Source organism: Anastrepha obliqua, chromosome 5 (genome assembly GCF_027943255.1).
Source record: "Anastrepha obliqua isolate idAnaObli1 chromosome 5, idAnaObli1_1.0, whole genome shotgun sequence".
NCBI lineage: Eukaryota > Metazoa > Arthropoda > Insecta > Diptera > Tephritidae > Anastrepha > Anastrepha obliqua.
The window spans coordinates 67089559-67160378 of record NC_072896.1 but is presented as its reverse complement, the minus strand read 5'-3'; the positions used below and the strand labels follow the sequence as shown (position 1 = coordinate 67160378).

Here is a 70820-nt window from a genome sequence, read left to right as displayed (position 1 = left end):
AGTTAACATCTGCCGCTTACGAAATTGGTCAGTTTGCGCGTGAGAAAGGTTCAGAATTTACTAGCAAAATTAATAAGTGGAAGGTAGAAGAGAAGCGCCTTTTGAGCAATTTGTGAAACGCATTCATGGAAATGTTGAATACAACAACAAATTAACTCGCCGTCGTTTTTCAAGAGTTGAATATTTCACGCGCACCACTTTTGTGCTGAAAAATTAGATAAAGTCGCCTACAACAAGGTCACATCTGGAAATAATTTGAGTGAAATGGTGCTCAATAATTAACAGGGCTTTACTTAAAAAAACACACATTGAAAAACAATCATTCGTGTTTTCCTCAAAGCTAAATCAATTTTCAAACGTTGGATGGCTGACCCTGTAAAAAGTTATTCGCTGAAGATAATACGAGTTTAGCAAAAATACTGCAGCTTAATACGCTACTAAAGCACTTTCTCGTCTTTTATTCAACACATTTACCATATGCGTTTTCCATTGATCACTTGTTGCTGCTTTACCAGTATAGCCTGCATGTGCATGTCGACATTAGCTTAGTAATAATGGTCTACAACTTTTCATATTAAAATATTCAATTGACCTCACTAAATGCTTAGTCATAAATTATTAAATGTGAATGTGTAGGTGCTATTTGCCTTGCGTGCTAGTCTGCTATTATAAGCATTCTTTTTGCCGGCAAGTAGTACATGGCGTATGAGTAACACTCAATTCATTAAAGGCAATATTTGTTGGTGACGAATATATTTCAACACTTTCAGACAAGAGTTTATGAATAAACAAGCACAGATGTGCTTAAATGCAAAACCACCTACAAATTTACATATGTAGAAAAAATTCGGGGGGAAAATGAATTTTTTAAACGAAGTATTTAAAGTTGCGGCCGCCGTAGCCGAATGGGTTGGTGCGCGACTACCGTTCGGAATTCACAGAGAGAAAGTTGGTTCGAATCTCGGTGAAAACCCCAAATTAAGGAAAATATTTTTCTAATAGCGGTCGCCCCACGGCAGGCAATGGCAAACCTCCGAGTGTATTTCTGCCATGAAAAATCTCCTCATAAAAATATTTGCCGTTCGGAGTCGGCTTGATACTGTAGGTCCCTCCATTTGTGGAGCAACATCAAGGCGCACACCACAAATACGAGGAGGAGCTCGGCCAAACTCCCAAAAAGGGTGTAGCGCCAATTATATATATATATATATATTTAAAGTTGCGAGGGTTGTATAAAGTGTGGATTTAATCTGAGATGAAAGCAAAAAAAAACGCATTCGTTTATATATAAGTTTTTATAATACCTTTCTTAACTTTTCTAAATACCTTCGTCAATTTTTATCAAAAAGTTTGATATTTTTAACATAAGCTTATATATTAAGTTTTCACTTATAAACCTCATTTATTCTTTTTTCAGTGAGTTGAAAAATTCATCTCTCACAAGAGATGGAATTACTTCGTGCACATTTTTGTACGATGATTTGTTACGATTCTCGACGTGGATTATCGAGACAGCAGTGCATTGATGAACTCATTTCGACATTCGGCATTGAAGCAACACACTTAGCTGGTGGTACAACGAGTTCCAATGAGGCCATCGATCCCTGCAAGATGAATTTCGTAACGGCCGTTTAAAAAAGATTCTGAGCCCAAAACAATCGATGCTGTGCGTTAACTGATAACGATAGGTCCTCATGGGACATACTACGCCATAGAGGCATCCTTGGGCATTGGTTGAACCAGCATATGTATATTCAATATTGCATGAACATTTGTTCGTCTAGAAGATTTGTTCTTGTTGGATACCTCATGATTTGACAATTGCCCAAAAACGGGCTCGTGTCGATTGGTGTTGAAGAAATTCTGCGGTGGTTCAAAGCTCGTCCACGACATCGGAACAGGTGATGAATCTTGAATCTATGCATATGAACTTGAAAAGAAAACAACAATCGATAGTATTAATATTCCAAGACGAGCTTAATCCAACAAAAGTTGTTTGCGGAAGAAGCACCTCAAAACAAATGGTCGCCATTTTTTCGAAAATGCTGAATGGTACACAACCATTTGTTTACCAGAAAAATTCGAATAATTAACGAAAATCAACCGCCGAAGATGAATCATGCTTCACCAAGATAGTGAGAGCCCTCACTTATCGGCTTACACAAGAGAGTTTTTGAACATTCAATTGATTTAATGAATAGGTCAGTCATCTTTCAACACTTTTGGCACTCAATGATTTCTTTTGGTTCCCGAACATCCAAAATCCGTGATCAATGTTTTAAAGCGTTTGCAGAAGCTGTTGAAGCCTTTAAGCAGTTCGTTTTTGAAGTATCCACTTCTGGATGGTAAAGGTGCTTTGAAAATTGGTTCAACCGAATGCGGCAGTGTATTGGCTTCCAAGAAGAATATTTTGAAAATCAATGAAACAGTTTTCATTATTATTTTACTGTGTTTTCTTTATTGGGCCGAAAATATAAAAGGCAACTCTCGTATAGACCTTTTCACACAGAGTATAGGTATAATTTGATTCTATAAGAAAATCATGGTAATTTTGTCTCACTTGGGTTCATATTTAAGCCATTGTATTTATGTAAACATTCCAGCAAACATCTTCTAAAATTGTAGAATTTTCCCATAAGCCCAATTCGAAGTATATTAATTTATAAATATAATAAAAAAATGATATATTAAAGAAAATAATATAAAAATACTTTGCCAATATATGCCATTATATACGAACTATGGCATCGCTCAAATGACCGCGGCAGCTGCCTACATTGGCACTGCTTGTGGAGGTCGAATTTGCAAACTTTCTGCTGCATATGGAATATCCAGCTGAATTCGAAGAATGTTTTGGGTTACGTTGGCTTTGAAGGTAACAGTCGTTTGTAGTTTATCGGCATAGACTTGAAACTCTATCAACGTCAGCGTTTAATGGTTAGTAATACAACAAATATTTCTGGGTAAAAAAGGTATTCAAAATAGTTTGTCTTCTGATTCAATAACAAAGAATATTCCAAGATATCAGAACTGGAATACACCTTGCCTTGGTTTTAAGCATTCAATTAAAACTTAAAACGTTCTCTTAGCAAATCAAGGCCAAAAAATATTTAAGAGATTTTCCAAATCTAAATGTCATGATTTTAACAAAGTACTCGTCGCCCACAATTTTTTGGAATTCTCAGTAAATAAGTAACTAATTATACTCTGCTTTCGCTGCAGCTAATAAACAAATTCTACAAAAAAAGTGGTGTTAAGGAACAATATTTCTATTGATTTTTCTATACAACTCTTTCACTTATAAACAAAATTGATTTGTTCCAATCAAAAGATGTCACTAATGAGAATATCCCCGGAAAAGTCATTAATAAAAAGTAGTTTGTGTAAAAAGCTACTGCTCCACCAGGAAAGTGCCTCCAACTCATCACACCGACCATCATAAGCAAATTACTTTCATAACAATACATTTAAAGGCCAGACGTATTCCCTAAGGTCCGACTGAGACAGAAGAAGTAAATAAGAGATAGATAAACAAATTATATGCTGCGTATGTATATATTTACGAAGTTATAGATACACATGTCACTCATCATAATAATAGGCTGGCGCGTAAAGATATTTAGGCCAAGCTAATACTCAAATTTTTAGTGTGTGCCTGATATTGTTCTACGTCCATACAATTGCCTGAATGCAATCATTTTTATTAATCCGACCCCAATGGCCGCGTGCTCTGCTTCGACAAATATCAAAAAATACTCGTAACAGGTACATTCCTCCATTCTAACACATAAAATTTACTTTGCTTCATGCGCTTGAAGCGCTTTAAAATTTCAAAGAGCGCTTTGTTCTATTGAACAGCGCTCTAAATAACTATTTTTTGTTTCATATGTCGAAATTTTCAGGCTGAAAGGATAATTTGATGCCCACACATTTTTAATAAGCTCACATAACTCCATAATCGTTAAAAGTGGGAATAAGAATGATGTCACAAACTGCACAGCTATTACGAAATTGACAACAATTTCGAAATTATTTAAGACTGTTGTTAAGACAAAGCTGATTTTTGCTGTGTGCAGCCCCATAAGCCCGTATTAATATGGTTTTATGAGTAGAAGGTCTGCGGTGTCTAACCTGACCATTTTTCATGAGGGTTGTATCGATAGCTTTGAAACAAATAGATGCAATCTACACTGACTTTTTGAAGGCCTTTGATAGGGTCTCTAATAAAACATTTCTAAGCTGAAGCCTGATGTTCTTCAAGGTAGTATTTTAGGCCCACTTCTCTTTATAATTTGATATAAGTTCATGTTTTCACTTTTCGAAATTTCTGCTTTACGCTGATGATCTTAAAATTTACTCCGCCACTTAGAATGTTGAAGAATTAGTTTTATTGCAATCTGACCTAAACATTTAAGATAAATTCAATTATGCCATGAATACCCATAGCTTGAACCTAAAGTGAACTAAATAATGTCAAAGATATCGGATTGTCATTTACTGGGGCGGCATTGAAAAATCTAGTAATAAGTCATATTCGAACCCAGGATCTATAAGTGCTAGCTGATAAGAATGTAATTGTATTCCGTTATTTAAAAAAGTAATAATAATTGGAGCGTACATTTCTTATAGGTGTTTGGCCGAGGTCCTCCTCCTATTTCTTAGTTAAATAAATTAGATAAATAACTAAAAGATTACGCGCCATACATTAGTGTAGCCCAACAATTTACCCACCCTAATACGATCTCTATCCAAACTTTCACATTCACCCTCTACCTCTCTCTGCTCATACCTGTACATAACTTTGAAAGCACACGCCATTTAATAAACACTCCTGCAATTGTAAGTGCGCCAACAGTTTACCTAGAGCAAGTGTTACACTCGGCTGAACTGACAAACAACACACATACATTTACATACATCGTATACACGAATACAATCTACATGCCAACATTTAATCATGCAGCGGGCGTATTTTCAAACACATATGCATACTCGAATTCTATCCCTGCAAGTAAAATTCGAGTTAATTAGTATATTAAAACATATTCTACCAAAAATAAACTAGTTTGACAGTTTGTACTAAATATGTAGTTCAAATGAAATTTAAAAAAAAAATTGTAATTTTTCAAATGAATTATTTTAAATAATTTTTTTGTATTCTCAGTCAACTTACCTTACGTAAATGCTCTGCTTTGTTACGCTCTTACTAGAACGCGACATCGCTGTCCACACTCTTTTTTTTTGATGTCTTGCTGACTTAGAGTCCACGGCCATCCCCTCTCATTGTCTATTAGAGTACCGAAACACATTGACTTAAATCAGACTAGTGCATACCCATATAATATTTACTGTTTGCTTTTCGAAAAAGTATATATCCAAATTTAAAGTATTTTCCTACAAGGCAGCTAAAAGCCGTGTAAGGAGAATTTTTACTGATTTACATCAAATGAGACTATATATGTATGTGTGTGTATATGGTAAATATGAAACTAAATTGAAAATGCAGTTAGACAAAAGCTCAACGAACTGCTTGCCATTTTTTGAGTGAATATGGAACTTAACGTGCACATGAGTTTCATTCAGAATTTGTTGGTCAAAAGGAATAGTTAGTGAAATTACCAAAGTGAGCTGAACGCGTGGAAAAATAAAGCACTCATTAAATAATTAAAAAGTGTACAAATTTACACGTACAAACGTACATACGTATATACCTATAAGCACACAGTTCTGCATATCGTAAACAAGTGAAGAACATAATTGAAAATATTTACTTGAGTAAAAAGTTATTGAATTTTAATATTCTACAAACTCTCATACACAACTGCATACATACAATATATAATTCCTTCGTACTTATCGATCGTTGAACTTAAACCATTAACCTAGAGTTAACTGCAAATATGAATTTTTCCATAAAATTCCTACACAAATGATGGGATGTGGTTCATCGGTGGATACAAATAGTGTAATTGACGAGCCCGTACAGAGCTTGGAGCGTTGGCAGCAGGGCGATATGGTAAATGGCGAGCGAATAATATATAGAAATTTATATATATGTACGTACGAGTATATTCATTTCTTCGTTTTCCCCTTCGCAGGATCCGGCAGCCGTCGTTGAGGAATTCGTGCGCTTGGATGAGCAAATCAGCAAGCTAGAGGAGGCTTGTCCAGGTCCACGTATGGCCACCGCTGAAGCTTGGGTTGAACACTTGCAGTCGCAACGCGATTCATTGCTCGGTGTTGACAGCTTAGATCCGGCCTTGAATCCACAACGCAGTGAGCTGTTGCATCAGCAGCAACAGCAACAACAAATGAATGGTGAAATATTAACTTTAAATGACATCGATGCAGCAACGCCACCTCCCATACATCAGCCCCCATTACAACCACTGAGCGTTACTACAGCAATGGCAAAAGCAAACAGAGACATACTGCAAAATGGCACGCTGCCTCGCAGAAATGACGCCGCCACAAAGGGCATAGGCAATGGGGCACGACACGTTAATAACAACATCGTAGCGAATACACCCACTCAGGACTTGGCTAATGTGAGTTGTAAACACAAACACGTGCCGCACACACCCACACCCACATGTACACGAGAACAACAAAAGAAAAACCCTGCAGTAAATCAAAGTGTCTCGGGGCTTGCGCGCTTTCGATCATGTTCAGATATTTGAACTAGTACAGATAGCTTCTGAGGTGCGTGACTACCATTCGGAATTCACAGAGAGAGCGTTGGTTCGAATCTCGGTGAAACACCAAAATTAAGAAAAAGATTTTTCTAATAGCGGTCGCCCCTTGGCAGGCAATGGCAAACCTCCGAGTGTATTTCTGCCATGAAAAAGCTCCTCATGAAAATATCTGCCGTTCGGAGTCGGCTTGATACTGTAGGTCCCTCCATTTGTGGAACAACATCAAGACGCACACAACAAATAGGAGAAGGAGCTCGGCCAAACACCCAAAAAGGGTGTACGAGCCAATTATATATATATATAATATATATATATAATATATATATATGGGGCAAACGTTTGAGTTCTTGTGAAAATTTAGGCTTCGACGACGAGTGTCGCAAAATCCAGCATCCGATCGTGCGTATTTTTACGTGACATACAGACGGTGCGTGTGGACATTAAACATCAAATTGCCAGAATTTTTACAATCAATGGAATGTATTTTTGCCACAAAAAAGTGTTTCATAAAAGTAAAGTGATGTGCGCAGGCAGCATAAAGTTGCAGATCGCTCCATTTGTGTGGTAATATCTAGAAGCTCACCACAAATAGGAGGCGACGCTTGACCTAAGTTTAATTGAAGGATGAATGTAGTGCCAAACAATAGCAATAGGCAATCTGTGTATAATTGAATTTATTTATTTATTACTGAATAGTTTTTGCGGATAGTGTCTAAAGGTTTAATGTGCGTTCCTGCTGGCAGCTTTACCCTACGGTGCTCACACTTGGTACTAACATCATCAAGTCAAAGCATTCAGCAGCGCTCTGAAATGAAAGCATCTGCGATAACAATTAGCAGTGCAGAATGAAAACAGTAACCACCTTTATAAGTCCAAGTCCATCTGAAATTTTTGCTAACGAATTGACACAAGAACAAACTCTATGTAGTCGCATTTGGTTTGGGAGCCAACGTCCTTCTTGTGCATCGAAACGTCATGATTCATTTTATACAAAATCCATCTACATTTTCAATTATTAATAATTCCGACTGTTGAAACTACTGTCTCATCGATCTTACCACCTAACCAAGGTACTTGACTTGTGTCGCACACCTGATGCTAACAAGGTCTAAACGGATCACCGAGAAACGATTCGGTAACTTTTTCACATTGAGTAGCTTCTAGGGCCTTTTCAACCAAGTTTTTGACACCACATACACTAGCAGTTGTTGGTTATCTCAACGATTTCCTCTTAGTCTCTTATCGGTACTGACTCTCCACCAAAACGAGATCATCCGCGTAAATATTCAAATAACATAGCGTCAACACTTGCCAAAGCCGGGTATCCAACATAAAGCTCCAAGCTAGTGAACCACGAGAAAACCTCCTAAGTGCAACTCTAAGCCATTCTTTCACAAAACCCTGCTCTAGCAGACTTTCTGCCAGAAAGAGAGATCCCCTTAGAAACCATCTGCTCACATTCAAATTCTTCCAAAACCACTTTCTCTGTATTATTTCCACATTTGTTATTGCTGGGTTTATGCATATCTAAGTGCCAAAGTTCATACTCCTCATTCGCCCATTTCTGAATATGAATATAATTGTGTAGGTTCACGTGGAAAGTATTGGCGCGTTTAAGAAATTTTCTTACTTCCTTCCTGTAGTGGTTTACTTAGTTATAGCTGTTTACTGTTGTTGCTTTTTAGTTAATCATTTGTCCGTGAAACATAACTTCAGGTCATTCCTCGGAATTGCTTTGCCTTTTTGCTGTTGTTTTGATGATATAGACATTTGTTTTATAATCTCTTTGATTTATATAACTGACATAGTGGTCAGCTCCTCCCTAGAGGCTTAATTATGGGAATTGGTTTTCCCAATAGCAGATGCGTTCTTATACAAATACGAAGCTAATTTAATTCCTATACTACTTTTTGTTCAACAGGGAAGCGCTGCAATTGTAATTTCCGCTTATCCTGCACCCGTAACAGTTGAGCCACTGCATTGAGATAATACGGTTAATTCGGTGAAAAAAGGCATATTTTTGAGATTATTATTTTTTTTTTTTTGGCAATACAAATAGTGGTTTCACTATTCAGTAAACTTCCATATTATTAAAGTTTTGTATTATTACTTTAATAATATGAAAATTCAACGAGTGACAGTAAGCCTCCGAAAGCGATCGAAAAAAAAATTATTTTGCGGTGGACAGAATAATTCGCAACAGGATTAGGTGAAAAAGCGATTCTTCCACTATATTATGGGTATTTTTATTATTTATTTTACTTAACGTTCGAGAAAATTCATCAAATTAAAATATCTTTTGCACATAAAGCTGTACCTTTAATGGAACTTTTTTAATGACAACTTACGAAGATTATTAAGCTTTTTATAATAAGATATATACACAGTTTGGGCATATTGTTCAGCTTTATGGGACATGTAGCTTAAAAACCATTAAAATTGCAAAAGCACTATTTTTTAAACCGTTTGCCGAATGCGGCCGAATGGGTTGGCGCGTGACTACCATTCGGAAATATACAGGTTCGAAACCCAGGACGTGAAACACCAAATGATAGAAAAGGTGTTTACTAATTGAGGTCGCCACTCGTCAAGCAATGAGCATATTTTTGCTATGAAGAAACTCCTCATAAAAACATATCTGCCGTTCGGAGTCGGCTTAAAACTGTAGGCCACTCCGTTTGGAGACCAACGTCAAAACGCATGCCACAAATAGGAAGAGGAGCTCGGCCAAACATTCAAAGAGGGAGTAAGCCCCATTTATATACCTAATATACATACATAAGTATATAGAGCCCTAAGCTGAAAACTTGCAAAAACATGCGTTCTTTGACACCGCGCAATTATACATTCACTTAGAAACAATATAAAAAATACAAAAAAAATATTAGTAAAAATATCTGTGTAGCCTCACCATATTCCTGTAACCTTTCCGAAGTCCAGCTTGTTAACGTAGCTATATCTTTAACTTTTGTCTTTAGAAGATGCTTTCGATTCGCTACTTCTCTGCTCGCTATGTTTGGGCTCTGCTCGTTTGACGAAAAATTTTCCTGTGAAAGCAACAACGAAGTTATCGGACAAAATTCGGCGCTAGCTTAGGTTTGGTTATCCAGGTTGCTTGTCTGGGCCCTAAAGCCCATTGTGATACCTGCATTTGGTTTCCATCCCTAACTAAGTTGCTTAAACCACTTAGATCTTTTTAAGGAGGTAACTAGTCTCTCCAGTGAAACATTTTGCAAATTGCCCAGGTCTTAAAAAATATAACTGTTAAGATATTTGGCATGACTTCTTTGAAGTGCAGGATATTCAGAGCACAGGTTTTGTACCGACTCATCTCCACAACTCCAGCATAAGTCATTGTGAGGTACCCTCATTCTACTGGCTACGGTGCCAATAGTGCATTGACTCGTTATAACATCTGTGAGGACGCTAGTAGTTGATCTGTTGAGTCCTAGCAGACATTTTGTTCTTTTAAGATTCACTTTTGACCAGAACTCTTTGGAGAACCTACAGTTAATAGTCAGAAACCACCTTCTATTGCTTTCCGCGATTACGCTCAAATCAATCGCAGTGCACAGTTCGTTTAGAGGAATGCTCATGTCCTCTACCACTCAAGCTCAGAACCTTTCCTTGCACACTCCATTTTTTCATTTCCCTCCACTTCATAGTAGTCGGGAACCCAACAAATTGTGGTATTGTGTTGTTGCCTAAGCGAGAGTGACCTCCTGCATTCTTTAACACATGTTGAAATGATGCGGACTAAGGTCAGTGCCTTGATCGCTGCTTGACTATCAACAAAAATGGCAAGGTTTGCCGGAGGTAAGTCTATTAGTCTTATCATTTTCTGATTTGTCTATAACGTAAATCTCAACTTGGAAGACGCTACACCAGTCTGGGAATCTAAAGAAGCAATTTAAGAATAATTGTTCCAAGTACACTCCCGATGCAGTGCCATTATTCATCTTTGAGCCGTCAATAAAAATATGGTGGTCTCTATCATCTCATTTGACTCTGGTCTGCCAATCCTTTCTGTCGGGTATTCGTATTTTATAGTCCTTGTTCAGATCTATCTTGGGTACACGACAGTCTGTTATCGATGCGTCTTGCAAGTGCTTCACAGATAGTAGCATCTCTGCTGCTATGTTATGGTTAAATTTGATAAAACTATTGTAGAATAACTCATTATTTTCAATGCTGCCAACTCTCTTTTAATAGAGTTTCATTAGACCGCGTTCATGCAGGTAGACTTTTGTTGCTTCAACCTTGCGAATTCTCTTTTGGTGGTCCCGCTTGTTCATACAAATTGCAGTTGCTAGTCAACAACGGCATTGAGAAGAACGAGAATGCAAAGGGTGTTGGCAGAGCGCAAATGCTTACTTGTATGAACGCGATCTTACTAATACTCATCAAGTGCTTCCAAACAAATGTAATTTTTGCCAGCTCCATTCCAGTGCTACCAACATATTTTTATTTATAACAGTTCCTTCATACATTCCAAACTTCGTGCGAATTTAATAAAAATTCAATGAATTTCCATTAAAATTTCATACTTTTTAAACAGAATTTTTAGGAAAGTTTCGGACACTTTAGACAGTTTTATAGCCGATTGTATTTTAGTATAAGTGCAATTTTCAAGTGGCTCAAAACTCTTTTTGTGAGCGGTCTTATGCATTGCCTCCATCTATCCAATGCTCAACTTTTTTTATATGAAAGAATACACCAAAAAAAGGATTAAAACTAAATAAGAAACAAATAAATTGCCAAAACTTGTCATAAGTCCCTGTCCTATAGTTATTTAATGCAGCGTATGTATGTCAATAGACGCTTGGCTGGACGTGATGTAGGAAAATGAGCAATTTTCGTTGCAAGAAAATATTTTGCTTAAGGGTCTCCCTAATCTACAGGCTTGTCACAATAGAATTTGATTGAACTAATTATAATTATAGAAGGAATGCATTAGTTGTAGAAAATTGTGTTTAGTTACGCATCCGCCCCGACATACTCGTACTTGTTTATTGCGCCGAAATTATGGAAGAATTGTTATCGCAATAAGTACCTACATCTATTGAAGAAAATTACCAACTTAAGTAGGCGAATCGATTTGTGAAGATACTTTAGGTTATTTGGAGGGAAAAGGAAGTCGACCATGCACGAAAGTTTAATATATATGTATAACTATAGGTGCACCTATACCTAGGTGTAGGTGTTTGTTTAACTGGAAATAGCAGCTAAGCTAACGAATAATCAGTTACGATTAAAATGAGGATTAACAATTGAACTCAGGGCGAGTTCAACTATTGAAAATTATCAAACGAAATTTGTAAACATAGTTCACCTTTTCATGAACAACTGGTCGCAAAGATGTGGGGAATATATTTATATTTATATAATATAAAAATTATTGCAATATAATTATGGTTACATATTTAAAGTTGAAGAAAGTGGAAGAGAAATTTAGAGATATTCTCGAAGAGCTATTACAGTTTGATGCATGACAGCTTTCCTTACCACGTCCTGCTTGAAGTTCGTTTGCAGGAAACAACTGCTGCTGACCGTTAGTGAAATGATGCCCATTATCATCTGGATCGAGAAACCTGCCGACTTTATTTCCGCGGTCCACCGGCCATATTATCAACTTTAATAAAGCTGATTGGTCCAGATTCGCGGAATTTACTCAAGACACCTTCTCCGCTCTCCCCATTGCCACCGATGTGCGTGCAGGCGGACGCGCATTCCACAAGGTAACCACAGCCGCCGCGGCTTGCTTCATATCTGCTGGAAAGATCCGGGTCATACGTCCTAATTTTCCAGCTGAAGCAGCTGTTCTGGCAAACGAGCGTGGTCACCTACGCCAGGCCGATCCCGGGGATCCTCGCATAAAGGATCTCAATTTGGACCAAATGGGAAAAGCACTTGAAGTCCTGCAACTTCACCTCTGATTGGAGTAAGCACTGGTTCACCGTAAAGTTCCTGTCGAACCCGACGAAGCACAGCGAGCTATTTTAGCCGGCAATTAGCAGCTTTGGCCGACAGATCCAAACGTAGCGCCGACGGATGGCTGCACAAACTGGCCTACAACCGCCACTTGCTTTCTCCAACGATGAGGTTTAGAGGGCCATCAACCACATGAAACCATCCAAAGCCATTGGCCCTGACGGACTAAACGTGCTGATGTTGAAAAAGGTGGGTTCTTTGGGAGTAGAATAACTCACTAGGGTCGTCAATATGACTATGGCCACTCTCATTATTCCTGTCAAATGGAAATCAGGGAAACCTGAAACCTGGGAAACCGGCCAACCAAGGGGAGTGAAGATTCTTGAAGCCCTTCTACTCCCACTCTTTACGAAGCATCTGACCCCAGTCTCACACCAGCACGGCTTCCGAAGAGCACAGCACCACCACGGCACTCACCGTCATTAACACCCAGGTAAACTGCGGGCTCAACCACTGCGAAAGGACTGTCCTAGTAACGTTGGACCTAAAACAGGCTTTCGACACAATCAGCCATGCCACGCTACTAGATAAGATTTTACAGTCGATATTCCCGCCAAGGCTGAAGAGATGGACCGCGAACTACCTGAGTGGTCGTCATTCATCGGTGCTATTTCGAGACCAAATATCAAACAACCCCAAAATATTGGGAATTACCTTTGACAGCTTGCTCTCCTTCTCAGCGCATACAACCGCTATTGTCACTAAAGTCCAAAATCGCAACACGGTTCTCAAATCGCTTGCCGGCAGCACTTGGGGCAAAGATAAGGAAATGTTGCTATCGACTTTCAAAGCAATAGGCCGACCGGTTCTAAACTATGCTGCGCCTATCGCAGCGGACGAAGTTTCAAACCAGCCAAAACACTGCCATAAGGACCGCCACAGGATGTCTAATGATGTCCCTAATACAACATCTTCCTGCAGAAGAGATTGCAAAGGGAAAAAAAGCGGGTTGAAGTTAAAAATCCTACTGATTCTCCTGTAAGTACTGAATCTCCGTACAAGTCGAAACAGACTTTATCTAAAGCTGTTCAAAAGTCTTTAAAAGCACTGCCTCAATCACCAAGAAAGAAAAAAACGGTTGTTACAGAACTAGCGCGTAAAATGAACATTGCTCTAGCCGAAAGCCCAAACATTAGCACACCATGTGACGATACGCGTTATGACGATGTGAAAGCATCCGGATATTGTGTATACCTGCCCAGGTGCAAATGATTTCATCGTTGTTTGGGAAAACGGCAAGTGTCAAAAGCATTATTTGACTTTGTACCTACAAGAAGCCTTTTTCATTTTTAAGGCCCATATGCTACCTATGGAGGAGCATAACAAACTGTTCAGCAAGCAGTTCCTGCTAGGGTGTTACCGCAGGTCTCACCCATGCAGACACCTGCTTGAGCCTCTCAGGCATGTCAGGAGGAACTTCCTCAATTACGCGGACGAGATCCAGGACAAAACAGACCGACAGCTACTGGATCGTACAGTGTACAGACAATCAACGACATTCATCGGGAGACCCTTACCACCTTCTTAAGCTCCCGACCCCCGAATGCTGTCATCGGAGTCCAACTACCACCCATCGTAAACGAAGAGTCCAACTTCCCCGAGAGTCCCGCGTAACCTTGGTACAATTACATTCTGGATACTGTAGCAGGTTAAACTCCTACTTATCCAAAATCGACCTCGACATACTAAACATATGTCCGGCATGTGAAGGCACCCCGCACGACACCACCTTTTCACATGCCTCTCTCTCTGAACCCAACATGTTGAAATAGCTAGTTTCCTTGGCCTTTAGTCCTTGACCGTTAGATGAGCTAGACAAAGACGACCGGTGATTACACTACAGTGAGAGGGCAAAGATACTGCTACATCGACAACAAAAACAACAACAACAACAACATGGTTAGACCTCATGAAGCCGTCATTCCACAGTTAAACCGATGTAGAACTGACCCTTAGGAAGGATTCAGGGTCCAGTGGTGTGCTTGCAGACCCTTCGTTAGCCAGTTTACCTACCAACTCGTTCCTTGTAATACAGCAGAGTCAAGGCACCCAAATCAGACAAACTTTGTTGTGTTTTGCAACACTGTTCAGTTTTGTCTAGCATTCACCGGCTAATTTCGAAGAGCAGCGTGGGTTAACAAGGGCTCTCAGTACAGCTTGACTGTCACTACAAATTCCAATACTACTACCCCGCCACTTTTTCTCAATTAGCCAGTATGCTACATTTAAGATGACGTAGACTTCCGTTAGGAATATCGTAGAACTTTGTGTCTTCGTCTAAATACCATCCAGATTCGCTGCCATCGCTGGTTTTTGGACCCGTCGGTGTAGAAAGTGTGCTTAAGAAGTTCTCTGGACTTAACCATCGATCACTATCTGTGATCAAAACGTCATACTTCCTACCGAAGCTAGATGTAATATTACATATTTTCCTATTATACCCTTCCACCCAGTAACTTCCTTCCCTGGCACTATCTCGTTGTTTGGTTCCTTATTTTCTTGTTTCCTCGACTGTTTTTTCATGCTGTGTGGTCCCACTGCATCGAATGATTTAGACTTTAATGGTGGTGTTACCGAAACTCCTCTTGCCAAGCTATCTGCTTCTTCGTATCTCTTAACGTCTCTTTCGCCCGAAGCCAGAGACGCTTGACTCTTTTTACGACTAAAACACCTAAAAGTGTCTGTTCGTCTGTCCCGCCTTCGGTAAGATTGGGTTTTAAAAGCCTTTAACGAGTATCTTGGTTCTATAGTACTATAATCTACTATTCGTTTGAAATTTTTAAATTTCCATGAACAAGCTTGTCATGTGCATAGCTTGTCATGTGCATCAAAATAAAAAGTTTGTATGTATTGTTAGTTTTGGGCACTCAAAAGTATTTCACAATTTACATTTTTTTAATATCAAGGTTGTAATATTTTCACGCAAGTGATCGAAAAACCTTTCTTTCAAAATTATTTCAAAAAGGATGGTATTTAATTGTTTATAAAGACTTGGCCCATACTGTTGGCCGAACATGTTTGTGCAAGAGATTTAACATAAATTAACCAAATATATGAATCTTAAATTTATTTGAAAGTGAGGCATACATGGCCTTGTATTAGAAAGGTTGCCATACGTAAAGGTACATATGTATTTTCATATGTGTGCGTGATTAAAAACCAACTTTATGAAATAGGAAATATTACACGTTTGGGCTTAGTTCTTTGAAGACAATTTTTGTACAGGGCTGCCATATGATATTCTATTACAAAAATTACTAATACTCGTATTGGCGGCCGCCGTAGCCGAATGGGTTGGTGCGTGACTACCATTCGGAATTCACAAAGAGAACGTCGGTTCGAATCTCGGTGAAACACCAAAATTAAGAAAAATATTTTTCTAATAGCGGTCGCTCTTCGGCAAGCAATGGCAAACCTCCGAGTATATTTCTGCCATAAAAAAGCTCCTCATAAAAATATGTGCCGTTCGGAGTCGGCTTGAAATGGTAGGTCCTCCATTTGTGAAACAACATCAAGACGCTCGCCACAAAGAGGAGGAGGAGCTCGGTCAAACACCCAAAAAAAAGGGTGCACGCGCCAATTATATATGTATATATATATATATATTAGGCCGGGTCGATTTGTGGGGAGGCAAACAAATCGCCCATTGCTCTGTGAAAATCATATTCTAGGGATCAAAATAAGAAACTTTGCCGAAGGAACCATACCTCTAAAACGAATTCTGATGTCCCCCAATTTGGGTCGAACTTTTTAGTTTCTTTTCTCATGTAAAGGCCAAAAATGGTGATATTTTGAAATGATTGTATGGGGAACCCCCCAGGGGAGTTCCAGGGGGTGTGCCACTGGCATGGATGGATCGGCCGTCCAAAGTTAGTGGGGGTCGGTCATACATTTGGACTCGATTGGAGCACTCTAAATGGGTCAAAGTGGGATTTTTCGTTCGACCCAAATTGGGGGACATTAGAATTCGTTTTAGAGGTATGGTTCCTTCGGCAAAGTTTCTTATTTTGATCCCTAGAATACGATTTTCACAGAGCAATGAGCGATTTTTAAATCGACCCGCCCTAATGTAGGTATATATAATACTCGTATAGGCTAACTTTTTGTTCACAGAGCTTTGTTTAAAGCTACTTATTAAGCAATTTCCAAACAATGTTTTTTAAAATGTTTAGGCCGACTAATTTTATAAAAAAAATGTCATCTGCTTTTGGAACATTTCTTTGAAACGGTCGTTTTAGATTTATTATTTACAATCCGGGAGTACAGGAATCTATCAAAATTAACCTCATAGTTTTGTACTGGAGTATGCACCAGCCCCAGACACTGTAATCAAAAAAGTGTTGAAATGTTTGATTCTAATTTGTTGCAAATGAACACTCCTTTCTTTAATCATTCCAAAACTCGCAAGCATCCAAGGCTCACTCCGAAATAGTCCTTCTACTAAAACATTGTTTTCAATCTCCAGCTTGCCATCAATTTGGGTGTGGTTGGTGATGCTAGTAAGGCTTCCACTCATGAGGACTTTTTTGCCAACCTCAGCGAATCAGCTCTTTATTTGACGTCGATTCGATACTACACAGAAATACTGGAACACATTAAAGTGCGACTGAAAACCTTAACGGAGAGCTACAACGAATTAAATGAATTGTATGTACATCACGATGGAATTATAGGTGTGCATAACATTCTTTAAGTATTCAAGTTGTTTCAATATTAAAAATGTATCCATTATCATCTCTTGACAGCGTTCATCAGTGGCGGCACCTACATGACCCGTTTGGAAGAGAGTCTAGACTCACAGTTAGAGTCGGCGCGTGACGTGCGCGATAAGCTGGGCAGCGCATTGGAGCAATGGCGTATATGTGGCACGCTAATGCGTGCGAGTGCGAGTTCGGCGACGCAAGCGTTGAAGCAATGGCAGCAGCTGACAAAAGCCATGTAAGTTCATATCATGCAGTCAGCAACGGCATAATCAACTGTTTTGTTTCTTTTTTGCAGTGATCCAAAACTAAAAGTACAACTAGCGTTGGAGTGCCGCACATCATTACAAGCATCCTTGATATCGGTTGAGTGTGCGCAGTTGGCGCTACCTCATGTGGAAATCAAACATATAAGCAATCGGCAACTGCTAGCAGTGAAGCATTGCAATACCTACATGATTACAGATATTGCAAATTTGTCAAGGTAAAAAGCGCAAAAATTAGAAGCTGCATATCCCAGTGTTTGACATTTTTTTTAATTTTTCTTTGTAGGTACCAGCATACGACTAAGGTATTTGCCTCGTTTGAGAGTAATATCTCCAAGGCATCGATGTGGTTGTATGAAATGTTTAATAAAACCTTACGCCAAGACTTCAATAAAGCCGAAGAGACAGTGCGCAATTTAGCAAAAACTTTAAGGGATCACAGAGAGGAAATTTTTACCGCAGCTCGCAAATAGTAATCATTTGCTAATTACGTCTAACTTATTAAAGTTGTTTCTAAAGTAATTCGGGGGTTTTCTTTTAATAGGCTATATTTGTTAACAAATTAAGGTATTAATAAAGAGTAAGTTAATAAACTTAATACCAATAAGTTTTTTTCGGCGTACGTTCCTCCACAATGCCCATTTCTTCCATGACATCCATTTCAAATGTCGCCAGCTTGGGTTGGAAAGTAATTTCCCCCACCACGGTGCCTACAATTCAAGTTAAAAAAATAAGTATGCATACAGTTATTTACAGTAATAAAAAGTACCGGGAGTATCCTTTTCACGTTCGATATACGCATTTGGTGTTTTATAATCATGTGTTTGATTGTTCGTCTCTGGTATGGGTATAATTCGCCCGGTGCGCACAGATACTCGCACTTGTTCACCTTCTTCAGTGTACCTCCATTCGAAATCTGTGCCTTGTAAGTCAGAAGGATCTACCAAACGGATATCTTTTGTAACCTTTAAAGAAACTGATTAAAGATTTTTAATTTGATTTACTTCCGAAAGTAGTTTACATCCAATGGTGCCTCCGATTTGATCAGTACTCCTGGAAATCCCTCTTCACCCCCAACCGTACGATAATGCCAATTTAAGCCTTCCACTATCACCCAGTTGCGTTCGGGTATAACCTGTGAGACAATACCTTGCTTGCCTTTATCTTTGCCCACCAGCACTTCAATGCGATCACCACGAAAGAAACTCCACTCCTCTGTTCAAAAGGAAAAATTCTTAAAACTGTTTTTATTTGGTCATAGGCAAGGAAAATTTATACTCACCCACTGGGTTAAGAAAGACTTTTTTGCGAATAGTTCCGGGCATATTTTGTTGCCGGAACTGACCAGTCCATGGTCGATTTGTAGTGTACCGAAAACGTTTGCGTTCTACTGTGCGCGGCAGATAGTTGGGCACACCAGAAGGTGTTTTCCAATGGACCTTTAATAGAATATTCGTAGATTAAAAGAAGGTACATACATAATTCATGCAGATTTGTAAACGATTTATTGGAGAATCTATTGCTCTAAGATACTTCACAAACCTGTTTTTTACTTCTTTCAATATATTCCTTTGGAAAGTTTGAAAAGTTTTTTAATTTACTGCACAAAAATTGTGTTAGCCTCATTTTTAATGTAATATTTGTTACAAAACCAAACCAAATGGCAAATGTATAAAAAAACTCGTGAAGCAAATTTTGATAACATGAACAGCTGATTACTGACAATTCTTTGTAACGCGTTTGGAATACGAGGTAACAAAATTAATTAGTAATGCTGAAAACAGTGAACACCGCACGGAATCCCTTACCGCCGTCCCTTACCGTGCACAAAAACTCACCTCCGAGAACAACTGCGTTCTTTTAGTTACATATTTACACAATACATTTGTTTGTGTGTGTATGTGTTTGGTTGTATCTACATAATGTTACCATTGATATTTTTGCTTACACACTTTTTCACACATTCGCGTTACAATTTTTCATTGTGTAATAAATCAAAGCCAAAAACCAACAAATGCAAATAGTTCATTTATCTATAATTAACATTATTCAACAGTATTTTTAAGCTATTTTAACAAAAATTATCATTTTTCTAAGTTTATTTTGTAAATGATTTCGAAATGTACTGCTTGGCAATACTGTGTGGTGAGAGAGCAATCAGCTGAGGCGGTATTAAGGGATTTTTTTAAAACTCATGAAATAAAATCTACGGTACTACGATACGGAAGGAAGGAACTTTTCATTTACATGGGGTTCTCATTAGTTTGATCGGAACAGCTGGGTCGGGATTGCGTTTACGGTGTTCATTGATTTCAGCATGAGTCTGTTTCTATCTGGGAAATTTTCAGTAAATGAGAGTAAACGGACAAAATTATTTCAAGAGAATACGATGCCCACTCCCTTGTGAGCCGGTCCTACGTTATCGGAATGACTCATGTTTAGCCGATCAAAGGTTGCCGCCCCAGTAAACTAGCCCCGTCTAGTGAATTGTACCTTATGTGACATTCCTGCGTTTGTTCTATCTTACCAGAATGTCCCGGGTTCATGTCTGGCCAAGAATTGTCACTCCAACAGCATTACCCAAATTTTATGATAACAACAACAATCAAATGAAAGAGGAACTCGTACGAATATATTTTTGTGCCCGAAATGTACCATCAAATAACCAGAATAGGATCTATTTATTTGTGCGTCTTTGAAAGATTCCCAATGACCTTTATACTACATTTTGTTCCTTCATTTTTTCTGAACAAAGTCATGCTGCAATCAGAACACGATTGCATTGACTGGGAAAGTCCAATATATCCATGTCCTTAGCTAATTAGTCTTTTTGATCATAGTCTTATTAGTTAAATATAAATTTTCGGGCCGAACAAAGTAAACAATTTTATAACACGAGGCTCCTCCTTTATTTTTTATTGAGAATAATTGCCTCAATTATCTAAGTAAAAGAAAAACCAGATTGTACAATGTATTCTACATTTTCCTGTTATGTTTTATTTTTTATCATCTATAAAGTGTGCGGACCACTTTTATAGTAAATATACCACTTTTTTTTTTTTGCTACATTGTATTTCTGCCGTATCTTTCACCATATGTTTAAAGTCTACCACATTTTACGATTTCTTATATTTTCCATAATTAGTAATAGACATGAGTATTTTTGTAAATACGATTTTTCTACGCTTATTCTACTTTCTAAAAGTGAAAACCTCACCGGTCGCGGGGTTATAGTTTTTATGTTATTTGATTTCAAAATTTGTAAAATTTACCAAGAATTCTCCTATTTTGGTTATTTCAACAACCAGAAGTGCTGCCAGACATCTTATAAATAAACAATATATAACATTTTAGAAGGTAATAAATTAATAAAAATACAAAACTTTCTTATTTCTATATTACATGCCACTAAAAGTTTTCAATCAATATTCTGTAAGAAGCTCCTGCATTCGATTCCGGCGTTTCATGCTCATTTTCGAAGAAATATGGACCGATAACTCTAGTGGCCATAACACCGCACCAAACAGTACATTTAGACGGGTGCAACTGATATTGGTGTGTTGCCCTTGGATTTTCAGAGCCCCACAATCTACAGCTTTGTTTGTTGACATAACCATTTAAATGGAAATGCGCTTCATCCGACATATGCCGATATTTACGCTGCGTTAAACAATTGATCGTTGACAAGAATAGAATTTTGACGCGTTGTGTTGTACTGTAGGGTTCCATAATAAATTTCCAATAATTCAATTATAACCTCAAACAGAGAAAATAAATATAGTATGTCAAAAAATAAAAAAAAGTGATTTGTGCTTAACATTAGTAGGTCTTATTTGGCCCACCCTGTATATACATATATATATGCCTAGACGGGCCTACATATGGAAATTTTTCCCACAGTTTTAATAATTATAAAAATAAATGTGATAAGTGCACTTATTGTATCAAAATTTGGTGAAGGTAAAAGATAAATTTTATTAACAAGTAACTTTAAAACTATTATTAACTGAATAGTGTTGGTGCTAGTTTTAGCAAAATAAGCACTAAATCAACATCTCCTGTGAGTTTCATTGGAAAATTCGTAATATTTCTCTCAAAACAAGTGACGGTCCATCTTATGGAGTCATAGCCTAAATGTCAATGTTTTTCGACATTATTTGGAAACAATGAAATTTTAATTTTGTTTTTCTTTTACATTAGTAAGTATTTTTACTCAAATGTAAGTTGTTTTTGTTGTAACAGGATAAACATTCCCCATACTTACACACGGGGAATGCTGCTGAAGTGGCAGTCCTTGGCCGGATATAAATCCGGATCGTTTCGGTAACGTAGAACCGATTCCGTGGAAACGTAAGTCGACGTGTAAGTCTACCCCATTGTTTCGGAATCTACCACAATTTTTAACGCTTATCCACCACTAAAAACATATTAACCATCTTCACACTAATCTATACATCTCGGCTGCGATCAGCTGTTGCTACATATTTCATAGAACAGTTTATTTCACATTCTTCTTAGTATAGCAAATTTATAATTTTGTAAATTTTTTTACGGCCAAGTGAAACAAAAGTTTATAAACAAATATTCAAACTCGACTTTGTGTGGAAATTATTGAAAGGGATATGTGCATGCAAATCAATTTAAAAGAAAGAATCCCATGTAAGAGGCAATTGTGGGGAATATAAGAGAAGCGGCGGTGATTGGCTGCTACTGCTGTTGCTCGTAACACACGGAGTTACGTTTATTATTAAATGAATTATAAATTACAGCTTATGCTGATTGCTAATTAGTCATAAATACATTACCACGGCCGATACGAACACATTCAGTGGAATTGCTGATTTCGATTGGACTAGTCGAACAAGTAATTTAATTGCAAAAAATTGTAATAATTAGTGGAGTAGGGAAAAGTGAAAGTAAAAATGTCCTACGATACACTTAATATAGAAGGTGAAAAGCGAGAGCCGGCTTTGCTACAAAAACATGCAAAATTCTTTGTGAGATTTTTAAATTTGCTACCAGCGCGTCTAGCTTCACATGACTCCACCAGGTAAAGTTGCAAAGTGTATTACTAATAGAATTTTATTAAAACTTCTACTACTCCGACAGAGGTACCATTGCATTCTTTGCCGTGTGTGGTCTGGATGTGCTGAACTCACTGCCACTACTTACGCCACAAATGCAAAAGGATATAATCGAATGGATTTATGGTTGTTTGGTAATTTCACAAGAGGGAGAGAGAAAAAGTTGCAGTGGTTTTCAGGTAAATACGACTACGGTTTTACAAACCCAAAGTCATTAATCAAAAGAAACTGACAGGTGACGGTAATTTATTTGCATACATAAATACGAGTTTTATCTATGTGCGTGAACCAACAGAAAAACATTACCTTCAGATAAACATTGCTTCAGTCATTTAGACAAACATGCCTTGATTTATTCTCCTCTGATAGGCCAAGCAAAACGGTTTGTTTCTGAGACATAGTTCATATATTGCTGAGAAATTTAAATAATGAGCCTAGTATCTGTAGATAAAATCCTACATTGCTATTCTTATAAATTAACTGTTTTCTTATCTCATCTTCATTTTCTAAATAAAAAAACCCCGTATTTCTTATCGGTGAAGCAATATGTGGATGTATTGGTACATTGTTTTAAATCAAACAACTATGTATGTTCCTCAAAGGTCTTTTCCATCTGCGGTGCTCGTGCTGATATTGTCATAAATACCCCATAAATAATTGTCGTTTCAGACGGTAGATGATGAGTGTTTTCACATTAAAAACGACAGATGCTTTTATAAAGAGCTTTTTAAATACAATTTACCACCTGTTGCTTCACTTTCTGCTAAAAGAAAATATTGCGATACTATCGTAGTATCATATTTTTGTAAAATGTTTATACTCATAACCGTATCAATTTATTTCAGGGTTCGCGCTGTGTAAATATCATTTCCGATGATGAGCAACTGCTTGCCAATGCCAGATGCTATCAATGGGGCCACCTTGCGATGACATACACCGGTATTGCCATATTAGTAACGCTTGGGGATGACTTAAGTCGTCTGGATCGAAAAAACATTGTCGATGGTGGGTAAAAGGTCTTGCTTTCATTGAAATCCTAATAAAAAGAAAATAACTATTCCCTAGGTGTCGCGGCAGTACAACGTCCTGATGGCAGTTTTAGCGCCTGCATAGATGGGAGTGAGAACGATATGCGTTTCGTATTTTGTGCAGCTGCCATTTGCCATATGTTGGATTATTGGGGCAATGTTGATAAAGAAAATATGTTTCAGTTTATAAGAAGTTGCATTGTAAGTGATAAAATCGTCAATAGCTTAATATTATATAATATACTTGACAAGTCTCTTTGTACTGTTTGTAGCGTTATGATAATGGCTTTAGTCAGTATCTGGAAGGAGAAGCTCATGGGGGTACTACATTTTGTGCATTAGCTGCGCTTGAGTTGAGTGGCCAGCTGCATCGCTTGGACGAAACTACGAGGGAAAATATAAAACGTTGGCTGATTTTTAGACAAGCAAGATTTCTAGATTATTAAACTTGTGAAAAGTGATTGTTAATATAAAATTATTTTAGGTAAATGGTTTTCAAGGTCGACCCAACAAAACCGTAGACACTTGCTACTCCTTTTGGATTGGTGCAGCGCTGCGTATTTTAGGTGCCTTCGAACTAATCGATTATGCTGAGAATCGCGCATATATTATGGAAACACAAGACAGTATAGTAGGTGGCTTCTCCAAATGGCCACAATCTACAACCGATCCATTCCATACGTACTTTGGCCTTTGTGGTCTATCGTTTATGAATGAGCCTGGTTTATTGGAAGTTATGCCCAGTTTGAATATATCTACGCGCGCTTATAATCGCCTGAAGCAACTGCATGCGAAGTGGCAAATTGATAGTGCAGATGAAACATTGCCAAGTCACGACACGTCGGTATCAAAGCTCAGCAGTGATGAAAATTCAACGTCCGTTACCTCGCCGCTTATAGCAGCACAATAATGCGCATTTGTTCTAGCCATTTATATAAAAATATATTAAGCTAAAATGATGTTGTTGGAAGTGATTCATGATCGGTTGGGCATTTGTTTTATCGGTACGCAACTTACTTATGCTGGTGTAATTATCATTATTTTTAGAATGTTGTTTTGTAGGACGCTTTTTTGCAGCTTACATATTTTCCAGCCCAGACTTTTTGCTAACAATTTATTAAAGAAATAACTCGACCAGTTTTATTTTATACCCTATAAATGTCTGATTCTAATGGATTCGTCCTTTGCGTTAATTAAAAAAATTCAATTGTCCATGATAACAACCAAGTGTACACGGTTCAGTTAAGTCGAGAGAATCCAATCGTATTACATGTTTCGAGGGAAACTATTGTGAAAGCATAAGCACAACTATTTTTTAATAGTATTTAATTATATTTGTCGGTATTGTAAATAAAATCTTACAAATAAATTTAACTTAAAATATTTTCTATAGAGAATCACACAAATATAAAGTCTCAAACAGTTAAATAGGCGTTCCAATTAAACTTGTAAGTATAGACAATTTATATACCCCGGTATGGCTGGAACATTATAGCCCAGTTGCGGTCTATCGATGAAGAGATGGCCACGCAGTGGCGCCAACACGCGCTCCGTTACGTTCGGACATCGATGCACCATCAGCGATTGGAGATGTCGGCATGATGTAGTTAGAACGCTGCAAATAAATGAAAAGTAGAGCATAAATAAGCTCCGATGTCTTAGATGTCTCTCACATTTATAGGAGATTGCAAATCAGTAAATGAGAAAATCACTGGGATAAAAATCGGTTAAATACATGTCTAATTGACTTTGTCGATCGATGTGCGCGCGTTTCCGTAGCGGTGCTAATGAACGCTCCGTAACACGCGGACAACGTTGCACGAGTAGTGAACGTAGCTGAGTGCAATGCATCGCGATTGCACTGCAAATAGAAAAGAGAAGAATGGGAAAACACAGTGAGCGTACGTCACTAAGTACTTAAAAGTGTACAGTTTCTGAAAAGTTGTAATTAAAAAAATAAACTATACGCCTTAACCAATACTTATTACTTACTGTATGCCATAGTCGGAAATGGCAGCACAACCGACTAAATTGATGTGCTCTAAGCCACTGCAGTAGTTGGCAATCTGGATTAATACTTGGTCGGTTACACTAGGAGTATTGGCGAGTGACAAAACATTTAATTTGTTTAACTTTCGGAAAAACATAATCAAGCAACGCTCTCCAATTGCTGTACAATGTGAAATGTCAAACTCGACTAAATTGTTATGGTGTAAAGTTAAAGCATCCACCGCACCCGTAGTTAACCACTGGCATTTTGAGAGTTTCAAAATGCGTAGTTCCTTACATTCAATTATGATTGGCTGCAACGCCAACGGTGTAATATTTACGCACTCATTCAGATTTACCACTCGTAATCGGGTATTTTCAGCTAAAATTGGCAGCAAGTATTCATCTGTCATCCAGTGACAGCGTGCCAAATGCAGGCTTTCAACGCGGCGGCAGCATTTTCCAAGGACAGCGAATGCTAATTCTATGTTTCGACTATTATTGCCAGCTACATTAATGTCTTTACGGCGTTCAAATGCAGCTTCTACGAAGCGTTTGGCAGTTTGCGAGCAACAACGCAAATTAAAAAGTTCCTTGAGACTAAGGAATTCCGCAACCATGGGGATCAAAACATCCTGCCAACTTATTTCGAATAGTGTCACTTTTGACGACGCATCCCCTCTTGGTAGAGCCATTGCCTTGGAGGCCAGATGATTCTCCTCCGCTTGTAGGCTACACATTACTGCAATTTATGGGGTAGATGACCACGATCCCGAAATATATTGTTTATGATAATTCAATACAAAATTAATTATATTTGAAATCAACTTGATTGGATTCACTGCGTCGTCAGTATTTTGTTAGTTCATTTTATTTTCCGTTTTGATCCCGAATACACATTAATAAAACAGCTGATGTGGAGAAGGGTGCAACAGATGAAAAAACCTTATTTCGACATAAAGCTGTTTACAGGAGGCGGTTTCTGATTCAAATTTTAGTTGAATGTCATAGCAGAATGGTGTAAGTAGCGTTTCATTTAATCGCTTTCAATAAAATTGGCCAAATTTAAGACATTTAAACTCTTGGTTTTTTTACATTCTTTAGTTCATGCACGCCCACCTTGAAAGAAAAATTATACCGAGGGACTGCGTTTACGATTGGTACAAGTTTTTCACATCCAAATATTATTTCTATGATAGTTAAATCATGTAAACGGCTTTTTACTGAATTTGTGTAAACCATTTCTCAAGCAATTTCGGCAATTGTTTTTCACGCTCGGAGTTCACGAGGTTGCAATTAAAATAAACCAATATATTGTATAATAAAAAAGAAGTGAAATTAATATATAAGTGAACTTAAATGAATTTAAAAAATTCGCAAATATAAGACAGGTTTCATGGTCAAATGAATTTAAAATCCAATTAATGAGTTTAAAATCTTAATAATAATAAAAGAAAATCTTTGCCAAAATTAATGAATTTCCAAGCCGAGCTCGTACAAGATAAAAATATTACAAAAATTAAAAGAAGATTCAATTAACAAACCTTTATCTTTATTACTTGGTTTAATAAAAAATTGGCAATACTGCTGTTTCCGTGGCGCCGCAATTTAATGGCGAATTCTTATAGAACTCGACAAAAGAAAACGAAATGAATAAGTAAGATTTTTTGATATCTCGCTTAGTTTTCAATTAATTTAATGTTAAAGTTCTCTAATTTAGCGAAAAGTTGGTGTTGCCATACACCTGAAATAAAAACGAAGTTCGTATGCAGAGATGTTCAGTAGAAAGTTCATTGTAAAACTGCAGTATTTTTTCCTGTAATTTTAAGTTGAGAAATAATTTTGAAAATAAAAACATACAACTCATTCAAGCTTAAAAACAATGATATTAAGCGTATCTCAAAAAATAATAAAGTAATTAAAATTAAATTAATTAACACAGTATTTTTGCGGAGAACTCCTTATCGCGTGGGCGGCCTTTGGCCGCGCTTCAAAAAAATAACCCTCATCAGTCCAACTCCGGCTACGCAATCCACAGTATTTTTGGGTAGAACTCCTTTTCGCGTGGGTGGCCTTCGACCGCGCTTCAAAAAAATAACCCTCATCAGTCCAACTCCGGCTACGCAATCCACAGTATTTTTGCGTAGAACTCCTTTTCGCGTGGCCGTGTTAAAACCATTGAACCCAAAATTAAAACATCATATGCGTGTATGTAGTAAGGAGGCACAATAACCCCCATCCCCAACATTAACACTAAACTTAAATACTTAATGTTTGTTCATATTTTTGTTTCATTTCTAGGCATCCGGCAACACCATACTGTTGTCATTCCAATCTTCTTCTTATTCGCGTTTAAAATTGGAAAGTGACTGTGTGGACAAATGCATTTGCATTTTATTTTAATAAAAATAATTCGAATATAAGGATAAAAATAAGTAAAAACACGCGTGTGAGTGTATATTTCGTGAATTTTAGTGAAGTATTAAAAAATATATAGTGTAATGTGGCAAATTATAGTGAAGTTCCAAGGGCATTTTGAGACCTTTTTTATTCAATATCTCGAAAACTAAGCGAGATATCAAAAAATTTTACTCCTTCGTTTCGTTTTCTTTTGTCGAGTTCTATAAGAATCCGTCATCAGATTGCGGCGCCACGGAAACAGCAGAATCCCCAAAAAATTTATATATTCGCTGATTGATTCACAGAAAATACCACAAAGTGGCTTACATCGTGGGTTTAGATGAATACCCCTAGTCCTGAAATTGACAAGTACTTCTGAATAATTTGTAAATTCTAACAACATTTAAGTAGTGAATTGGAATTTTTATGTTTTTGTGATTGTTTATTTTACGTCCGTGTTGAATTGAAAACAAGTTACATTTTTGATATCGCAGGTTATGACAATTGCTAACAGACCTTCGTAAAAAATGTCTGTGTGTAGTGCAGCTGAAATTGCAGAAAAACGCCGAATAGCTTTGGAGAAACTGGCAGCCAAGAAAAAACGCTTGGCTAATACCGTGTCTACCGAAATTACTAAAGGGACTGCGACGCAACAGCAGCCGTCCTTTAAGCAGCAACATCAGACGTACCAGCAAGCTACAACAGTCAACCAACAACAAAATGCAGCAGAAAAACCCTCCGCAGCGGCCATAAATTTCTTAAATGATTTAAAACGAGGTAACGTAGGTGGATATGGTAAGAATACACGTGATGCATCACATCCTTACCGGCGTGATGCATTTTCGGGTAAACAGAATACTAATGCCACACACACGTCAAGCAACGAGCATAAACAAGTAGCACCTGTTTTTATCTCTAAAGTAAGCTGCAAGGTGCACATGGTGAGCAACACACGCTTCGTTGTGCAGCCTTCATGTTTTCATGGCAAACTGATTGATGTCTTCAAAAGCATACCATCGAAAGCTTATGGTTTGTAACGGCGGGCTGAAAAATAAATTTTTGCTTAGCATATTTCCATTCTTCATCTTGTAGATAGCTCCAAACGTATTTGGAGTTTTGGACTCCAAGACTATGAACTCCTGCAAAGTAAAGTTTTGCTTATGAAACCGGAAGTCGTCATTGGCTCTATACCTAAGAATGTGATTTCGGTGTGTCGTTCGCCGGCTGTAGAAGTCGAACGCTCCTGCTTGTCTTCAATTGAACCAAAGTTAGCACAAAAACTGTTACCATTTCAGCAGGAAGGTGTTTGGTAGGTACTACAAGAAATGCGCTAAATTATTTTAATTTATATTATATTTAAATTTGTTAGCTTTGCTATAGCGCATCACGGTCGTCTCATGATTTGTGATGAAATGGGTCTTGGCAAAACGTATCAGGCGCTAGCGGTGGCCGACTTTTATAAAGAATCCTGGCCGCTACTGATTTGCACCACTGCTTCTATTAGGTTTAAATTCTCTAAAAATATTTGTATTCCGTTTATATTTTTTTTCGCTCCACAGAGAGTCTTGGGCCTCACATGTACGTGAGCTTCTACCCAGCATACCAATTCATTACATACAAGTCCTCACCAATAATCAACAATTTATTGAGGATGCAAAGGTTCTCATTACCAGTTATAATATGATGGACCGGCATGTTGAACAGCTAATGCAACGTAATTTCGGCTTTGTAATTTTCGATGAATCACACACTTTAAAAAATTCAAAAACCAAATGTTCCATGGTGGCGGGACGTCTATCGAAGCAAGCACGGCATGTGATTTTATTATCTGGCACACCAGCGCTTTCACGGCCTTTGGAGTTATTCACACAAATCCTTATGATTGATCGCAAGTTTATGACCTTTATAGATTTCAGTATGTAAGGCTCATTATTGGAAAGTTTAGTGTCGCTTAATTGTATTCCCCTGCAACAGCTTCTCGTTACTGTGATGGCAAACAAACGAATTTCGGTTGGGATGCTTCAGGTCAGTCGAATCTGGAGGAGTTAAATGTGGTGCTCAAATTGAAATTTATGATACGTCGTACAAAGGAAGCTGTTTTACCACAATTGTCTGGGAAGCAACGGTAAGTGGTTCGAACGTAAACTTTAGTTTCATCTCCTTATGGATTTTTTATTACAGAGAAACAGTTCTGCTAGACCCGGCGCTATTACAACATAATAATGACACGCAACATAACTTAGAAACGCTTAGTAAGAGTTTCTCGTCAAGCAAAGGTCATGAGCGAAAGGATATCCTTTTAAAATTTTATTCCACAACGGCTGAGGTCAAAGCGCGTGCTGTCTGGTAAGCTATGCATTTTCCTAACCCTTTTTACTTCCTTTATTTATGAACCGTTTCCTATACAACGAAACACAGTGCATACCTGAAAAATATTATTAAGGAAAACATAAAGTTTATTGTGTTTGCACATCATCGTGTCATGATGGACTCCATTACCGATTGTTTGAACAAATTAAATGTTAATTTTATACGTATAGATGGCAGCACCAAAAACGAAGCCAGAGCAGTAAGACTTTTTTTAAATGAAAATCCTATGAAGTGAATATATTGAAAACTGTTTTATTACACAGGAAAATATTGACAAATTCCAAACAAAATCTTCATGCAAAGTAGCGGTGCTCTCGCTTCGAGCTTGTAATGCAGGCATCACTCTAACGGCTGCTGAAATGATTATTTTTGCCGAGTTGGACTGGAATCCCAGTGTATGCTAAACTACTTCATTCATGACCAGCAATTATGTTAAATTTGTGAATTTCTTTTGCCTTCGCCAGACCTTAGCGCAGGCTGAAAGTCGCGCACATCGAATTGGTCAGACTAAACCGATTATTTGTCGCTATTTGTTGGCCGCTAAAACTTCTGATGATATTATATGGAATATGTTAAAAAACAAACAAGATGTATTAAATAGAGCTGGACTCTTTTGCGAAGACTTACAAGATGCTACGCATACCAGAGTACCAACGGATGTGAGTAGCCGCTTACTGCAATTTTTACTTTACTGTTTGCGTTAATCTTTTGTTTAATAGTTGCATACAATCGAGAACTATTTCTCGCCTACAAAGAAGGACAACCAACCGTCAGCTAGTGTTGAATTTGAGGCAAATACTAAATCGAAACCAACGGAAAGTGTTACAAATGATTTAACAAACGAATTGGACTTGAGTAAAGAGTTGGAAAATATTGGAGACTTCTTTCAGGATGACGATGATGATGCGTTCAAGGGCCTGATGTTTTGATTGTTTTGTATTCTAGACAAAATTTATAAAATGCTTATTTAAGAACTGAGAAGTGCATGAAAACTGTGTTTACCTACATTTTTTGGGTCACAATTTGCCTTGAAATAAATTTATAAATATTAATGTTATCTGAAAACAATTTTTTGAAGCTAACTTAAGGTCAACTCCTAACGGGCACCTACCTACATTAAACGGACATCTATCTCCCTTGGGTGGGCATTTTTTCCTATACCAAGTTTTAGGTATAAACTGGCCGGACGCGCACAGTTTTTTTTTCATAAAATTTACACTAATTCCTCCATTGAGCGGACGCGAACCTCTTATCACGGGACATTAAAATTTTCATAACAAATCGAAATCTCTGTTCAGTGGACGCGAACTCCTTATAGGCAATAAATAAATATAACAAAATATAAAAAATGTGAAAAAGCATACATGCTTAGTAAATGGAAAAAGGGGACTTCCCGGATAAAGTGTGATGTGTTTTTCATGCATAGATTTAGTTTGGTTTGCGAGGTGGTTTTATTAACGCTTACGAGGAAAACAATTTGTCTACCCGGGCATTAGTCAGTAGGTAAGTTTTAACAATCAAATTTTGCAATTATAATTTTTCCAGATAAAAAAAAAATTCAGTACGTTTGGTATGATGAAAATTTGAAAGAAATAAGCCCGATTTTCCTTATTACGTTCAAAATTAAAATACACAGGCTGCGCTCATTGTTAAAAATAAAGAAATTATTCGGTCAAAATGGATGAGTGGGGACAAAGACTTTATTGCTTTCGAATTGATAAAAAAATTGGAAAACGATTTGCAAAATAGTTTAATTTTAAAGAAACAAAAAACTAAAGTTAATCGACAATTTCTAAGGTTTTTATGTTAATAATCTAATGGTTTAGTTGTATGTAGTTTATTGACTGAAATGTAATATTTATTTTTGATTTGGTTATTTCTTTATATGGACTTCATAAAAATGAAATATGGACTTTTGAAAAAATACATACACATGTGTATTTGTTTAAATGATATAATAAAAATATTTTTTGTTCAAATAAGAAAAGTATTCAATTAATTAAAAAAAAAATACCAGTCTAACGGTTAGACGCGATAGAAGTGAAACCTTCCGTAAAACAAACTGAGAGAGAATAAGACGAAAGCAGCATTAGGAGCGGGATAATTATAGGTTCATTATAATATTGCTATAAAGTTCATATTTTATTTTCTTCATTTTATTATTATTCATCCTCAATGTTTTCAATTTCAACAAATGATATGAGTGGCTTATGATAGCTAAAATATGATACAAATGCTTTCGTTTCGATGTTGTCAACATGTCTTTGAAATACCGCGTCAATGGTTGTTTTTGATCGTGTTGTCGATTCAGTGCGATTGTTACACATTTTTAAATTGAATGTTGTATTGAGAACGTCAATTAAAAGAACCGCTGTGTCCAACGCAAAATTTACGTTAAAATCGCCACTTAAAATCATTGGAACTTTATTGTAATCTTTTCTAAGTATCCGCGATACTTCTGGTGTATACTTTATTAAATTTTCGTGAATGAATTCCGTGATGCTATTTATTGATTTTTTTTCTGTCGATATTCACGACACTTTTCTGTATTATTTTTCGGCATAATTGCGGTAAATATTTAAAAATGAAAATATTTACGAACATAAAAATATACACGCGGTTGCTATTATGAGCGTCCCCAGCAAAACCTGCGTGACCGAAACTCTAACACAATTACATTTTTTTGAATGTTACAAACACATATGCACGCAGGTTTTGCTGGGGCGTGACCGAAACTCTAACACAATTACACATATGCACTCGTATTTGTTTGAAAATCGACTTTTTTTTTTTGGTTCTCCGTCACCTTTGGAAAATGTGTAAACAGTAAGCAAACTTTATTCATATATTTTTCCTCATTTTTGTATCAGTAAAATTAAACAAACGCCGTAGCCGAATGGGTTGGTGCGTGACTACTATTCAGAATTCACAGAGAGAACGTCAGTTCGAATCTCGGTGAAAACACCAAAATTAAGGAAAACTATTTTTCTAATAGCGCTCACCCCTCAGCAGGCAATGGCAAAACACCGAGTGTATTTCTGCCATGAAAAAAAGCTCCTCATAAACATATCATAAAATAAAATAAAATAATATTTATATAAAAAATTTTTTTCTTGTGATTCGAACCAAGGATTTTGGATCGGAAGCTCACATTGCTAGCCGCTCGGCTATCGCGCCATGCTGTCGGCGCTGGCCTAAAAGTTATTTAGTTCGTCGCTACGTGTATATGTAATATTCGTAGCCAAGAGTGTCGCTTTTTTCGTTTCACTTTTTCTCAAATCACTCCCAACGATTCTAAAGAAGTTTTCACTTCAAAAACAAATATGAAAATATAGTGTTTTTGCTTTAAAATTTTGCTTTTACTTTGCTATCGTTACAGCCAAAAACTCATGCGGGATCATACGTGTTCAAACCAGCTCATTTGGTTCTATATCCCTTTTATTCGTGCTCAAAAAAATGATTGTACAGCCGAACGAGCAAATACCCGAAACGGCTGCTATGAAGGCGATTGGTGATAACATCGGAGAGGTAAAACGCAGCACATGATTTGATTGAGCTGAAATAAACAATGACAATAACTTATTTGAACAAGTTCGATCGTTTGAACGCAAAGGCCTGTTTTTTTGCTCAAGCGAAGCGAATGAATGTTTTACACTCAGCCGGTGCAGTTCTCTGGTGTCCACCTAAGGGAGGCTTCACTTTCAAATTAGATCGTTCAATGTTTTATGATATCATATATGTATATATATATAAGATATATGACGGCTATATATACATATACATAAATGGTATAATTGTCCTGACGTTCTCGCGAAAGTCGGTAGACCTAAAAAATTGATGGATTATATTTTTACTGCTGCAACAACAACATCATCTGCACTGACTATTTACTAAGTTTAATATAAATTCTTTAATTTCGTATTATCACATTTTCTTTTAGTGCTTAGTGCCCTTCTTTCAACATAAATTACGTTAGTTGCATTTCAACGTAAAGCAACAACTGCTTGGCAACGCGTAAAAACTTTATCTGTGCCTACAACTAGAACTTCGGAGTCTCATATCACTTTTCTTCTAATTTCATTCACTCTGCCAATTGTATATAAAATAAAATAATAATAATAAAACATTCCATATGAAAAACAGTTCAGAATTGTTTTAAAAGAATAATTGGTAGTGCCAGAACAGTTAAGCAACTCCATATAAACACTTTCTAACATGTCTGAAATTCACGCAAACGATGAGGAAATTGAAGTTGAAGAAATAACGAAAAAAGAGCCCTCATTTGGCGAGGATATCTTAAATTTGCGGTAAATATGTAATTTTTTTACTCTTTATTATTAATTCGCAGAAGTTTCTTCTTTCAGTCATTCCTTCGGCTACGACTGCAAACGTTTTTTCAATCTGGTGCTGATTGACGACAATACATTAATTTTTGCTTCCGGTGATTATTTGCATTACTTTGACATACCCACGCGAACGGTGACTTTTCGTAAAACGGTTTTTGGTTGCGGAGTTGGATTTATAGCGGTAAATTTATATAAATCGTATATAAATGTATACGTGTGTTTAAAAAGCATCACATTTTAGCGCAATGAACATCCCAACTTCATTGAACTACTTACGATTGCGGAAAATGGTCCCACACCGACTATCTTCATTTACGAATATCCCTCACACAAAGTGCGCATCCAGCTGGAGAACGCAGCTAAATCATGCTTTACATGCGGCTCCTACAATTCTACTGGCGAGCTTTTGGCCTCACAAGCCGGCTATCCAGATTTCATGCTTACGATTTGGCGTTGGGAAACGGGCCATGTGGTGCTACGCTCCAAATCATTCCAGAACAATGTACTGCACGTACACTTTTCTTACTTCAATCCAATCCTCTTGGCCTCTTGTGGTATGAGTCACATAAAATTTTGGAAAATGGCTAACACTTTTACCGGTTTGAAGTTAAAAGGCGAATTGGGTCGTTTTGGAAAAACGGATTTTAGTGACATTTATGCGATTTATATGTTGCCCGATGAGAATGTCATATCGGGATGTGAGTGGGGTAATATGCTGTTGTGGGAGGCCGGTTTGATCAAGTTCGAGATTACACGCAAGGGACGCAAACCCTGTCATACCAAACCGATCACGCGCATTACCATGGAGGAAGGTGAAGTCATGACAGTTGGTATGGATGGGTATGTGCGTATTTGGTATTGGGAAACTGTCGATTTGGCTGATCCGCCAGATGATGATCGCTTTGTCGAGATCGAGCCGATTTATGAGTTTAAAGTCGGTGATTGCGAGATACGGGGTTTGCAGAAGATTAAACCGTTCGACAGTAGCGATTTCGGTTACTATGCACAGGTATGTTGTATCGACGGGAGTTCAATGCTGTGCAAACTCGATAAATGCAACTAATAGAAAGCAAAGCAATTGCATTTATTAAAGTTTTGGCACTTTGCGGGGAAAAAATAACGATACAAATTTATACTGAAAAGATTTTCTAAAGAAAAGTGTTGATTTTAAATTTATTGTAGATTTTTTCTAAAGGTATTTGTTATTTTGTGTGCATTACACGTAATATTTAAGGATAAAATCTCTAAGCTATGTTGAGAGAGTTTCCTTGATTTCATATGACTGTTCGAAAACGTCGTCCGCCCTTGTTGTTGTTGTTGTTGTTTTAACAGCATAGGTAGCCCTGTCAGTGTAGGCACATCATCGTTCGTCTTCGTCTAGCTCATCTAGGGGTAGGCCCAGGAAACATGCTGTTTCGACAGGTTGGGTCCAGAGGGAGAGGGGGGTTAGATGAGTCGGTTTAAGGGGGCATGTGAAGAGGTGGTTAGTGTCGTGTGGGTGCCTTCACATGCCGGACATGTAGGAGTTTAACCTGCTACAGTATCCAGAACGTAGTTGTGTCAGTGTTACACGAGTCTCACGGGGAAGCTGGAGCTCTTCATCCGCAATAGGTGGTGGTTGGACTTCGATTACGGCATTCACAGGACGGGAGTTCATGAAGGTGGTAACGGTCTCCCGGTGAATGTCGTTTATTGACTGTCTAAATACTGTCCGGTCCAGTAGGTTGCGGTCAGTTTTGTCCTGGATTTCGTCAGCGTAGTCTAGGAGATGTCTCCTGACGAGCCTGGGAGGTGGCTCAGGCTCAAGCAAGTGTCTGCAGGGGTGAAACCTACGGTAACATCCAAGCAGAAACTGCTTGCTGAGCAATTTGTTATGCTCCACTACTGGGAGCATTTGTGTCGTCCGCCCTGATATTGATTACTTGTGTTCGGACATCAACGGCCTCCATATTTACAAACTGGGCGAAAGAAATCAAGCTGGAGTTAAATTTTCATCTCCGAAACTTCTAGTAATTGCTTGCAGTAGCTTACTTTCCTTATCTCTTAGTACTGCAATTGTGACCACAACACAGTGCCGTAAAAAGTGTTCAAATCGTTAGTCAGTTAATGTTAAACGCTAAATGTTGTTGGTAACATACAAGTCGATTGCCCGATTGATACTAAACTCTAAGCTTTAATTTAACCGCGAGAGATTAGTAGGATCAGTAGACAAAGCTACATATCTGTGGAAGTGCTACACTCAGGAAAGCTACGGGGTGACATTTGATATCGCCGGAGTACCACCTTCACAGTTAGACCCTTTGTTCTAAATCAATGACCGTGTTATGCTCTGGAAGCATTTTGAAGGCAGGACCGCCTTTAGATACTTTAGGAGCCACTTTAAATATGACACAAAGTTTAGCGATCACCAGCATGGACAGAGCTTAGTAAAGATGCTACAGCAGCAATACAACTACAGTCTCCCAAAGTTCTTTCAGAATTGGATTATAAAGTTTGTGTTATAAAGCTGTGTTTTCAATCATTAGTTGCGATTATCGAGTTCGTACTGTAGCTATATACTATACTGTATATTTTCAATCTGTAAGTTTTTGTAATGATTGGGTAATTTTTAAAATTTGCAGGATGGCAACGGTGGTATTTGGTATTGTGATCTCAACACCCACGACGTGCCCAATAAACCGGAAAAGCTCTATAGTTGTCATGGAGGCAAAGTAATCGCTGCACAAGCGAGTCCCGTGTCGACACTTCTAATGACGCTCGGCGAAGATGGCAAAATATTTATTTTCGATTATATCAGAAACATTTTATTAATGGAGAAACAATTTATTTCCCCTGGCAGTGATTTACATTGGTTCTCGACGAAAATTTCTAGCACGGGTATGGATTTGGTGGCCGGCTTCGAGGATGGCATACTTCGTCAAATGGTGTTGGATGTACGCGATGAGAAAAAAGTGGAATTACATTTGGTGCGCGCCATAAAGGCGCACATAGGGGCGATCACAAAGCTCACTGTTAATCCAAAACAAACATGCCTGGTGGTATCCTCTGTGGACAAATCTATATTCGTGTATAACATTAAGGATAAAGAGAACAATATGATATACTTAAAACCGATGGGCTTTGTGGTGCTGGAAGCTGTGGTGAATTGCTTCAATTGGAAAAATGAAGAGGTTCGTTGCTTGGAGATCCACTTTTTGTATTATCGATATGCTATTGCATCTTCTACGTCTCATCTTTTACCCCTCACAGTTTTCAACAATTTTGATGGGTTGCAAAACTGGAGAAGTATATGAATACCAAATACCAAGCCGCATCACTGACGATCAAACTTTTCTCACTTACAATATCACCGATGCAAATAAAATGAAGGCTACCCGCTTTGTATCTGTTAAGAGTCGTATAAGGCGAGATGAAAAGCGCGAAAAGATAAAGAAGCGCAAAGAAAAGAAACGTCAACGCAAATTGTTGGAAGTGGAGAAGTTGAAAGCCGCCAATCCGGGATTGCAAATTGATCTTGAAACGGCGTTGGGTAAGCTTGTGAGAAATACTATAGTCAACAGATTTATCAATTTACTACCACTTCTGTTTTGACTATGCGTAAAGCTGATTCTGAACCCGATGAAGAGGAGGAACCTTTACATATACCAGCTATTCCAAACCCGGTGCTTTGGCTTCGCTATACGCGCGATGGAACTGTGTGGACGTCGATGGCTGGTTTCGATGCCGGTTACATTTACGAGCTAGTCTTCGGCTATGCGGAGCCTTACAGATGTACAATAATTGCAGATGGGGATGAATGTGAGATACACTCTTATTTGACAATGTAAGTATGAAAAAACGGTCGCCGTAGCCGAATGGGTTTGTGCGTGAGTACCATTCGGAATTCAGAGAGAGAACGTAAGTTCGAATCTCGGTGAAACACCAAAATTAAGAAAAACATTTTTCTAATAGCGGTCGCCCCTCGGCAGGCAATGGTAAACCTCCGAGTGTATTTCTGCCATGAAAAAGCTCCTCATAAAAAATAAAATATCTGCCTTTCGGAGTCGGCTTCAAACTGTAGGTCCCTCCATTTGTGGAACAACATCAAGACGCACACCACAAATAGGAGGAGGAGCTCGGCCAAACACCCAAAAAGGGTGTACGCGCCAATTATTTATTTATTTTATTTAAGTATGAAATGAAATTAGTGTTTTATGATTAAGTGCTCTCATAAGTATGCACTTGGTTTTGAATATTTTACAAGTAGACGGACAGACGTACTGAGAGACTTTCAAAAATCCGAAATTAACTTGCGATTAATTGGATTTTGCGAACAGCTTTTCCCTATGTAATTCTTTATGTATAATATGGAGCACTACTTTATCTAACAAACCTATGCCTAGTTAAACCTGGATCTTCACTAAAAATATCATAATGTGATTGTTTTGCAATTTTTGGATATCCGCTACGATGTGGGTAGTTCCATACGAAATGACATATTTTTTGTAAATTTTATATTGTAGTTTTCTTTATCTGGTGTTTTTTTAAAGCTTGAGAACTTGAAATGGTAATACAAAACAGAAATATTGTTGGAATGCATTTTTTTATTATAATCTGGTAGACAAATAATTTCATGGCATTTATTTTTTGAATATAATATCCGGCATATGTTCACCGTGATCATGTAACTTCATTCGAATGTTAAGTTCGCCGTGTGGAAAGTTGCGCCGGATTCTTGAAACCAAATGCCGTGGATGCTTAGGTGATTTATTTTTGAAAATAAAATATTCAGTCAGTATGGTTCCATAGCGCTCGCCATTCACCGTAATGGCAGGTCCTTCCTCATTTCGAAAGAAATAAGGGCCGCTGATGCCGCCAGTGCTCTATGAATTTCGCGTACAGATTTATTTTTCCAAAGTAAATTTCCACTAATTGGAGGTGTTTTGACGTTAAACTATTCATGATGACTTGCTAAACCTTACTGATCCCAAATGCAAACACAGTTTTCCATTCTCAACAGTGAAACCATTGTTATCGATATGGTGGTTCCTTTGCAGATAAAAAAACACCGATACTTGTGGAACAGTGCTAAACAATTTTGGAATTTTTGGTTTTTATTTTGCAAGATGTTTGAACTGAAATTTGTAATTGGAAAGAAATACTTTTTGGAGTTTACTCCTTAAGAAACGGTATATAAGGCCCACGGTATGAAAAAAATATGAGTAGTAAAATCGTGTGAATCACTGGCGTACGCTGACGTAAGTGTACGCTGACAGAAGTGACGCATTGCCCTTTTTCTATATTCTAGTGAGAAAAAGCACTGCCTACCTTGTGGCGCTACTTTGTTGGTGCAAACTTGTAAGAAATATATATTTCCTTCTGGTTGCTAATTTCCAGTGAGAAATAGCACTGCCTGCCATGTAGCGCTTGTTTGTTGGTGCAAACTTGTAGGAAATAAATTTTCCTTGTGGGTGCTGATTTCTCGTGAGAAAAAGCACTGCATACCTTGTGGCGCTGGTTTGTTGGTGCAAACTTGTAGGAAATATATATTATATTTCCTTTTGGTTCCTAATTTTCAGTGAGAAATAGCACTGCCTGCCATGTAGCGCTTGGTTGTTGGTGCAAACTTGTGGGAAATATTATATATATTTCCTTGTGGTTGCTAATTTCTAGTCAGAAATAACACTGTCCACATTTTGGTGCTTATTTCCGTTTCCTATCTAGTGCTTGTGCGTTCGTTGAGAACCTACATATACCAGTGATATCGTCTGAACCTTTGGAGGAGATTGTCTTCAAAAACCCTTACAATGGTTCATCTACCAATTACACGCCAATGAACTACCGCTTAGACATTTGTTTGAATACATTGATGGCTCTACGTCTGAAAGCTTTAACGGTGAATAGAGAAAAAATTGAAGGATTGTGAGAAGCTCTCTTTCGTCAATTATAAACCAATTATATTCACACTACTAGATATATCCAGTGAAAAAGATTTAAGTACGGATCAAAAATACCTATTTGATATTTGTAGTGCTATTATATAATATGTGGACATTGCAACGACAGCTTAAAAAAGAAAAACCCCAAAAAAATTGTTCATTCCAGGTGGCTTACTACAGCGAATAGCATATATAAATTTATATTTTTCCAGTAATATAGAAAAGGTCTTCATTTACTCCTTTTGCATATTAAATATATTTTTAAATATCACGGTAATCGTTCTTAAGGAGTAAACTCCAGTCGCGTGTCGGAGCTGACACACCTCTTTTTTTAAGAATTTTTATCTTTTTATAAAAAATTTGAACATTTTTAAAAAATAAATAAAACATTTTAATTTTTTTATACAATATTTTGTTTAAAGAACAATCTTTAATGTTCAGAGATCATGCTAGGAACAACGTGGATTACACAAAAACAAAACACATTTTCTTAAAATTTGAATCTTCCTTGAAAAATAGTGAACTTTTCAAGACGCGTTTGTGCCATTTCTGAGAAAACTATTTTTAAACAAGCCGTGGTCAAAAAGCATATAAAGATAAGAAGGAAGTTACAGTTCCCGGCCCGATCGGCTAAAGAAATTCGGCTAGGAAATTTCATCACTCAAAAACTAATTGAAGCTAATTAGAATCGGTTTACTTGTTTTCGTTTACTATTTCCAAAATGTTTCTCTTTGAGAGAGCTCATCTGAGTTATCTAACACAAGACATAGGAAACCTGTTATTTCGATGGGGTTGGTCCAAAAGGAGAGGGGCGCTAGATCACGGTTTTCTTCATAGACAAAAGTTATATTGCTTACGTAGGGCCTGCTGCAACAGCACGGGGTTTCACGAAGCAACATATGCTCTTCGTCTTCAATAAGCCATGTGTTAGTCTCTGATAACGACATACACGAGGGGCGGATGCTAACCAACACTTGGTGAACGACTTTCAAGTCCAGCAGCATTTGTTGCTAAAATATAGTGTTTTGGTATTTGACAGGGATTTTGTACAATGCAGATGCTTCGTATTTGTTGATTCATAAGCTTATCGCAATTCTCTCACTTAATTTTACTAATTTCAGTGAGGATTATCTGATTTTCGGTTTGGTAGATGGAAAATTGCGTATAAATCGTACCACTCCTAACGATTTCACAGATTTAACAGATTATCGTCTATTCGCCATGCACGATTCGTTCAATGGCTTTATTCCGTGCATTTTGTCCAGCTTTGATGGCAATTACATATTTAGTGTTGGATATGATGGTAATATCTTCAGCTATAACTGGAATGGGCCTAAAGTGATGAAGGGTGGTTCATTGGATGCAGTGGTATATGCGAATTTAAAAGATGTCTATGCTGAGGATATAGACGATCCCGAGTATCCCTCATTAGAACAGGAGAAAATCTTTGCCGAAATTAAACGCAAAGAGGAAGCAGCTGCCGCACACGATCGCAAAGTTTTGGCACAAATCGGCGAGTTGCAGGTGAAGTTCAACGATATTAAAACCGATATGTTAGACTTGGACGAAGAGGTGATGCTACCGGACCGTAACCTTTTGCTTGATGAACGCATAACTAAGCAAATCAAAGATGAGCTGCAAGCCGAATTGGATGATGTGCGCGACGACTTGGCCTACGACTTGGAAGTGGCCGAAGTGGGTAAAAATAAATTGTACAACTATTTTCTAGAAAAATTACATCATGTCCCGATAACTGTGAGTGGCATTAGGTGAGCGGTAGAAATTTGTGATGAGCATTGCATGAAATATTTATTTAATTATTCTTCGTAATTATGTCTTAGTAAAAATATAAAGGTCAGCTCATTTCGCGTGGAAAAACTTGGCGAGGAATTTGAAAAAATCAAGGAGGAAATCGAAGAACGTTTGAGGCTAGAAGCAGCTAAGCGTAGGTAAGAATGTTCTCAAAGTTTAACATTTTTTTAACTGCATTCACTCGCCGTTTTATGCATCTCGAAATCGAATCACATTGCTTGTGAGATTAAAATACTTGTTCCCCATGTGTAACATATTCGAGCGCTGGTAATGAAAAGTGCCTAAAAGTATGTAATAAATAAATTTGGAAAGTTTTCTCTTCACACAAAATGTGCCACGATTTCGAGATATGTACTGTGGCAGTTAATACTCGTAACATATCATTTTATATTGCCTTCATGCTTACAAAGCGAGGAGGAAACGGAAATGACAACACAAACAGAGTAAGCGAACATTTCAATTGAACTTTGTTAGTTTTGCACTACAAATCCCTTGTAAATTGTGAGTCTGTTCCTATTCAACTCCCAGAGTAGTGTCAAACAAAACTATAAAAATGTTGGATAAGGTAGGATATTGAATTATATTAGTCATGCATCAACTCATTTGAATAGGGTGGCTATCTATTATTCGTTTAAAAAACCAAACACTGAAAAACTAATTGTAACTGCTTCGATAAACTCCACAACTCAAATTGCATGCTCATTTGGACCGCTAATTCAAAATATCGCGAAAATCACTGTTAGACCAATGTAAAGACATTTGTTGGTGCGTGACTACCATTCGGAAGTGCGCAGGTTCGAATCTCCGTGCATGAAACACCAAATGACAAGAAAAGTGTTTTCCAATACCGGTCGTCCCTCGGTACGCAATGCCAAACCTCCGAGTGTATTTCTGCCATGAAAAACCTCCTCATAAAAAACTATCTGCCGTTTGGAGTCGGCTTGAAACTATAGGTCCATCCACTTTTGGAGCAATATCAAGACGCACACCAAAAATTGGAGCAGGAGCGCCATCAAACACCCAAAGAAGGGTGTAAGTGCCAATATATATAATGTTTTTTTAATCAATATATATATATAAAGGGTTTTCCAATAACAATAACCAATAACAATATTTTGAATAGCCCGCTATTTCGGTAGATGCCACTTTTGAAACTGTCATTTTTTGATTTTTGACAAGTAGAAACTATGCCATTGGAAACGAAATGGAATGATACACACTTAAATAACGCATTGAAATTATTAAAATTCACTATAAAAATGGTGAAAATTTGACAGAGACGGTTCGTAAAACTCGAACATTTTTGGGTCATCGTGAAGCACCTTGTCGGACCGCAATACAGAAATTGGTGAAAAAATTCAAGCTGTTGGGACAAGTTAATGATATGAAGAATAAAATCCGTGCAAGTCGCTCAAGAACAGCCGAAAATATTGCTGTTGTAGCCGAAAGTGTTGAAGAAAACCCAGGTTTGTCCATTCCTCGTCGTTCTTTGGAATTAGGCATTCCATAAACGTCATTACACCGTATTTTGCATAAAGATTTGGGTCTTAAGGCTTATAAAGTCGAGTTAACACAAGAACTCAAACCGGCTGATCATCAACAACGTCGTGTCTTCGCTGATTGGGTCGTTGAAATGCAAGAAAATGATCCGGAATTCCATCGAAAAATTAATTTGAGTGATGAGGCCCATTTCCACCTCGGTGGCTTCGTCAACAAGCGAAATTGTCGGATCTGGGGCTAAGAAAATCCAAGTGTCATTGTTGAAAAGCCTCTCTATTCTCTAAGTGTGACTGTTTGGTGCGGTTTATGGTCCGGCGGAGTCATTGGACTTTCCTTTTTCGAAAATTTAGCTGGAGCAACAGTTACGGTGAATGGATTGCGCTATCGAGAGATGATTAACGACTTTTTATGGTCGGAATTGGATGGTATTGCTATGGACAACGTTAATTTTCAACAAGACGGAGCTACGTGCCACACAAGCAACGAAGCCATTGATCTTTTATCAAAATAACACCTCTTATTGGAAAACCCTTTATAATATTAATATATATTATTCTCCAAAATTTCATTTAAACTAAAGCTTTAAAATATTTTATTACCAACTCTATTGTAGTTTATTATGTACGCAGACTTTTCTGACTAGTGTTTGTTTGGATAAACTTTTTGATCCTGTTTTCACACATTGTAAATTCTGAAACATATTTGCACGATAAACTCACGGCCTTAGTTTGTGTACTACATAATATCCTCCCTTTTTTTATTTCTAAAATAGTCTCTAAGCTAAACTTGCGTCACACTTTTCGCTTAAAATATTTGCACACAATCTCACAAAATTCCATATAACACCCTGAAATGTGCTTTCCTCATTTATAACCAAATGTGTACCGATAATCCGCAGATACATTGAACCTATCGTTGCTGAGGAGAAACAGCCCAGCATGCCGGGGCCGGGGGAAGAGAAATTCTTCTTCGGCCGCGATCCGAACACTATTATACCACGCTTCAGCAAGAAAATGTTACGTTTATTGCGACGTTATCGCTCGAGACAACTGTACGAAATTGAACGCATGTACAATTGGGAGAGAATGGAGCTACGCAAACCCGATTCAAATAAGAATCATCCCGATGATGAGCGAAAAATTGCCGATGCAGAAAGAAATCTTGGTGATTATAAACTGAAAGTTGGTTATGACTATGAACCGCGCGTCAACGAGAATCTTACCTATAAATACATTGAAGTCGTGAATACAAGACAGGCAAATTTTCTTATCTTGGATCGATTCAATAAAGAACTTTTTCAATTACGCAAACGCAAATGGGAGTTATACGAGTATATAAAGGAGTCGCGCAACCGTTTGAAACAGTTGCATGAATTTTTACCACTCCCCAATCGTGAATATTTGATAAACATACGAGATATTGATATGAATGAGGAATATCCTGAACGTAATCTTAACGAGAACTGCAAACCGGGCTGTGGCATAGAAATTGCCGATATACTGTATTTGGAGAAAAGAGTTGATGATCTGCTGCCACAACCACCACCACCACCTTCGCCCGGTGAGAATGTGTCCGCGCGTGATAGGAACGAAGAATCCTTGTATCGATCTTTGCATGCATTTGAAATCAACGAGTTGCCTGATATTAGCGAGATTCTGCAGGAACTGGACGATTATCCCAGTTTTAGCGATCCAGAATTTTTCGAGCGAAGTGACGAAGTCCTTGCGCCATGGCAATCTGTGGCGCGCTATCAATGGCTAATCGATTTAAGAGATGAACAGAATGGCATAGTGCTGAAGGTGAAAAATCGTGTTAATGATTTTGACAAGGATCTGGAAGAAATGATCTCAATACGTTGTAAGGCCTTATACGAAGCTGAGTTTATGCGCTGCTATAGTATCACTTTGAATCAAGAATTGAATATTTTACGTGACAGTGAAGAGATCGAAAATCAATTGCTGTACAATGCCGATGAAGCAATGAAGAAACGCAACGAAATGCAAGCGGTAATTAATTCGAAAAATCGACAAATTGAGGATAGCAAAAAGAGTGTCGATAGATGTAATGAACAAATAATGTCGGTGCAGCATAAATTTATGATCACCTGCAAGGGGCATAAATTCTTTGATTTCTTGAGGCGAATATTCAAGAAGAAGTTCCGACTACCAAAGCCCATAAAGGCTGACGATGGTAAATGTGAAAATGAAAAATGAAGTCAATAGAGTTTTTCCCATTTGTAGAGCAGCACTAATTTTTTTTAAAACAAAATATATACCGATATATATGTATAGGTATAGGGTTTTTCAGTAAGAGCGCTTCAACTTTTGAACTTTTTTGAATAAAACACAAACGGTTTGACTTTTTTAACTAATTTTTTTTTATTATCGAGTTTGAACATATACATTTAAGTATGAAATTCGATTTCTTTTGCATGACCACCGCGTGCACGTTTTACGAAGTCCAATCGTTGAACACAATTGTCGACCACTCTTTTGCATAAATCGGCCGAAATTCCAGCAATTTCGCGTTCAATATTGGCTCTGAGCTCACAAATCGTCGCCGGCTTGTTACTGTAGACCAATGACTTCACATAACCCCAAAACGGGACGGCTTGTTAAATGGACCGTAAAATGGCCGTAATGCTCTTAAAGTAGCAGCAACAGAACGATTATTTTCATAAAAAATTTGCACGATTTGCAATCGTTGCTCAAGTGTGTAGCGTTCCATGATGAAATGTATACTAATGAAGTTTACAAATGACAAGCGAAAAATAAAAAATATTACGCGTTCGCCCTCCCTATCGTAAAAAGTTGAAGCGCACCTATTGAACAGCCCTATATATCGCAGTTTTCAGTTGCCTTCAAAAGGCAATTGGTTTCTATGACAGGCCTCTTCACTGCGGAAACGCAATTTAGTGTCATTCTCTGACGAGTGCCAACTGCTATTAATCACGTTTTTTCCATAATTTTGAAATGCTGTGTCTTCAGTATGCAAGTAACTCGCGATTTGTGGATTATTAGGAGATAAGATCTTAGAAAATCGTTAACATTTTAAAAGCAAGAAATATTTTGAGAAACAGTGTTGGAATACAAAAAAAGCCCTTAGACCGATATAAAGCTGAATTGTTTCGCTTGCGTTTCCCGTCTGCCAAATAAACGTCTATTATACATTTGCTGCTGTAGAAATATAATTAAACCGTGTTCATATCCTTCAGCCCGTTATTTATTTTCAAACAAAGTCATGTAATGGTAGACCCGGGCTTATTCACATATAGAAATGGAATGGAAGTTTTTTTCCAAGCATTCAGGCAATATTGCCCATTGCATGTAAGGCCAAGAGATAGGATTTAAAGAATAGCTAGTGGGATTCGTCACTCAGCAAACTTCCCAGTGTTTTTATGACTCTTAGTAGATTGTTGAGGGAAATGTAGCTCGTCTATACTCAATAGATCCGACCCAAAAAATGCACCATCTAAGCCTGGAAAACACCGGAAAACGGCAGAAAAAGTGCTCTGTATTATCTTCATCTTTTAAACAAAATATCCAATGCGGGTCATTGATAATGCCTATGGTGACCATAATTTATCCACATGGATTGTGTCCCATAATTGGTGCTATCAGGGTTTCTTGTCTGAGAAGGAATTTTGCTGCCACCCTGTTAGGCATTTTCAAGTAAAACTTGGTTGTTTTGCAGGTGTTGGCACTGCACCAACGGTTCTCATGAGATAATTGCTGAGAGCTTTGATATACTCGACTATTCCGGCCATACTAGGTCGTTAAATTCACTGCTTGACCATATAATCTGATAGGAAGTGCTTGTGTCCTTCGATAATCCTATTTACCTTGGAGAACCCAAATCCAAAAATGTACGGAGGTTTTTTTATGTTGGTTCAACAACAGTAACGAAGTTTGAATCGATTATCGCGGCTATTATTAGCTCTATGATCAAATGTGTCCTATATTAGTAATATCTGCAGTATATATTAAGTATTTGAGTCTACCATTCCTACGAAAATGGGTTCTAGGTGCAGCAAAAACTCTAGGTTTTATCCAATCAAAATACCTAATACTTTTCCAGCGCAACAAAACGAAATCTGGCAGTCGCTGACATTTGGCGCATGCTTTACTTCTTCCGTGGCACCGTCAGTCTTTTTATTTAATGGTTACACCTCGTATTTATACCGTCTTTTTTTAATTTACATAAAATATTCGAAATTTATGAATCTTCGCATTGGTGTCATCTAATAGAATCTTCCGAGTCTTCATCAAGCGATGCGTCATCCAGCGAGGATGAGGATGCCGATGCAAAGAGTATCGATTCAACTGATATGACGACTATACGTTTGGACGAAAGCCATTGTCCCACTGGACTGGAACGTAGTACGTACGATCTGGCTTTTCAGCTACGCTCTGAGCGCCATGCCCTAGAAAAGATTTTGTTAGAGACACAAAAGAGTATTGAGCAAAAACGCACGGATGTGGCTGAGTTGCAGAAGAAAATGAAATATCATGAAGAGATCTATGCACAGGAGAAAGAAACATTGATGGTGTTTCGAGTGAGTTATTGCTCTTTCGCACTATGTTTCAAGCGCATTTGCCTTTTCCTTTATTTATTTATTTATTTTCCTCAGCGTAAGCGTCAGCAAGAGTTGAATAAGATAAACATTTCTGTAGTGCTGTCGATGGATCAGTTTCAGCACTTCAGGCTTGGTGAAGACTATCAGGACTTAAGTCGGGCCATCCTCTTCGATGCGAATCGCTTGAACGCTCTCAAAGAACGCGTCTCACAACTAAATAACGAAACGCTGGAGACTCGACGTCTGCATCGTATCAATGTAGTGCATTTGCGTCGCATGAACACCGACATAATATTCATGCGCAGCGAAATCACACGACTGGAGAGCGCCAGCAAGCAGGAGATGATTAAGAAATTTGGTATGATCGTCAATTTGGATGAGTTGGAGGAAGAGGTTTTGCGTAGATATGTATTTGATTTGGAAACGTCAGCGGAAGAAGAATTTAGGCAAATCGAGAAGGAAATAGCAAGAAGAAAGGTAAATGTCGGCGAATCAAAATTTGAGTAAAGGTTTTGATAGGTGGTCTGACTGAATTGGGGCCTGCTAAATACAATAGCGTTCCCCGTTTTTTCAAATGGACTCCTGTCTGTCATATAAGGGTATTTTAAAAGCCCGCTTCAGGCCGTTGGGCGCCTATTCCACAAGAATTGAAAAGGAAAACATTTACATCCTCTAAATTTAAAACAATTTTCAATACATTTTAATGCGTCTTCAATTTTTTTAACAAATTTGCTTAACTTTTAACTTTTTGTAAATAACTCCCTCAGTTTTAAAGATATCCTCCTAAAACTTTGTAGGTTACTTTTTGAAATACCTCAATTATTTTTGAAAATTATGTACATCGCATGACTTTAACATAGTCTGTAAGGTTGTTTCGAAATGAGTTCTCAGCGGTCCATGGCCCATTTTCAAATAACGTTTTCTCAAAAACGGCTTCCAATCTGACAAAACTAAGGAAGCTGGTAAATTTATAAGGACCAAATTAAGTAGGATCAACTATCAAAACTTTTGTCAAAAAAAAAAAAATTGAAGAAAACGAGCAGTGTTATTAGATAGAGATGGTTTTAAATTCGATTTTCTCTATAAGATGGAATTGGCGAATTTGGAAGAGGAATTGATACGCGAAACAAAAGTCTATTCGGAAAAACTGAATATCCTAACAGTGTTGCATGAGGAGAAGAACTTTTTGCACAAGATTTTAAAAGCGCAGGAGAATAACTTTGAGAAGTGGATGCAGCCACATAAAGTAAATCTTGATCGTGATGTAGAGAAGCTCACACAAATACATAAAGAGCAAAAGGAAACAATTGAGGTAAAGTTGAATGAAGAAACAAGGCAAAAAAAAGAGGTTGTCTGTAAAGTCGGTTTACTGACGATAGTTTAACGTGATAACGTCATAAGAAAATACTGATTGAATGGTTGCATTTTTCAAAAGAAAATTTTAATTTTATTTGTTTGATAGATATTTTGTATGGATATAGAGAATGAGTTAACATAATATACTATAACATAACATAACATAACATAACATAACATAACATAACATAACATAACATAACATAACATAACATAACATAACATAACATAACATAGCATAACATAACAGCATAACATAACATAACATAACATAACATAACATAACATAACATAACATAACATAACATAACATAACATAACATAACATAACATAACATAACATAACATAACATAACATAACATAACATAACATAACATAACATAACATAACATAACATAACATAACATAACATAACATAACATAACATAACATAACATAACATAACATAACATAACATAACATAACATAACATAACATAACATAACATAACATAACATAACATAACATAACATAACATAACATAACATAACATAGCATAACATAACAGCATAACATAACATAACATAACATAACATAACATAACATAACATAACATAACATAACATAACATAACATAACATAACATAACATAACATAACATAACATAACATAACATAACATAACATAACATAACATAACATAACATAACATAACATAACATAACATAACATAACATAACATAACATAACATAACATAACATAACATAACATAACATAACATAACATAACATAACATAACATAACATAACATAACATAACATAACATAACATAACATAACATAACATAACATAACATAACATAACATAACATAACATAACATAACATAACATAACATAACATAACATAACATAACATAACATAACATAACATAACATAACATAACATAACATAACATAACATAACATAACATAACATAACATAACATAACATGCTGTTCAAGCAAGGTAACGACGCATTCTTTGGTGTGTGCAGCCGGCTACATAGAATTATAAGACGTTGTCACGTCAAAAAATAATAATAACATTAAAACAACAGGTATTATTAACAAACTTGGTTTTATTTTAAGTTCTTCAAGTAAATCAAATTAATAATAATCAATAAGAAGGCATATGCAAATACAAATAAGTGAATTTATATATGTACATATGCGCATATACATACACATATACGCTCACTTAAGTAGGAGAGAGCAAGATGTCGAACGTTGCCGTTCGTTTGCTTTGTCGTTCGTTCCGCGCTTTCGCTTGCAGTTCATTCAAGGTAACGGCAATGAGCAAGTTAACGACAAATGAGCAAGGTAACGGCAATGAGCAAGGTAACACTAATGAGCAAGGTAACGACACATTTTTTCGTGCGAGCTGCCTGTTAAATCGAATTATAAGACGTTATCACGTCAAAAAATTTGCTAGGAAAAGCTATTTATATTATTATAAAAAAAGTAAATATGTATTTGAAATTATAAATTTAATAATAATAATAATAATGTATCTGAAATTTTAGGTATAATCCCAAGGCAATTTTTAACCGGTGTCATTGAAAAATTATTTGGTATACAAATGTAGTTAACTTTGTGAAAAAAAAGCTATACAATTTCATCAATATTTCAATTAGATTTGTACCAAAATGCATAGAATGATAAGAGCAGTTGATTAAGCAATGTTTGCCCTTCCGACGGTCTGCACGTGCTCACGACAACTCGAGAAAAATTAATATATTTCAATGAAACTTGGTACTCTTTATTGAAATGGGTAAATACGAGAAAAGAAATACGACGCAAGTACAATTTTTGAAAATGGGCGGTGTGACGCCCACTTTTTAATTCATGGAAAAAAGGCACATTTTTATGATTTTTTTTTTTTGATGACACAGTTAAAATTTATTCGTCAAATCTTTTACTACATAAAACTATAGCATTTGAAGTACAATATATTTTGTGAAATTTTCATCCAAAAATATTTAAAAATACGGCAATGGCAGAAATTATTCGGACGCATCTCAAAAAAAGTAGTTTTGCGGTGCCCCTCATAACTCAATCTCAAATCAAAAAACTAAAGTTATTTCGTTAGATAATTGTTTTCTCCGGGTAACGCCGAGAGGGTTTTTTGAAATTAAAAATTTTTCGATTTTTGGGAATACGTTAAAGTCAAAAACACGATTTTCGCGTAAAAAATCGGTGAATTACTTACCGTAAAAACAAAAGTATCAAAAAATTCGAAAAAAACTTTTCGGCGTTACCTTGTAAAACATCTACAGAAAAAGTGTTCAAAATTTCAAAAGGATCGGTGCAGTAGTTTCAAAGTTATGAGGGGCACCGACTTTGAAAATGTAAGTTGTGGGAAAAACGCTTTAACGCTAACGCTAAACGCGGTTGAGCCAGGTAGGTAGCAACACTTACATGGCTGTATCTTTGTAAGTTTTGCTCCGATTCATCTAAAATTTTCACAGAATATTCTTGAAAGGTTCTTCATTTAAAAAATCAAATAAAAAAAAAAATGCAAAAAAAAAATTTTAAAACGTTACCCCCCCCCTTAAAACTGTATGGGGTATTGTAGGGACTTACAAAAAGTCACCATTATTCGAGCACCAATTTCTATTTTTGTTGGTAAGTTGGTAAATAATTATTGCTGTAATATTAATTTATGGGTTACAGTTTTAAGCCTACTTCGGACGCTTTGTTGTTTTGTATGAGACATTTTTTCATTTCAGAAATAAACTCGGAGGTTTGCCATTGCATGCCGAGGGGCGACTGCGACCGGAAAAACTTTTTCTATAATTTTTTTTTTGTGTTTCTTGCACGGAGATTCGAACTTCGGAACTTCCGAATCGTAGTCACGTACCAATTCATCCGGCTACGCCGGCAATATTACAAAACAAAAAAAAAAACAAATGTGATTTTGCAATTGTAGTAGCATAACTTGTACATAATACAATTTAGGTTGTTGTTGTTGTAGCAGCAATACTGATCCCTGCCAGTGCAGTGTATATCACCGGTCGTCTTCGTCTAACTCATCTCAAAGTAGGCCCAGGAAACTTGCTGTTTCGACAGGTTGGGTCCAGAGGGAAAGGGGTGTTAGATGAGTGGGTTTGATGGGGCATGTGAAAAGGTGGTTAGTATCTGGCGGGGTGCCTTCACATGCCGGACATATGTTTATTATGCCGGGGTCAGTTCTGGATAAGTAGCCATTCCCATTATAGCCGTTTCTACGTTACCGGAATGACTCGGGGGTTTTCCCGGCCAAGGGTAGCCGCCCCAGTAAAGTAGTCCTGTCTAATGAACCGTTTTTCATAAAATTTGGGCCCTCTACTACTGTTAACGATTCATAAAAGAAGTTTTTCTGCGTTTTAATTTTCTTTAAGGGGGAAGTCTACTGTGAATTTTTCAAAAAATCGATTTTTTTTGTATTAGCTTAAAAAATACTTTGAACCCTCTTAAATAAGGTACAATATGTGTTACAGCTGGCTAAATTTTTCTTCGTTGAAATTTCGACCTTTTCCCGAAGCGCTCCAAAGCGCGTACCTGCGGCACCTGAAACTTTAAACGCATTTTTCTCGAAACTAAGTTTTTGTATACGGTGTACACGATATCTCGAGTTCTGATAAATGAATCAGCTTAAAAATTTAATTATATATTCTCTGTAATAGTGTCTCTCGTCTGACATAGGATTTTTTTGATATCGTTATTTGTTAAATTGTTATAAACAATAGTAACATCAATTTTAGGCAAAAAAAAAGAAAAAAATTTCAAGAATTTTTTTTCAACGCCAAAATTTTTTATCGACATAATCCTACGTCAGACGAGAGTCAATACTATGTATATGATAACAATATTTCGTTTTTTTGTTTTAGATCAGCGAAACGTAAGATTTCATGTACACCGTTTAGGCACCTAAGAAAAGCGGACCTGCGCTTGCAGAAGTGCCACAGCGGCCATTTTGAATATTTTGACTTAAAATTTTTTTTTCAAAAACTTAAATATATAATAAAGATAAGAGTTTAAATAGATTTTATGTACGAGCAATATTTTGTTAGAAATAAAATCCGGAAAATAAGCCTGTTTTTTCCCTTGTCACAGTAGACTTCCCCCTTAAGCTATACTTGACATTTTCATGGAAATGCCCACACGTTTTTACGTGATTTATTGTTGTAGAGGATTTTTCAAAAACAGTGAGTCGATGCCCTCAAATCGCGCATGCAGAATTTTATCGCGCTGTTCTGTTTTAGCCACAGGTCGCCCACGTTGATATCGTTGAAGTACCTGCATATTTGTTAGTGCAATAATAAAAACACGGTTTATTTGAATTGAATCGAACATAAATGTTTAAACAAATCTCAATCTCTGAATGATCAGTGCTAGAATGTAGGCCAATAACATCAGATATTTCACAGACAAAATTTTATATTTTAATTCAACTTTTATTGATATAGCTTCTTGGCTACATTGATGGGTAGTTAATATTATGTTATGAATATGGCGCTTACTTCTATTATCCATTTTCCTTTTTTACCTGTTCTTTCTCTCTCGTTATTTCCAGTGCTTAGAACGCGAAATTTGCACGCTACGTTTGAAATCCAAACCATTACAACTCTTCCACGACGTTGTCAAGGGTGATAAAATTGAAAAGATTGTCGAAGAAGATGATGGAGTAAATTGCCCTAAAGTACTGACACCTGAAGCCTTTATGCAACGCCTCGAACCAGATGAATTCACTATAGATCGCATCAAGAAAGTTGTACAAAAGTATTTCGCTCAGTGGTTCAACCGCTACGCCTCGGCCGATAACATACGTAAAAATGCGAAGAAAGCCACACGCTACTTAGCACAAGCAGCCTATACCTTCGAAGGTAAAATAACTGATCGTATATTAGATTGCATTACGCAAGCGCTGGAATCGATGATGCCGAAAAAATACTTGATGCATATGTCCAAGGGTGATTTGGCTAAAATGTTTGCAGATGTTCTTAGCGCATACGATTATCAATCGTCTGACGTGAACACAGAGGAATTGATCGGTGGCATTTATCAGAACGTTCTGACGACACTTGAGAACACGAAAGCAGTGCTGAACAAAACCCAATTTATTTTATTGAATTTATTCCAGCAGTTGATTGAACTCTTGCCGCTGAATGAATTTAAATGTGAGAAAACTACACGTTTACTGATGCATCTACTGGGGGATGATTCGCATATTGATCCGAGGTGTATAAATGTCGACGACATCGTGGACAAGACGGTTAAGTATGCGCGTGAGAATCTGCTCGATGGCATAACAGCAATGCCCATTAGACGTCTAGCGGAGAATCTATACAAGGAACTGAAAGCACTCAAGGCGGGCACAATAACCATTAAATGCACACTGGATTCTGCGCAAAGATTTCCGTCTACACAAAAAAGCAAGTTTGCATCGTTGTTGCATTGAATTAAATTTTATTTTTCTTTCTAATTGAAATAAATATCGTTTTTTTCATTATTTCGAGCTTAAGGCCTTTTAAATGCTGTTTTTATTTTTAATTTTATAGCTAAGGCATTCATTGAAATAGTTAGTAAAATATTTAAGCAAACTTATTGTTACTTTCATTAGTGTGGACAGATTATGACTAGAAAGTTCGGAAATATAAAGAAGGTTTCTGCACAGCCTCTAGATGGACGGATGATTGGTTCAAAGAAACATCCACCTATTCTAATTAACATGATTCTACATCCATCTGATTTTAACAAAAATGTACACTTAAGTTTATCTATTCATCCCTAAGCGTTGAAATAATTTATTGCATTTGACTCGACCATTGCAAACTTTCTTTCTCAAACTGAGGCGAACGACACGAAACATATCAAAACAAAAAATCACAATAAAAAGTTTAAATATTTCAAATTTCGACTACGATTTAAATGCAATAAATAAATAACAGTAATTTATGGAGTAATTCAGCATTTCCTTCTACTTTGGCAAACGCTTCTTTATACTGGTTATTCTCAGCGGCAGCAAATTAACCATTTCACGACAAACACCGACTTCGGCGTTGAGCGATTCGGCTACTTCCTTTCGTGCCGCACATTCCTCTGAGAAAAGTTTATAATATTTGAGGCTATTATTTAGGTTTTCAAGTTGCACTGTCAAATCGGGTGTCATAATTTTGAAATGTAAGCGCCCCAAATGAAAGTAGGCGTAGAGCACGTTGCGTTGTTCTTCGACGTCGGCACTTGGCTTAATTGTTACGCTATCTTTATCCATGTAGCTTTTCACATATTCTTGGAAATTCTTTATAGCTTTTTGGCAACTTTGATTAATTTTTTGCAAATCTTGTGGTTGTGGAGTACGGCGATCTTTCAGTGCGTCTAGTTTAATATCCAAAATGGCGCAGTAGGAGAGACCAGCGCCATACCAGCACTCGCGACAAATACTCATATAGAATACAGGGTTGAGCAACTCGAGCAAATCTTCGTAGTATTTTGCACGCCGTTTTTGCATTTTTGCTTGATTAGCTGGATCCTCCTCAAAGAAAGCAATGTACTGATACAGGTCTGCATAATCTTTTATTATTTTTGCATACTCTGTAGCGTCAGTATCTGGCTTATAGTATTCTTGTGCTTGGTCCAACCAGTCAATCACGAAATGATACACAGGTTTCGCGTCGTCGAAAGTCAGACAGTAATCAGCAGTGACACGGTTTTCGTAAATATCTATTTTCAGACCCGGAAAGCGAAACGCATTTGGATCTAAAACCATGCGCTTTACGTCTGGGAGTAAATAATAAAACAAACTTGTTTAATGAAATTCCAACGAAAAAGAAAAATCTTAAAAATTGCTCACCTTTGGTCACTTTTTCGTCATCATCATTGTACAATCGTTCTTTGGATGCACTCAGCAAAGCCAGCCCATATTTAGCCCAACAACGTGCCACATCCGCATATCGATGTTTAAATGTATCCGTTACATCAGCGCGCTGTTGCTCTGTCATCTCTTCCGTCAACATACTGGCTTCGTGTTCTGTCATAATGTATGTAGCAGCAGACAAGTGGTGACGCGCCTCCTTGAACATATTTTCACCAATAAAATATTGTGATAATGTCGCTGCATTCAGTGCAAAATCAATGGATTCAAAAGATTTGGCTTCCAATTGGCGTCGCAGTGTCATGTGGCAATATTTTGCTGACTTCTCCAGCTCCCCCAAATGCCCATACACCTGTGCCAAATAAAAGGTACACAAAGTGTAGAGACCTTCTAGTTCATTTGGACCCTTGCCCTCTTCGACTTCGTCGAGCGTACCGAAAATATCAGTAATGCACATGGCTTTGCTACCGGTACTCAAGAATTCTTTATATGTCTGCTCCGATTTGATAAGTGTGTCAAAAGACTTTTTGTATTCAGAGCGATTTGCTTGCACTATGCCTAGTTCATTGAGAGCACCCATGTAAGGAATAATAGCTTCTGGTTTCATTTTATGAACTTCAACCAAATCCAGACATTCGTGCAATAAGCGTTCACCCGTTGAAATTTCTTCAGTGAAGACGGCAATACGCCCAAGGTCACGACACACAAATGCATGCAACACTATATAAGTGAAATCATCTCGACCATCGTCTGCCTCTTCAGCCTTCACTGAGGCTAGTGCATTTTTAAGATTTTCTTTCATTTGCAGCAACAACTCACGAGCCGCATAATGCGAGCGAAAGGGATCCGTAAGTGGATCATTTTTACTATCCTCGTTCACGTATTTTATCGCCTTTTCGTAGACTTCCTTGTAGTCTGTTAATATTTCTTTCGCAATCACCATTTTTCACAGATTTTCAGTATTTCAGTTTTTCACACAGGCACACGGGCACAAGAGTGTTATCTATTCAAGAGCGATGAGCACTTGGATTTAACCGCAAATTGGGAAATTTGTTTGCCGAAAAATGTCAATGAACAGGCGGTCGAGTATAGAGTGATTCTTGTGAAAGAAAATGCGGCCTACGATAATTACTGTAACATATCGCATGCGATAGAACAGTACTTTCACGGTTATTGAAACCAAGCTAAAGCCAAGGTTGTTGTTAATCTCGAATGGTTGCACTTATCGAAGAAAATTCAACCCAACGTATTTATAATATTAAAAATTTTAATAAGGCAAAATTTAAAGAACGTAAATTCTAAATAAAAATAATACTATTTGCTTGGTATTTTACCACCCCTGATAACTTTAAAATAATGAGAATACGCAAATATTGCTGTCAAATTTTAGGAGAATTGAAGTTTGGAGGTGAAGAACTTGTAAGAAATTGGAAGGCGTAAGGAGAGAAGATGCAACTTATGTATTAAAACTCTCGATACTAAATATGAATTAGATACAATTTGACTATTTAAACCATATGATTTTCGGCGTGATAAATGTCGTCCGTTAGTTGTAGTATGTGAGCTTCACCTTCTTCTTTGTTTTTTCAAAATTCAATTGTGTAAAAATATATGATAGTTCAATTCAGTTATAAAAATAAAAAAAAACAGAGCTATTTTCGCCTTCACTTTAAGTTAATAGCTCTTTGTTCTCACTATTCAAAAGTTCGCTGTTCGCAGACACAAACCAGTCAGCAATTTTCACCACCCAACTTTGATTTCACTTACCGTGAATAATGCCCACATTTTATGGTTTTGGAACCTGTTGTTCGCATTATCTTCCATAAAATTGAACTGTTATACTCTATAATCGCATTTTGGTATAATCGTTTTAAACATTTTCAACCACGCATCTAAAGAGAGCAACCTGCAGCTTTTTATGATAAACACGAAAACTTTCAACAACGACAACTTGTTGCTTCAATGCCGCTCAGGGAATTGGTGCTCATTTAGAGACTCGATGCCCAGCCAACGCTCTTGTTGCGCAACATTGTATCTAAGTGGCTTCGAGGGTGAGAAATGCTTCGCAACAAAACGTCATTTCAAAAATTTCTGCACCTTTGCCGGCAACGGAAGAAGCACAGCACAAGCCAACCCCAAGGGAACGAAGATAACGCGGCCTATTGGCGACTTGTCTATTGTTGTTTGCGTATATTTTCTATAAGAGTACGAAAGCGAACATACCACACACATACAAATACTAGTATATTTGCAACGTTGAGTGACTTGGTTTCAAGAAAAGAAAAATTATGAAAATATTCTTTGCCTGCAGCTTTAGTCAGTAGTCTCAGTTGTGCTTAGTCTGTGTAACGGAAATAGTGCCAAGTAAAGAGTCAAAGGCTGTGAAGGGCCCAATAAGCAAACGTTGAGAAATTTTGTGAATTCGCATGCATAAAAATACTTAAGAATTACAAGATAATTAATGAAATTTTGATTTAAACAAAATTAGCGTAGTGGTAAAGTCGAAAGGTGAAAAGTACAATTGTACGAGCATTTCTAAGCGCTAGTCAAGTTGAAAACGTGTGAGTGAGCAGTGAAGTGTGGTGTGATTTAAATTTCTTGATGTGTTTTATATAAAAAGTAGCAAATTTAATACCATACACCTTTTAAGACATTAATTTATTTAAGAATCGGTATAACTCACCTACGATTATTTGCGGTAATATTACCAGACAAATTAAAGAAAAACGTTGATAAATTGATAGAAAATTAAAGAAATATATAATTTGAAATATCATTGATTGAAAATTTAAAAAAATTATCATTTGCATTATATGAATGGATTTATGTAGGTGAAAAGATAATTTTTCTCCAGTTTAATTTTGTGCATATAAAAATTAAAAAAAAAAACACCTTCGACTGTGCGACTATTGATCGTTTGTAGTCCGCCGTGCATCGAGTCTGTTAAAAACCAACAAACCAACAACAGAGAAAAAACGTCAGCAGTATCAGTAGCAACAGCAACAGCAACAACAACAAAGGCAATGTTGATGACAATGAAGCACCTAATTGGATTGTTACTAAATTTGGCTGCCATAACAGGTAAGTGCAAGAGTACCCATATCTTTCACCCACATACACGTGTATTGTACAAAAACAAAAAAGAAATGAAAAATACTACCCCATAAGCTTTTTCTGTCTGTGACGTTTCATGGACATACCGGTGGCACGCATTTAGCAGCAGCAATACGCCATTGCTTTCTTTGACACTTGTCCGGCTATTGTTTTATGCAATTTTAAACGTTGTTTAAGAGGAGAGTGGAAGACGCGAGTGGGGAGCTCACCCGTAAATATTATATATTTTGCTTATTTTTTAAAGCAACAACAGAAAATTTAATACAACTCATTGATTTTCTCAACTGAACCCACCAGCGTTGCATGTGCGTCTTATATATGTTTGTATGTATGTGTATGCTTATGTTTGTGATTTAAAGTGATGCAAGAAAACTGCGTTGTGATTATGCAGTGGAAAATCTATGTGAATCATAGCTTCTAATTGGAGTTCTCCACTGTTACACGTTCGTCTGTAAATCTTTTTTTCCATAAAAGTAATATTTCTATCAATTTAATGTCTGTAATATTTTGAGAATGTTCGACATCGAAAAGCTGCAATCACAACAGACAGCCAGAAGATTCGCCACTCGACTCTCACTCCTGCTCTCGGAGAGCACTGCCCAACACACCGGCATGCGCGAACAATGGAGCAACATTTCTCGTTCCCTACGTACCGCCGCCGAAGAAGAAAACGGATTCCGGTGAGCCCGAAAAAACAATTGGTACGACGAGGAATGTCATGCTGCCGCCGAAAGAAAAGATGCCGCCTATAGAGCCACGCTGCGATCGGGCGCAACGCGAGCCATGTGGGATCGCTACAGAGAGCTGAAAAAGAGCAATCTTAAATTATGGAGGGAACACTTCTCGAACCTGTTAAACGGTGACAGCTGCGCATGTCATAGAGAATGTGAAGATCCCGATACCCCAATCGTTGACGACGGAATTGTCGTTCCGTTACCCGACCATGACGAGGTGAGAATAGCAATATCACGGCTAAAGAACAACAAAGCCGCGGGCGCCGACGGACTGCCGGCTGAGCTATTCAAACATGGCGGCGAGAAGCTGGTAAGGTGCATGCATCAGCTCCTATGCAGAATATGGTCGGATGAAAGCATGCCTGCCGATTGGAATTTAAGTGTGCTCTGCCCAATCCATAAGAAGGGCGATCCTGCAATTTGTGCCAATTACCGCGGGATTAGTCTTCTAAATATCGCCTATAAGGTTCTAGCGAGCGTATTGTGTGAAAGGCTGAAGCCCACCGTCAACCAACTGATTGGACCTTATCAGTGTGGCTTCAGACCTGGAAAGTCTACCATCGACCAAATATTCACAATACGCCAAATCTTGGAAAAGACCCATGAAAGGAGAATCGACACACACCATCTTTTCGTCGACTTCAAAGCTGCATTCGACAGTACGGAAAGGAGCTACCTGTATGCCGCTATGTCTGAATTTGGTATCCCCACAAAACTAATACGGCTATGTAAGATGACGTTGCTCAACACCAGCAGCGCCGTCAGAATTGGGAAGGACCTCTCCGAGCCGTTTGATACCAAACGAGGTTTCAGACAGGGTGACTCGCTGTCGTGTGACTTCTTTAACCTGATGTTGGAGAGCATCGTACGAGCCGCAGAACTTAATCGCTCAGGCACAATTTTTTATAAGAGCGTACAATTGCTGGCGTATGCCGATGATATTGACATCATCGGCCTTAACAACCGCGCTGTTAGTTCTGCCTTCTCCAAACTGGATAAAGAGGCAAAGCGAATGGGTTTGGTGGTGAACGAGGACAAAACGAAGTACCTCCTGTCTTCAAACAAACAGTCGGCGCACTCGCGTATCGGCACCCACGTCACTGTTGACAGTTATAATTTTGAGGTTGTAAAAGACTTCGTGTATTTAGGAACCAGCATTAACACCGATAACAATGTCAGCCTTGAAATCCAACGTAGAATCTCTCTTGCCAACAAGTGCTACTTTGGACTAAGTAGGCAATTGAGCAGTAAAGTCCTCTCTCGTCGAACAAAACTAACACTCTACAAGACTCTCATCATGCCCGTCCTAACGTATGGCGCAGAAGCTTGGACGATGACAACATCCGATGAAGCGACACTTGGAGTGTTCGAGAGAAAGATTCTGCGTAAGATTTTTGGACCTTTGCACTTTGGCAACGGCGAATATCGCAGACGATGGAACGATGAGCTGTATGAACATTACGTCGACAAAGACAAAGAGCAGCGAATAAAGATCGGCTTCGTTGGCTGGGCCATTTCGTCCGAATGGATACAAACGCTTCGGCTTTGAAAGTATTCGATTCGGTACCAGCTGGTGGTAGCAGAGGAAGAGGAAGGCCTCCTCTGCGTTGGAAAGATCAGGTGGAGAAGGACTTGGCTTCACTTGGTGTGTCCAATTGGCGCCGGTTAGCACGAGAAAGAAACGACTGGCGCGCTTTGTTAATCTCGGCCAAAATCGCGTAAGCGGTTATCGCGCCAATTAAGAAGAAGAAGAATATTTTGAGAAAATACCTGAAAGTATTGATGATTGATTATTGAAGTGACCAACACCCTGGGCAGTAAGTAGACTTACAACGTATGACAAATAGCAGATGGATCAAATTCTTTAGTTTGTGTCATGCATCGTAGGTGGTGCGTAAATAAGCAATAAAATGTATTGAAAAAAACATTTATTTAATTTTAATTTATGTATGCATGCAAACAGCAAAGTATCGTGTGAAAGAGAAAATCAAAACATTCATTGGATGCATTCAATGTCATTTAGAAAAGAGCGGGGGAGTTTTCTCGTAGGGAGGCGTTCTCTCGCCACTCCTAACAGAGATAGACAACTTTAATCACGTCCATACTTATGCTGCTGATATTTGACCACTAGCGCCTGTGGAGTTCCTGGATTAGATTGTTATATGATGCAGGTAGGGACTTACCATCAATCTAAAAAGGCAATTTCATTTACGATGAAGAAGAAATTCGCAAGTCTCAACCTACCGCTGAACAAAGTCTCTAGGCAGCATCGGAGGCCATTTAGCAAAACCTTGCATCTGAAATCAGATTTGTTGATTTGTTACTTTGGGCATACCATAGATGAATTCACGGCTTGGCAAACTGGCTGCATAGAAGTATAACGGATGCTATTGGTAGCTGCCGTTTGGGCAAACCTTACTTTACGAACTGCTGCAGGTTTAAAAAAAAAATGTGTTGGATGGCTTCTGAAGAAAAGTACTTAAAAACTGAGCATAGTGCTCGTAGGCTTGCCAATCGGAGGTTTTCCCAATGCTCTGCGCAGCGGAATGGATAATTGGGGGACGGTGGCGTGAATACCGGGTCAGAGTCTGCAGTAACTCTGGCTACCTCAAAGTTATTAGAAACCGCTTATTCTTCCTAAAAATGCACTCGGAAATGTAAACTAAGATGGAATTCTGTGATACAGAGCAACGAACTTGAACTTATGCATGTACTTATGTTCAGATTAACAAACTGACTGTTGAATCGGTGCACTGTAGATCTACAGCTCAGCCAATATTACCCAAGGCAAAGTATAGCTCTAGTTTTTGCTGGACTCCTTATGTGGATTCGTGACCTTATGTACAAAGTATACAGGGACCATTAGTGCAGACTCAACATCTGCGTAACGATTAAGTGCTTCTTGAAAAAGTCACACAGGGCAGTAGCGGGATCCCTTATTAAGTTTGGAAGGAAAGAGCTGAATTTGCTGATGGAGTTAATCACAAAGGATCAATATATGGCAGCTATAGGCATTATCGACAATGAAAATTTAGAGCTCTTTTTCTGTTTTTCTCCGACATTCGATGAACCAAGAAAGTATATTTTGGATCAGATGTACTAAAAATTGATTAGCTCTACATTATCTATATCTGGACAAACTTCCCAGAAACATGATGAAGTTAGCGAACTTTGAAGTGGAGTTACAGGAGGTTGACAGAATATTTTTTCACAGAAAATGTATTTATTCGTAAAATATCCGACTTAATACGCTTTAATGAAATCCCGAAGCACTTGTTTTTAGAGAGAAATTGAAGGATTTACGCCGGTCGCCGTAGTCTAATGTGTTAATGCGTGACTACCATTCGGAATTCAGAGAGAACGTAGGTTCGAATCTCGGTGAAACACTAAAATTGAGAAAAACATTTTTTCTAATAGCGGTCGCCCCTCGGCAGGCAATGGCAAACCTCCGAGTGTATTTCTGCCATGAAAAAGCTCCTCATAAAAAATATCTGCCTTTCGGAGTCGGTTTGAAACTGTAGGTCCCTCCATTTGTGGACCAACATCAAGATGCACGCTACAAATAGGAGGCGGAGCTCGGCCAAACACCCAAAAAAGGCTGTAAGTGCCAATTATATATATATATTAGGCCGGGTCGATTTGTGGGGAGGCAAAAAATCGCCGTGAAAATCATATTCTAGAGATCAAAATAAGAAACTTTGCCGAAGGAACCATGCCTCTAAAACGAGTTCTGATGTCCCCCAATTTGGGTCGAACTTTTTAGTTTCTTTTCTCATGTAAAGGCCAAAAATGGTGATATTTTGAAATGGTTGTATGTGGAAACCTCCAAGGGGAGCTCCACGGGGTGTGCCACTGGCATGGATGGATCGGCCGTCCAAAGTTAGTGGGGGTCGGTCATACATTTGGACTTGATTGGAGCACTCTAAATTGGTCAAAGTGGGATTTCTCGTTCGACCCAAATTGGGGGACATCAGAATTCGTTTTAGAGGTATGGTTCCTTCGGCAAAGTTTCTTATTTTGATCCCTAGAATACGATTTTCACAGAGAAATGAGCGATTTTTAAATCGACCCGCCCTAATATATCCATATATTTTCCATATTTTCGTCTCGTACAGATCAAAATCGTTTATACGAAATGAGCTAGGAGCCCAGCAAAAAAAAAAAAAACCAAAAAAAAAGAGAATTCAAGAAGAACGGTGAAATTGGGCAAAAAGCAAGGACTGCTTTAGAGTTTCTCAAGTATAGTTTTTTATGATGAATCAAAATTTAATCTTATGGGTTCTGATGGCGATGAAAAAAAATGTCGTGGACAAGACGAACTCTTTGCAGAAAAGTGCCTGCTTTCTATTTGAAAACATTCCTACTATGTTATGATATTGGGCTGCGTGATTACCCATTTTGAAATGGAATGCAAGTGGACATTTGCCCTCCATTAGCTCTTGCTCCTTGTATGGAATTGTGAGTCCTTTCAGTTGAAGAAAGAAACCCAAAAGGCCAAAGATGTGTATGTGTTATAATTATGCACTTATATTTACTTATGCACATATTTACTAAAATCGACCACAAATCTTAATTCACTGTAAATTTAATAAATTTAAATGGCAATCGGTTTTTGAGAGATTTTATGCCTCAGCCAATTTATTGTGAGCTAAGTAATTGCATTACGAAATGAACTAAAATTTACAATTCTCTATGTTGCAGCCATTTAAAAGCTTTGAAATAGAAATGTGCAACAATTAAATATTATAAATAAATGGTTGAATGCAAATTTCACTCCTCTGAGTGTTGGAATGTGTCAAAAAAGGAATTTAATAAATACATATTTGGCCAATGACGCTTCCTGGATGGCCACAAATAAACTATTGATACAGCACCTACTGCTTTAATAAAGCTTTGCAGGTCGCATACTAGCGGTAAAGCATATATCTGTGTGCATTTGTAGAGAATTTATTTGTATACATATGTCTGTGATATGTATAAATAAATAATTGAGAGTTTGACATGAAATTGCGGAAATGTCAAAGCACATTTCTGCGGGGAAGTGAGAATATGAAATTCGAGTATTTGAATTAGTTGATTAAAGTGTGAGAGTGGGTAGAGCACAGTGAAGAAGAAAAGTGCTGGTTTTGGGAGATAATTCTATTAATTTTGATTCTGTGAGCATTGCTTGAAGATATGTACGTATAAGTAAATTTCATATATACAAGGTTACCTTGTCACTCTAAGTCAACTGATTTGAGATGTGTTTTTTTTTGTTAGGTTGCCACATCATGTTGGTCTCCTTGCCGCGGGGATGAGGCTTAAGTGGTGGTCTGACCCCCATATCATGGGGACCAACCCGACACGAACTAAGAGGGAATCTCCACATGGGGATTGGCTAGTCATCCATCTGCTTTACGGCGTATTTGGTGGCCATCCAATCACCATGCGAAGATTACCGTACAAACGAAGATCCCTTTGTTATTCTCAAACCCCCGTCATCCTATTATTTCCTCCCCTTGCCCACCCCTAATCCAGGATGTTATGCGACACCGTGCCCATTGGATGGTTTGCAGCCAGGGGGTTCACCAAATCGGCTGTATTTCAACGGCGCCTTCCTAACACCGGGACGCCTTAGGTAGTAAGAGTGGCATAGGGCACTGCCGTGGAGGACCGTTTGAATTCCCCGTTATTTAAATAGACCACTGCGGTCGCCTCGTCGAGCAGGTGGTAGTACGAAAAAGATGAATAAAAAAATTGACTTAAACGACAAAACTTCCATTGTAGCGGGAGCAGGTTACAGTGGTCGTAGTGCACACACGCATAACGCGCTTCATCGCGGAGGTGCCGTTGTCCACGAAGACTCGGACCACGAAAGCGTCGGGAGTACAAACACAGCTGAGGAAGAGGCTCTTCTGCGATGTCTGCCTGGGTCCAATGGTGCTGCTTCGGATAGCACGAACAGACCAAGGATCAAACCCGATAAGGAGAAGCTGAAGGCCAAAGCTCGGTACAAGGCCGCGGTTAAAGTTTAGGACCGATTTGGCAGCTAGTCCAACCTAAGGAAGCAAGAGGAGGAACGGTTGGCTTGGGCCAAAGAAGAGATAAAAAATGGCCGAGCCTTCTACGTAGCAAAACCAATGTTCGCAGCCTCTAATCCGAAGTATGCGAACAAAATAGAAGAAGAACTAGCCCTCAAGAGGCAGCGTTCTGCGGATAGCGAGGCCTTAGAGCCATCGAAAAATCAGAAGCACATACACGAGATGGCTAAACCGGAAAATGAAAGACCTACGACGTCGAAAGCAGCGGCAGCGGCCAGTGAAATTACCAAGAAGCATCTCATAGTGGCACTCACTGACCGTAGTGACCAGATGGGGGGAATGTCGCAGGAACGGTGGAAGGTAGTGGAAATGAAGCTTGTGGAAACCCTGTTTACGAAAATGGACGCAGAGCCGAACGCACCCATGCTAGCATTCGATTGAGCAGGGTGGGTCAGCGGCGTAAAAATTCTAAAATGTAAGGATGACCCCACGCTCACATATGTCTAAAGGAAGCAATAAAAACGCTTCAAGGCCTGTTGGAGGGGGCATCGCTTGAAATTGTTGATCGCAGCTGCATTCCCTCAATACCGAAGGCAAAGGTTTTCATTCCGCGAGTGGTAAAACCGGAAAATGCACTGCGACTACTACAGAGGCAAAACACGGACGTGCCGACAGACGACTGGAAAGTGTTGAGCGTGGGCAAAACCAGCAACTGCTGATGGAGGCCAAGACTACATTATCCAGATCAACAAGCCGGCAGAAGACCTACTTTACGCGCGATTCGGGAGGATGGCTTGTGGAGTTGGTAGCGTGCACCTTGGCCTCAAAAAGCGCAACCCGGCAGATGACAACCACAACCCACTTTCTGATGGAGCGGAGTACCAATAACACTTTTCAAGCCATTAATTCGCTTAAACGGTATCTTTTCCTATCAAGAAGCAGTCGATAATTAAAACACGAAATTCTTTTTGATCCATTGCTTTGAAAATAACAAAAGTAGCGTCACTCTTAGCACAACAACTCACATACTAATGAAAAGGGTCGTCCAATGTCACCTAATACTTCAGGATGCAATAATAATCAGAGTTTATGGTTTTGCCAGTTTAGAGATAATCTACTTTTTGTGTTGACTCAGGCTTCTTGTAGTATGTCGACTGAGGTCCTCTGAGGTACAAACTCTTTTTTTACTTTCTAAAAAGCTTCAAATGTTGCTGAAAATTTGATCTCGTATGTGTTTTTGTTCCATTTTAGCAATTGAGGCAATCACTGTGCACACAGCTTTTTGAAACCCTAAACTTTGCTCAAAATATGACTCACTATTTAATGAGGTCATTAAAGCCTTTGTGAAAGCTTTACGCTCTGTTAATCGACGATTTGCAATACCACGTCTTCTATTTTTTATTTCTGTATTTTTACGATCTCTAATGTTGAAATTCGAATGTCCTTCAAGTTCAACGCCTCGATTGAAGCGCTTTGTTGTACAATCACCGCTGTTATTCCTGCCCTCTTTAAACTGGATATACAGGTCAAGCGAGAGGAGCCTTAAATTAAATCAAATAATTTCGAGGTGATTTATATGGTTTATCTTTACTAAATCCGCTAATAATGGTAGTCTTGAAACTCAATGGAGATTTTCTCTGTCCAAGAAGTGGTACTTTAGACTGAATAGACAATTGAGCAGTAAAGTTCAGTCTCGTCGAACAATAGTTATATAACCCCTTCTATTTCATAGCAGAGAACTTCGGACAATGATAACTTCCGATGAGGTGGCAATTTAAGTGTTAAGACAAATAATCACGAAGGATTTATGGAGCATTATCCGTTAGTGACGGAAAATAGTACAAACGATATAAAAATTAGCTATAAAAGTTGTTCACTGACATAGACATAATGCAGCGAATAAAGACTTAGCGGTTTCGCTGGGTGGGTTATGCCGTACGATTGGATACAAATGCGGAAGACTAAAATGCCTACTCTGCTTTGGGAAGGTGTGGCTTCTCTTGGTGCTTTTAATTTGCGCTGGTTAGCACGAAGTCTGGCGCGTTTTGTGGAGTTCAATTTATCACTTAATTAATCGTAATTAATCGTCCATAAGAGCTCTTTCTCAGTCAAGATATTCTTGAAATTCTGACCAGAAAATCAAAGATATATAAATCGTGTTAGGTATCTGTCCATTACACGACAAATATTATTGTTAGAGATTTTAAAAGCACAAAAAATAAGTACTGAGGTGGAATCCGCAAATAACCACCTTCCACATCGGCCGAGTTAGATGTGTATATGTATATTTGTTTCTAAGCAAGCAATAGCCCTCAAATTGCATTCTTGGCGAGAACTTCTCACAAAAATTGGAAGTGCTGACTTTCGCTCAATGAAAATTACATACATCGTTCATGCAAAGGCGGCAGTGTGGGCTTACTTGACAGTCACAAAGTATCAGAATAGCTCTCTCTAGCAGCATCCCTTCATAGAGTCTTAGCGTGCAATAAATAATAACTTACCCAAATCAAAATCTCATATTCAGATTAAATCCTAAATTCTTCTCTCTCTGGACTCCAAGTACTGATTAACCTTTTCATACCTGATTTTAATATATAAAATAAAAATTAAAGTTTTGTATATAAATATATTTGTAGAAAGCTAACCACGATATTCAGAAAATATGTACAACTCTAAATTTGATTTTTCCACGGGTTGACCAATATCCGATGTGTTTGATATGGAATTTTAAAGTGACTGGGCAGGCCGTGTTTTGAGGTTAAGTGACAATAGTACTAATATTTGACTAATGAAAACAACAAAAGCAACCTATTCCATAAAACTACACAAGGCCGAGGAACTGCCCAAACACCACTGTTCAAAAGCCATGAAACATTAATTTAATATAAGTAGGGTGCGGACTCGGCATAATATTTCAAATAAATGTTTAGTCACACACACACACAACCACAGCCGGGTCAAATCAGTCGAGCGGGCGGTTGAGGGTTGTATGAATCTATTTGCAAGTGTCGAGACAATCTAGAAAATCTACTAAATATGTTTTATTCCATGTATAGGGTGGGCCATGTAAAATTTGCTTTTTGAATCGGCTATAAAAAAAAAACTAATCAATATTTTTTCAATTTTTTTTTATTTTGAAGATTGAACATTGTCATTTATGAATGAAAAATAATATCGTTCAAATGACTGCTACGACTGGCTTTACAGTAGGCCATTCGATCAACCCAATTTTTAAGCACATTTTCGATTGTTTTGGCTCCAATTTCATGAATGGCAACTTCGATTTCGTGTTTTAAAGCATCAATCGTCTTTGGATGGTTCGCATAGCATTTGTCCTTAACGGCTCCCCACAAAAAATAGTCCAACGGGCTTAAATCACAGCTGCGAGGCGGCCAATTTATATCAGAATTTCGGCTGATTATTCGGTTTTCAAAAACGGTAGCCAAAAGTTCGAGTGTAACTTTGGCAGTGTGACAAGTTGCACCGTCCTGTTGAAACCAAATGTGGTCCATGTCGTCCTCTTCAATTTTTGGAAACAACTCGTTGAGCATGTCGCGGTAACGCTCGCCATTTACTGTAACCGCGGCTCCTCGCTCATTTTCGAAAAAAAAAAAATGGCCCGATGATGCCGCCAGACCAAAAACCGCACCCAACACTGACTCGTTGTGTATGCATTTGCTTCTCTACAGTAATGTGTGGATTTTCTGAGCCCCAAACCCGACAATTTTGCTTATTGACGTAGCCACCGATGTGAAAATCAGAAAAGAATAAGAAGACTCACCACTTTGGAAATAGGTTTTCAATATTTCCCAATTTTGTTCAAGCGTATAGCGTCCCATTTCGTAAATGTCAAACCTTTAAGTAAATTATGAACACATTTGACATGTCATTTGTGTTACCTTTCTCAAAATAATAGGTGGTTCAAAAAGCAAACGCTATATGGCCCACCCTGTATAAGTATGAGTATGTAGTTGTGAGAAGGATCGTGAAGTAGTAGCTGTTGATATTGTTGTTGAAAATGTCTAATAATATTGTTGTTGTTGTTGATGG

At 37.8% G+C, this 70820-nt stretch overlaps 7 protein-coding genes across 9 annotated transcripts; 4 read left to right on the top strand and 3 right to left on the bottom strand.

Moving 5' to 3' along the window:
* Positions 1-5589: 5589 nt before the first annotated feature.
* On the top strand, positions 5590-18197 carry LOC129249074 (uncharacterized). Its single transcript, XM_054888698.1, has 6 exons — positions 5590-6016; positions 6099-6548; positions 17152-17359; positions 17432-17624; positions 17685-17870; positions 17939-18197. Exons 1-6 carry the CDS (start codon positions 5930-5932, stop codon positions 18123-18125), a joined length of 1311 nt encoding a protein of 436 aa, XP_054744673.1. The 5' UTR covers positions 5590-5929; the 3' UTR covers positions 18126-18197.
* Positions 18183-19343, bottom strand: LOC129249075 (probable 39S ribosomal protein L24, mitochondrial). The gene is made up of 5 exons (XM_054888699.1): positions 19195-19343; positions 18935-19091; positions 18674-18867; positions 18422-18617; positions 18183-18362 (listed from the first exon to the last, which is right to left on the bottom strand). The coding sequence occupies exons 1-5, from the start codon at positions 19276-19278 to the stop codon at positions 18247-18249; spliced, it is 747 nt and encodes a 248-aa protein (XP_054744674.1). The 5' UTR covers positions 19279-19343; the 3' UTR covers positions 18183-18246.
* A 2774-nt stretch (positions 19344-22117) lies between these two features.
* Positions 22118-25154, top strand: LOC129247749 (geranylgeranyl transferase type-1 subunit beta). 2 transcript variants are annotated; one of them, XR_008582574.1, is made up of 7 exons: positions 22118-22702; positions 22762-22915; positions 23582-23741; positions 23802-23965; positions 24037-24189; positions 24249-24768; positions 24827-25154. XR_008582574.1 is itself a non-coding variant. In XM_054887027.1 (6 exons), the coding sequence occupies exons 1-6, from the start codon at positions 22575-22577 to the stop codon at positions 24672-24674; spliced, it is 1185 nt and encodes a 394-aa protein (XP_054743002.1). In that variant the 5' UTR covers positions 22118-22574; the 3' UTR covers positions 24675-25154. The 2 variants fall into 2 exon arrangements, 1 of the variants encoding a protein (XP_054743002.1); XM_054887027.1 differs by having other exon boundaries at positions 24249-25154.
* On the bottom strand, positions 25148-26665 carry LOC129247750 (F-box/LRR-repeat protein 15). 2 transcript variants are annotated; one of them, XM_054887030.1, is made up of 3 exons: positions 25757-26665; positions 25438-25625; positions 25276-25379 (listed from the first exon to the last, which is right to left on the bottom strand). In XM_054887030.1, the coding sequence occupies exons 1-2, from the start codon at positions 26491-26493 to the stop codon at positions 25457-25459; spliced, it is 906 nt and encodes a 301-aa protein (XP_054743005.1). In that variant the 5' UTR covers positions 26494-26665; the 3' UTR covers positions 25276-25379; positions 25438-25456. The 2 variants fall into 2 exon arrangements, with proteins under 2 accessions (XP_054743004.1, XP_054743005.1); XM_054887029.1 differs by lacking the exon at positions 25438-25625 and having other exon boundaries at positions 25148-25379; positions 25757-26663.
* A 1855-nt stretch (positions 26666-28520) lies between these two features.
* LOC129248474 (SWI/SNF-related matrix-associated actin-dependent regulator of chromatin subfamily A-like protein 1) lies at positions 28521-31575 on the top strand. The gene is made up of 10 exons (XM_054888030.1): positions 28521-29182; positions 29246-29462; positions 29523-29657; positions 29713-30068; positions 30128-30278; positions 30335-30499; positions 30572-30722; positions 30787-30918; positions 30988-31182; positions 31243-31575. The coding sequence occupies exons 1-10, from the start codon at positions 28681-28683 to the stop codon at positions 31450-31452; spliced, it is 2214 nt and encodes a 737-aa protein (XP_054744005.1). The 5' UTR covers positions 28521-28680; the 3' UTR covers positions 31453-31575.
* Positions 31576-34574: 2999 nt separating this feature from the next.
* Positions 34575-55529, top strand: LOC129247284 (cilia- and flagella-associated protein 44). Its single transcript, XM_054886344.1, has 13 exons — positions 34575-34830; positions 34888-35050; positions 35111-35878; positions 37491-38039; positions 38119-38398; positions 38473-38692; positions 41909-42556; positions 42629-42736; positions 44998-46289; positions 48347-48654; positions 48730-49152; positions 49763-49987; positions 54605-55529. Exons 1-13 carry the CDS (start codon positions 34739-34741, stop codon positions 55487-55489), a joined length of 5961 nt encoding a protein of 1986 aa, XP_054742319.1. The 5' UTR covers positions 34575-34738; the 3' UTR covers positions 55490-55529.
* Positions 55514-57963, bottom strand: LOC129247285 (KIF-binding protein). Its single transcript, XM_054886345.1, has 2 exons — positions 56882-57963; positions 55514-56808 (listed from the first exon to the last, which is right to left on the bottom strand). The coding sequence occupies exons 1-2, from the start codon at positions 57843-57845 to the stop codon at positions 56009-56011; spliced, it is 1764 nt and encodes a 587-aa protein (XP_054742320.1). The 5' UTR covers positions 57846-57963; the 3' UTR covers positions 55514-56008.
* Positions 57964-70820: the final 12857 nt, after the last annotated feature.

Bases quoted from the DNA above. Each gene is read 5' to 3' on its own strand.
- LOC129249074 (XM_054888698.1), top strand. From the start codon at position 5,930: ATGATGGGATGTGGTTCATCGGTGGATACAAATAGTGTAATTGACGAG. The intron at 6,549-17,151 runs GTGAGTTGTAAA...TTCAATCTCCAG, and splicing joins CCACTCAGGACTTGGCTAAT to CTTGCCATCAATTTGGGTGT. The intron at 17,871-17,938 runs GTAAAAAGCGCA...TTTTCTTTGTAG, and splicing joins GATATTGCAAATTTGTCAAG to GTACCAGCATACGACTAAGG.
- LOC129249075 (XM_054888699.1), bottom strand. From the start codon at position 19,278: ATGAGGCTAACACAATTTTTGTGCAGTAAATTAAAAAACTTTTCAAAC. The intron at 19,092-19,194 runs GTTTGTGAAGTA...ATTCTATTAAAG, and splicing joins TTGAAAGAAGTAAAAAACAG to GTCCATTGGAAAACACCTTC. The intron at 18,363-18,421 runs GTACTTTTTATT...CTTGAATTGTAG, and splicing joins ACGTGAAAAGGATACTCCCG to GCACCGTGGTGGGGGAAATT.
- LOC129247749 (XM_054887027.1), top strand. From the start codon at position 22,575: ATGTCCTACGATACACTTAATATAGAAGGTGAAAAGCGAGAGCCGGCT. The intron at 22,703-22,761 runs GTAAAGTTGCAA...CTACTCCGACAG, and splicing joins GCTTCACATGACTCCACCAG to AGGTACCATTGCATTCTTTG. The intron at 24,190-24,248 runs GCAAGATTTCTA...AAATTATTTTAG, and splicing joins GTTGGCTGATTTTTAGACAA to GTAAATGGTTTTCAAGGTCG.
- LOC129247750 (XM_054887029.1), bottom strand. From the start codon at position 26,493: ATGTGTAGCCTACAAGCGGAGGAGAATCATCTGGCCTCCAAGGCAATG. The intron at 25,380-25,756 runs GTAAGTAATAAG...ATTTATTTGCAG, and splicing joins ATTTCCGACTATGGCATACA to CGTTCTAACTACATCATGCC.
- LOC129248474 (XM_054888030.1), top strand. From the start codon at position 28,681: ATGTCTGTGTGTAGTGCAGCTGAAATTGCAGAAAAACGCCGAATAGCT. The intron at 29,183-29,245 runs GTTTGTAACGGC...TTCATCTTGTAG, and splicing joins CATACCATCGAAAGCTTATG to ATAGCTCCAAACGTATTTGG. The intron at 29,463-29,522 runs GTAGGTACTACA...TAAATTTGTTAG, and splicing joins TTTCAGCAGGAAGGTGTTTG to CTTTGCTATAGCGCATCACG.
- LOC129247284 (XM_054886344.1), top strand. From the start codon at position 34,739: ATGTCTGAAATTCACGCAAACGATGAGGAAATTGAAGTTGAAGAAATA. The intron at 38,040-38,118 runs GTTCGTTGCTTG...TACCCCTCACAG, and splicing joins TCAATTGGAAAAATGAAGAG to TTTTCAACAATTTTGATGGG. The intron at 46,290-48,346 runs GTAAATGTGAAA...GTCATCTAATAG, and splicing joins GCCCATAAAGGCTGACGATG to AATCTTCCGAGTCTTCATCA.
- LOC129247285 (XM_054886345.1), bottom strand. From the start codon at position 57,845: ATGGTGATTGCGAAAGAAATATTAACAGACTACAAGGAAGTCTACGAA. The intron at 56,809-56,881 runs GTGAGCAATTTT...ATTTACTCCCAG, and splicing joins TGACGAAAAAGTGACCAAAG to ACGTAAAGCGCATGGTTTTA.